Genomic DNA, 72,089 nt, shown 5'->3' on the forward strand with positions numbered 1-72,089 from the left:
AATAATCAACGCTTAAACAACTTTTATCAATGATTTCGAATGACATGAAAAATATACCTCTTAGACAACGTACGAGCCATCGTTGTGTAAATTTGAATATGTCCGATAATCTCTTTTTCATTCAAGCTTTACTGTAGAAGGTCGCAGGTGTTTTATATGTAAACATATTTCTAAGTATGGCATTAAATCATTTACTAATACCTTACAAAATAGTAATGTGGCAGTTACGGTTTGTTTTGATTTTGTCTCAGTACGACCAGAAACGGTATCTAAATGAATTAGTATATTTTTATGTGAGATAAAAAAGACATATTCTACACTTAAGGTGCACATGTTAATTTCCCTCTTATATCGTGAATAACTATCAACAGCTGTTAGCAAATATCGTAAGGCAGGTCATTGAAAGCAATTTCCAATGCATATAAAGATTTTTTAATTGTTTGCATTATCTTGCTTTGAAAATAACTTATGTTCAGCTCACCTGAGCAAAACGTGTTCAAATGTTTCTGGTCTGCTATACAAGATGACACAAGAACTAAAGATAGAAAATCCTGTAAAAACCATCTCCTTACCTAATTAGAGTAGAATTTAATGAAACTAAATAGGAATAGTTTTTGCCTTGGAATTTCGTCAAAAACAGTTGCTCTAATGAGCTCAAAATAGAAAAGTATTACCTCAACAGACCGATAGGTTTTTATAAACTTTATAGATTTTAATAAAAGTATACAGGAATGATTCTTGGATAGTTCTTGATAAAAGTTGTTAAATAAGCTTAACATTATATTCTTCCAATTGTAATTAAACTATATATAAATGGTTGTCGGATGGTCGTCTATATGGAACCGGTCGGCAGATCAAGATTGTTTGTGCGTTTGTTTGTTTGGATTTTTACGGTACGGCAACACATAACTGGCCATATCGTGCCGAATGCTATAATAGGCTTAAAATGTTATGTTAAACTTTGTAAATGACAATGAAAATGAGCCAATTAGATCCTAGAAAACAAGTTTATCTCTTTCAAATAATCAATGATGTTTTTTGATGGAATTGTATTAAAAAGTTCTTTGAGTGAATTTACACATAAAAAATCTATTACGGGCCTGTGAAAAAGCATGACATTCAAGAAGAAAATGCTTGACAGTAAAATTTTCATTACAAACTACACAGAAAGGGGCATTGTCATTCGTGAGGAGGTAAGAGTTGGTAATTTTAGTGTGTCCAATTCGGCATAGAAGAAGAACTGTTTGATCATGGCGGTTTGACAGAGATTGAGATGGTGACACATCAAGGGATGGGTTATATCGTGAAGTTTATTAAAATCGGCATTGTCCAAATTTGCTAAGATTGCCGCCAGAGCTAAACATAAACAATTTTAAACGAATCGCTTCCTTAACTATTGGGTACATTTTAAAGAAACTATTAAGGAATGATCATTTGAAGGTCCTTTATTAAATTTGCTTAAATAACGTTGCTCTGTTGAATAAAATGGCCTCGAGTCCATACCCAGGTGTGCGGTTAAGGGTCATCATGACCCTCTTGCTTATCTGTCTGTTTGGTTTTAAATATTGTTCGCAGGTGGCCAATATGTTATGAAAGATGGTCAATAAATTTACCAGAAGAGGAAGTATTTTGCAATTTTCTATTTCAATCATTCAAGATGATCTTCTACAGAAATAAAAAAGTAACATACGTTAAATCCTTTTTTGTAATGTTTCAACATAATTCCCCTTAAGAATATTTTTCAATAACTAAAAAATGACCGAAAGATGAAAGAGTTACCCGGGGAAGAGTCTAAAGAATAATGTAGATATTTAAGGACAGCCACTTTTTTCTCTTGAGATAAAAATCAGTAAAGTAGCACCTTTGGGTGCAGGAGCGATGTCATGCAGATAATACAGGCCCTTCATTCTCATCGAAAATCGAGCTTTTTTGAAAAGTGCTTTTCAATTGTTCTTTACACGACATCTCCATAATACTTTGATTTGACAGAAATACCTCTAGAAACATAGTTACACTTTACTGACACTTGTCAATCCCTTTGCAATGCGTGGTCGAGGCACACATCGTATTGCTACACATTACAATCTGACCTACCCTAGTATGAAAGAAATGGCCGTATATGTAAATGTGCTTTTAAGGTGAAAACTTTGGTCAAACAGTTATGCAGCAATCGACTGTTATGTTTAGCATGGTATGAGCCTTATACTATTTGTCTTTAATTTATTTTTTATAAAACGCGTGTACCGTGGAATGTCACGTCATATTTTGCGAGTCATCATGAAAAACACTAGTGTAAAAAGTATTCAAATACAGTAGCTCAACACTTCGGGCCAATTTTAAAATTCTTGCTTTTTTGCAAAATATTTTATTAACATTTTCGTCAAATGGTAAGACAATATTTGCTTATACCCGTATGCAAATAATTGACTTTTCAACTTTCTGAATTCATGAAATTATGGTAGTTTATCAAGACTTAATATCGTGGAAGCAGGCTTAAATTACATCCTGAGTAAGACGGAGCGGTGAAAGAGCTAGCAAGAGCTATTGCATTGCATTGTCGTAATTGTCATTAAACATCTATCATACTCGTTTAACCTTCAGAAACTGAAAACAAGTTTTTCCGACCGGTAGCCGGTCTAAAATCAGATTGACTTCATAACCTCTGATCCCCTTTCAAAATTCCATTTGATTTAGAACCGCCCATTGCTTTCTCGTTTAGGGAATACGCATTTTTTAACTTTGGGACCATATGCTGTTTTTCATGGAATGGCACTTACGTGTCACATTGAAGGTTCCATGATTACCGCCATATGAACACATCTGCGGATGAATTGTTTCAAAATTCAAAAGTGTACCAGTTAATGTTAAATGTTGAATTCTGCTTATATATGACTGTTATTGTATGTTCTTTAAATAAAGATATATTATAATTATAAACCGGTGCTAGGGGCGATGACGGTAGTTTGCACTTGACCGTACTGTCCATGAACAGGCTCAATCAAACCGAGCCTGCAACATTTTCAATTGTGCCGTGTTGGGCTTTCTTTGGGGATTCTTATTTTCTCTATTCCTGTAAAATGTACAGGGAAGAATATAATACATGTATAAGAAGATGTATTACAAAATAAAATGTAAAGGATAGTTCTAGAAAAAAAATTTCTTTAACTTTCTACTTAAATTGCTCAGATATTTAAGTTCTGTTTAACAATACTTCCTCCCACAGAACATTTTACACTGCATACATTTTATAGTGTACAGTTTATTTTACGTCAGAAATAACTGAGTTTTCTTTACGCAAGATCTGAGAAAAAGACATGGATAAACGATCTGCGGGTTATGTTAATGCTCAAATTAACTGCTTTGTTGCTTATTCTCTGCTTCTTAAAAAAAAATATCGTTAAATCGGGATGATATTCATTGATGTCCAAATCATTATGATTAAGCAAACGAATCGTATCAGCACTAAATTATTAATTTATTATATTATTTACCTAAAATTGAGATAAATAGAATCCATATAGAATGTCCAAAACGGCATAATTAAAATGTTGCGGTCTCAGTTTGATTAAGCCTGTTCATAGACATTACCGTAATAACTTAGACTCGTGGTGTCAGATACCTAGCACAATCATTGGTTAGCCTTTCCTTTGGCATTGACATAAGCACACTGTTTATAATTTATTAACTCGAATGTAGTTTTGAATGTAACTTAAATGTAACATAAACAAACATTCTTAACATTCATGGACCTCACTAGAAAATCATTGAAAGATGACATTGAAGTGTTTCTCTAAATTTCAAACTCACACTATCAGGCACTTTTTATGGTTACTTATTGTTGGTTATTTTGAATTGTTATCAAAAGTCATTGCCGATGTATTCCGTCTATGTTTTGTTCTAATTAAAAGTATTTCGTATGATGATTTTGCTATTGTTTTCATTTACATTTTTCGTCCTGTCAATAAATGTATAAACACGTTTGATGATTAAACAAAACAAAAATAAGCTCAAACACTTCGTTGCTTTTTGTTATTGTGTCTTTTATCTCGTGATACCACTTTATATTGCTTTTGAATTAGTTTGTTTCAGTTGTTGATGCCAAACCAGCCGACAGTCTGCTTACATATTACATATTTTGGAATTGGAAAGATATTTCTTGTAAATAGGTCCTTAATACAGAACAGAACAGAACATAATTCGTTTTATTTCCAAGTATAGAAGACGAAAATAAAAGTCCGATTAAAGGTATTTGCTCTACATAGTTGTATGGTTGTATAAAGGAGAAACAAATTCATTGTTTGGTGAATCTGGTAAAACGAAATCATTTGAAGGCGACTACTCTTTGTAAAATAGTATTTACATGAAATCCAATCATCAAAACCATATCAAAACTCTGAAACCAATTTGATAATATTGGATTTGCGAATAAGTCTGAAAATTTACAATCACAAAATAGATAAATACAGAATCCCTAAAGAAAGCCAAACACGGCAAAATTGAAAATGTTGCAGGCTCGGTTTGATTGAGCCTGTTCATGGACGGTACTGGAAAGTGCAAGTTACCGTCAACGCCCCTAGCACCGGCTTAAGCAGATTTAAACATGAAATAGTAAAATTTTGAATTTAGAAACATCCGCAGATGTGTTCATACGGCGGTTATCATGGAACCTTCAATGTTACACTTCCGTGCCATTCCATGAAAAGCTGCGTATGGTCCCCAAGTAATAAAAAGCGTGTGCCCTAAACGAGAAAACAATGGGCGGAACTAACTAAAATGGAATTTTGAAAGGGGATCAGAGGTTATGAAGCCTGCGTATCACAGATAAGACGTCAAAAGACAAATTTAAAAAGCAGGCAACATATCCTAAGGGTGATTCAACATTATTCAAGTAGGAATATTGGAACCACCCAACTAGAAAATGCCGAAAAGTTAAAACTAAAAATACCACAAGCACAACAATAATGTCGTGCTGAACAATCTTCAAGGATCGAAAATATAACATCACAAGACTAAAGCGATGTTAATGTATTGTATCTATGTAAATTTACGTCATTAGAGTATAAGAATATATAGAGAACGTTAAACCGGCATCACTCAAGATGTATGTACAGAAATTTAAGATATTACATCTAAATTATGGCAAAATGTTGCACTTGTGTAAGAAGATTCAATTTAAATATTTATGATGTTAAAACATTTGTATTTTATTAAGCTGATCCAGTAACCAACTATCTTCCATTACTTCTTATATTGATCAAAATTGTAATGATTGCGCATTTTATATTTAATAACAAAAAATTCATCATTAATATCATGAAAACAATATCATGATGTTGAAACCGGACTGATAATAGCGTTTTTTATGAAAAAGTCTTGCAACGCAAGACTGTAATAATGTTAATTCCGCGTATATATGTTAATTTACGACAAACTGTAGTATACATTACTTTGACGGAGCAACACAACTCAAGATGTAATCACAGAAATTAAAATGCAGTCTTCCAAAGATAAATTATGCCTAATATATCTATGAAAAATGCAACATATGTTAACACACACAATTCCGGTCAGCAATTCGCCCATTTCTTTTTTTATATTGACACAGTATTGTTATACACTGTGAATTTAATGGTTAATATAAACCAGCAATGAACGAAGAATGTAACATTTTGTTAAATAATGTTACACAGTAAAATGTTAAATAAATGCTAATCAACAGAACATTGAAAAGGATCATTAATACGAAAACAAAGTAATAAATTTTGAAATAAAAATGTGCTAAACATGAAACTGATTATCACACAAATCATAAATCGAGCAATTAATGTGAGGAAAATTGTTAAATTAACATCACTTTCAAGGCCATTTCATATCTGTGGGATTAGAAACTCTAAAATCTTGATCATATGCCAACATTTGCAAGGACAATTATTCGTGATGGAAGACAACAATAGCTAAATACAGATTTTTTGGAAATAAAGTATATACGGATCGATCATTATAATTTCTAATACATAAAACATATAATAGTATATGAAGATTCGGGGTAGTCTCTTTTAAATTATTGCTAATATACATAGCTTATATACATTTTAAATAAAAAAATTGTTTCCAAAAATCAAGTTTGTCACAGAGCTTTATTTAGTTATCAAATGTGTGCAGCTTGATGCAAGGAAAACTAAAACATAAATAACTTACAGTTTGTGCTAGACCTATGATAGCTTAATGACATTCATCTAGATAAAAAAATTTTCATAACATTTCTTTGAAACAATGTTTTCCTAAGCATAACATCATTACAAATAATGGATGTAACACCAGCGAGTATATATTGTATTCATGGCCAAACAAGCATTGTTTTATGTAAGGCTTTATCTTGATTGCCACTTCAGTAAATATTTATCATTGACATTGTCTGTGTGTATGTTGTTTATAAAATGCAAAGAAGGCATGCAGTCTTCACACGCTTTTTTATGTGATAACATTGAATTATATTATTGCCCCGCAATCAAAAGCTTAACATACTGAAAGTTATTGGGAGCATCATAAACAGAGTATTTCATCTAATGTCAGTTATCATTTATTAATCACCGCTGAGTCAATCTGAGCCTGCAACATAATTATTTTTGCCCTTGTAAGCCTTCATGATAATATTCATTCAATCATTTTTAGGCTTATAGAATGTCGTTTTGCGCTCATATGTGTATTGAAAATAAAAATTTGAAAGTACTAAGAATAGTTTCGGTTGGAATAAATGTACATGTACAAACTGCAGAAAATATAAAGTTATGATGAGACTATAAATACTTTGTGGTCAGAAATATAAGACATTAGATTTTTTTTGTGTGCATGCTTGAGAAAAGAACACAGTGATTACAAATTGTTTAAGAAGCATTTAGATACTAAAAACTATAAACTTCAACAAAAACATGTTGTTCTTTAAAGTGATCAAAGGTCTAATCCGATAAAGCGATAAAGAAAAATAAAAGTGCTAGTTTGTTATAAATTTCAAAATGCTCGAATCATAGAAGAAAAGCGATAATCCAGTAATTCTTATACTATATTGTGTTAGTTTCAATGCATTTGTTCAATAGGTTCCGTAAATCAATTTTTGACATGTATTATTTACTAATCCTCTACAACTAATGCATTTTGTGTAGGCTCAACGAGTTAGACTATTTAACATTTCTACTAGGTAATAAAAACCTCATGCTCTAAACATCTCGCAAAAACATTTTAATTTTGGCAAAATCTGAAGAAAAACAGGGAGAATTGTTTTAATGTTAGACAGCCAGATAAACGTTGCATTAAAAATGTAGAACATTAAACAAAAACAATAGGATAATAAAGTAAGACTAGAACTTATCTAAACGAAATGAGCTTAGGGTTCAGCTAACGTACAATTGAATAAAATGATTACGTAAACAATGAAATAATGAAAAACAACTTATGATTTTATGAAATTTAAAACTGAAGTCGGTTGATTTAAAACCTTGTTATATTGCCTAAGTTTGAATTCTTAACAATGTTAACGCCGTAAGACAAACTATTGGAATTCGCAGAACTAGTTTCAATATTATTATACTGACTTCATGCATCCCGTGTGCTCTGGTATGGAAAAAAGTCGTAAAATGAAACAAACAAACAAACAAACAAACAAACAGAAAACGCACAACGTATGTTTCATATAGATCTGCCTACCGAAATTGAAAAACATTTAAAGACTTCATAAATTTACTCGGTTTATAAATTTAAATTTTATTCCTGACTTTGGTTAACACTTATCTATAAACATTATGTTTTTCTCTTAAATATATATTATATAACAACAATTATCATGTACGTAAAGATCACTCGTCGCATCGATTATGCATACACGACCATACTAAGTGTTGCTTAGTTCATTGTAGCCTCATCACAAGAACAAATTCCTGATCCTATGGTTTGTGTGTGAAGGAGAATCTTGAGAATTTTAACGTTTTCTAATACAAAGTTAATGAAAGTGGTATAGGATTTATTTGAGCCCATAAATGAACGGCGGTGAAATGCATAGCACCACCAATTCCTAGTCTTATAAATCAAAACTGAAACTAGACAAATTGAAGAGTTTATTTGAAGCAAAGGTTTTATCATCAGAAAAGGATATAAACACTTTTTAATTCAACAATATTGCTTTGCAATCCGATGATTATTCATAAATAACACACTAAAATCACGTGTTTTCTTTTTAAAAAGGATAGTGTTGTGAGTGAAATCGTAAAAATATCTTTTAACCGTGATTTTTTGCAGAAACCGTAAGTTTATATATATTTAAAAACACTTCATTAGTTTATATGTCATTGTTTATCATTTATCGAAGTAATCATATGGTCTTTACAACCGGAATCGATTAACGAATCAAATAATGCATCGTACCAGTGACATGTTTATTACACATCTATTTTCTTGCAATTCCTTGTAGATTAATTCCTAAATAGAATGTACCACTGACATAAGTTATTTTTATCAGTTTCTGTAAATCTAACATTCGTTCTGTCTTCAAAGTAAGCGGGAGCTTTCGTCATTAGTTAATTCAGCCTTAAAAGCGTTTTGTTGTAAGGCAGGAAAAGAATAATTGTCTTATATGAATTGCTGTGTGTATGATGACTCTTGCTTTTGTTTCATGGTATTCTGAATAGTATAGATAGTTAACGTGTTACCAAAAGCATAAGCATAATTGCGTAACATTTACTTTAAAGCATTTTACGCAACATGTTCTGAAAACAAACACATGAATTATATGTTTAATATGTTGTCTATACTAAGTGATCAATGTGATATTAGTGGATGTGAAACTTGCAATTAGCGTGTGTTGTTATGTATTGCTGATGTAACGAATGCGGTTCTTTGGACGTTAGAACAGTTTTTTATAGTTTAAAGACTAATTCTAATTGCAAAAAATAAGGTGATTGAAATATAATAATTACCTACTTACTTATTATGTATAATATATTCCTAATCTTGCTAGTCTTATGGATTGTATCAATATTGGTGACTTCATTCCGTTGTATACTCATTCAAATAAATGTAACTTGCACACTGAAATAATATTTCTATGTCTGTTTTTTTTTAATTATACATTATTTTATATTTAAACAAATTTACACATTATTGCCTTAGAAATCCTCATAATCATTTTAATAACTGACGAGAATGAACAACTGACATAATTAATGATAACTTTTAAAATGTGTTTTCAGGTAAGAGGTAAAAAACAAACAATTTAATTAAGATGGTATTATTATATAAAAAAGTTTTTACATAGCATAGTTTAAAGACAATATTGTCATGTCTAGAGTGTAGGCGAATGTCACGTCTTAAACAGATCTATGAGGGGTTTTATTTCACAGGAACTAAGAATTACAGATAATCCAAACGTTCCTTTATAGAAACCGTGTCAGGTCAAAAAGGGAAAGGGAGAAAGAAAACACAACATAAAAAGGAAAAATCACTTTTAAATTAAAAAATGACAACAAAAACAAATATATGAAAATTCTTAGAACGGTTAAATTGAGTACGTTAATAAGAGATAATGAAACATGTTGCATGCCCATAGTCATCGTCATAAGTCATATTCAATCACTGGAACAAATGAACAGAAAAATATACCTCTAACATGAAGAACCGGGTAACCTTTTACAGCTGAATGTTTACAAAGTAAAATATTTTAGTTGACAATTTAGCTCTAATTGTTTAAGTCCACTTTGTGTAAATAAGTATATGATTATACAGTAAGGTTAACCATGATTGTTCTTAATTTATGGATTTTGCTTATTCAAGCTGTACCACAGAAAGCCACAGGTGTTGTAAACCAATTTAATCATTTATCGATTACTTTAACATTTGATAAAAAGATAATGTGTCTTGATTTTGTAATTAACAAAGCTTTTCATAGGGTATTAATGGTTTTTAAATGAATGGGTAACACTTTATGAATATAACAACTACAACTACCGACAAAATACAATGTAGATATGTATTATTTTCCATTGAAATATAACAAAATATCCCAATCATCTGTAGGCATAACGTCTCCGAAAAGCGGCCTTCAATATTTTGTAAGATGTATTGATAATTTTAATCATTATCTAATTAACAAGACCTGAATTTTTTTGAAATACTTTTGAAGTGAATTGCCGTATATGAAATGGGTATTAAAAGTACAACTAATAGTGAATAGTAATATATATATATTTAAAGAAGCCAATTGACTTGAATCGGTTTACATGCAAATGTCATTAAATTATATCTTTATTGTAACATAATAAAAAACGTATCTCAATAAGGAAGGAGGACCAAAACAAAAACGATTCAGTGTCCTTAATTAACAAATTATTGCTTTACTAAACTTTATGATTTACATTTTCGCAAAATATTGAGACTTCACATTGTAAATATCATTCATGTGTCTGGATCGTGTTTCCGAAAACGGAGACAATAAATTTGATGAGAAATTCACCAAATTGAAGCTATTTATGGAATAGTGTGATAATGTGGTTCTATTCTTATCGACCTCATGAATTACCAGAGTCATTATTATGTATAAAATATGTAAAGCATCGTTTGTGTTCTGATCAAGTCGTGTGATTTCTGATAAATACAACACAAGGAACTATATACTAGTACACGTGCTTTAACAATCACTCATGTAATGTATTAATTAGACTGCTGCATTGAACTAACTACACTTACAACAATGTTAGCAATGATGTCATTGAGAGAATACTAGTAGCATGTGCTAGCATTCTTTACTATGGTTACTCTTATGGACTCTTAAGTTATAAAATAAACTTGAGTTTTATTTTATTTGTATATTCCGTTAACCTTAAATGTGAAAGGGAAATGAATAACTCTAGGCAAGACCGGAAGAAAATCATTGAAAATGACATTTCTAACAATAAAAATCGGAACTTATTGTTAGAATCACACTATAGCACATATGCTTTGGTCTGCTTCAATTACTGATTCAATTTATTTATTGTAAATATCATTGTCAAGGAAAACTATTATGATAAGTGTTTTGTGCTTAATAGTTTCATGTGATTCCTTTGCTATTGTTTTCATTAACATTTTTCCTACATTCAATGAAGGTATGATATACTCGTACATGTTTGACATCATACAAAATGAAAAACTAGATATCGACAGAGTTCTTCGTGTCGGTTATTACATATTTGATTGTGTTTTTGTCTTCTTATAAAACTATCTAGTGTCCAACTTTATTTGTCATCCAATGAAAACGCTGTATTTCTTAAACATTATGTTTGTTAATTTCATTGAAGAACAAAAGTCAATACTTCGAAGATTCCTATTTCTGTAGAACATTACGAATGAACACTAGCATTAACATAATGCCTTTTAAGCAGTTTATTTCAGATGTTTCTGCCAATCCTTGCGACATTCTTTTTAAAAATCACTTATTTGCGTACAGCAAAGACATTTCATTCGATCATCAAAACCACATAAGATGTTGAAACTTAACTGACAGTATTGTTTTTGTGAATAAGCCTTGCACTCTACAAGCTTTCACAAGACTTTATTGATGCTAATGTATTGTATATATGTAAATGTACGTCATTTGAGTATTAGAGTATATATGCTAATTTGATACGCCGACAGAACTCAAAATGTTTAATATAGAGAAAAGTTAGATATTGCATATGTTTCGCCAAAAATGTTTTGTTAAAAATACAATCAAGTAAATTTGAGTGTATACAACGGGTGGTGTTAATACAATGTACATCTGTTTTCAGTTCCAATGAGCAAATCTATACCCACTGCTTCTTATATTGACACACTATTGTTGGGATTCTGCAGTATATTATAAATTACCAGCATTGAACGAAGATTGTAACATTTTGTTAAATGATGTTTTAATGTTACACAGTAAAATGTACATTGAATGTTTTGATGAACAGAACAATGGAATGGATCATTAATACAAAGACGAAATAATAAACATTTACATTAAAATACACTAAACATGTAATTGATTATCACAAAAATCATAATTCCAACAATTTGTGTTGGAAACTTGTTAAATTACCACCACCTTTATAGTTATTTTACAACCTTGAGATTCAGAGCTGATGTTGGTTCATTGAAAATGTGCCAAATAATATGCAGAAGAGTGCAAGTTTCAATATAAACTCTTTTTTTTATTTTGCTAGACATAATACATAAAAATAAGTTCATATACATTCTTTCGAAATGTAAATTATGTCCAAAAATCATGTTTGCCTTCGTCATACAAATACGTTTACGCAAATGTGATTCAGCTTGATACATTAAAAACTTAAACATTATTGACTTTTTTTAGAATGTTTCTTTTTTTAGTTTCATTCACTGTAAGGCTTTATTTTGATTTTTACTTACTTGATTGTGTCTGTCTGAGCGTTATTTATAAAAATGCAAAAGACAAGTAACTGATACCTTATTGAAGGAAGCTATTTTTAGGAAAAGGCATTCTTTCAAATCAAGGCATCACGTTTGAGTTAAACAATTAATATACCACAAATGAATAATAAGTACTGGCAACCGATAACTTCAATCAACATATTGAAAGTAACTGAAGGGAAGCATCAATAATAGAGAACATATAAATTATTCAATCTATTTTCAATTATTATTTATTATTCACCGCCTTCCATGTACAAGTTAAATCAAACCGAGCCTGCAACATTTATATTTTGCCAAAGTAAATGCCCTCAAATGATTCCCTGTTAATGATCATTTTAAATAATCTACAAAAATAACTTTTATAATGTTCACATAAGAATGCAAAGTAAAACAGGATAAATTAAAAAAAAAACTTACATTCATTTCGGGTTGAATGAATGTACAAATATCTGAAGCAATATAAAGCTATCATAGAGAGAATAATGAGAACTGTCTTATCGTATCGTATCGTCAGAGATTGTAGTTGTAAACACTAAGTTCAAGTATTGCTATTGCATAGTTAACAAAACATCTATCATTCAAGTCTTCATTTGAACACTGTTAATAGCATTGCATAAGTGTTTTCGTACACGTCTTATAATGCTTATATATCATTCCTTCAATACATGACAAAATATGTGAAATAAGTAGTTGCACTCAGAAAATCAATTGGCTAAAGTTGCATTTCAATTAAAATGTGAGGTTCTTTGGGGTAGCAAATTGTTCATTTCGATACTGATAAATTGAACTTAACTCTAGGCGAAATGTACGCATTCAAACGAAAAAGTTTTCTTTAAGGGTGAATTATGTGTATGTTGATAGCAAGGTATAAACGCTGCAATAAAATCTGTAGAGCAAAGTACCACGTGTGGTCAAGTATGAATCTACAAGGCCAATAGTTTCTGTTTAGATTGAAGTGTATTGTAAACTGGGCTTTAAAAAAACAACAACAAAAAACATTTCTATTATTTTCAAAAACAGTACCATTATTTCATGTGATAAAAAACATACCAAATGAGCCGTTTCATGACAAAACCAACATAACGGGTTTGAGACCAGCATGGATCCAGGCCAGCCTGCGCATCCGCGCAGTCTGATCAGGATCCATGCTGTTCGCTATCAGTTTCTCTACTTGTTATAGGGTTTGTAAGCGAACAGCATGGATCCTGATCAGACTGCGCGGATTCGTTAATAATTTCAACACAAGAAGTAAGTAGGCTCTACAACACGTTTACTCAGTTCATTTAAGTGTCATCACAATGGACAATTTCCTGCTGTGATAGTTTATGTGTGAACGAAATTTTCTTTGAAACATTTATCACCAGAAAATAATTCGTAGTATGGAAATTGATTTAGCCAGTTAATTAATATGCATTCCAGTTTATCAATTGTCAGAAATCATTATATCAAATGATATAGTGGTTTATTGAAAATTTGGTGTAAACAGTTTATCGTCCGAATAGAAATAAAACAATGTATCAGTCAATTAGTTTGTTTTGAAATGTCATGAATATTCATATGGTAAAACATTATAATCTTTATTTAATTCTTGATCATTAAATATGACTTTTTACGGTGCAAATATGCATGAACGACATTGCTGTTACGTTATTTCTTATTAACAGACACAATGGAATTAAGCTTAGAATGTTGAACGAAATGCTTTGTTGACATTGCTATAAAGTGATTTTCCCTTTTTAGTGTTTTATATCCTGTTTGACTTGTCGGTTACATAAATAATGTCAACGGTACATTGTCTTTATGAATTACTGTGTCTTTAAGGAAGTGTAAGGAATAGGTGTGAAATAAACATGTCACTGCAGCGATGCACTATTGTGATTTGTTAATCGATTTTCTTTGTAAAAGCTATACAAATACTGCAATAAGTAATAAAGATTAATTTATGAACTAAGTTGATGTGTGGTTTCTTTGTGACAAGTTAGATAACAGCTTATAAGCAATTATATTCACACTTTTTGTAGGTCTTATGTAACTTTTGTATGTTATCTGATACTTGTCAGCAAGAAAATCTCCATTGTTTAAAGTATTGGCATCAATGATCTTGAATGACCAGAAAAATATATCACTTATAAGGTAACTTTTTATAGCTGAAATTTTACAAAGTAGATCAATCTCTCAGATTTCAGTTAACAATATACAAATGTGATAAAACTCGGTTATATTTTGCTTTTTTTGTGCTCTTATTGTTAAAGTCATGTTGATACAATTATGTTAAAAGGTCAATGTGTATGATTTATGGGTATTTCGTGATCTACCTTTACCCCAGAAGGCCACATGTGTTTTAAAACTTGTCTCTTATTACGGCATTTAATGATTTCTTTATGACTACAACATTTGATAACAAGATAATTTGTCTTGATTTTGTGTTTAACAATGTGTTTCGTAATTTTTGTTACTATGGACATTAATGATATCTAAATGAAGGGATTGATCTTTATTGATATGGGGTTGTTAAAAAGTAATTGAACTGCAGCTCTACTGGTCACATTTCTTCGACTGAAGGCCGGTCTAATATCAGTTTGACTTCCTGTAACATTTACAGGGACAAACTGAGTTAATTTTACACAAATCTGAATTTTAAATTTTGTCCACGATAAAAATATCGGAACTTATCAAGTACCCTAAGTTTATAATGTTCAATAAATGTCTAATTTATTATATGATTTTAATTTGATGTGTTCAATTGATATAATGTTTATAATTTTCATAAATATTTGCATATCAGTCAAGTATTAAGTTTTATAAAACAAATGCCTACCAGCTGCGTAGATGTCGGGGTTAGATACTGAAACACGAAAGGCTCGTTGAAAAATACATACATCTTAAAGTGTTCTATTTTTCAAGATTAATAACCGTACAAGAAATAATATGTCATTTTTATGCAAGCTATGCTATCATTTCTATATGACTTTGCATGGAAAACTAAAAACGTTTTACTTCGGCCGAGCATCTTAAAACAAAGATACTACAGTTAACTTTCGTTAACTCGACATCGCTTTTCTCGATATTTCGTTATCTCGATGAAATTTTAAAAGTCCCAAAGTTCTTCCTTCTTTATATATATTGGAAATATTTGTTTATCTCGATATTTTTATTTCGATATTTTCAGTATCTCGATGTAAAATTTCAGCCCCAATAGTTATTTTCACACTTTTATCCTTTGTTTATCTCGACTAATATTTTTTTTCGTCTGTTCCTTCAGACGTGTGAAAAACACAAACTAGACAATATTTGCTCAAAAGCCCGTGTCATAATGATGATTATGTTTGTAACAAGTTAAGCTGTTTTTATAAAAGTTAATTTATTTAGCGTGTTGATTGATTTGTGTCCAAAATGAGTGAATTTTACGTTCTTTATAAATATTCGAACACTGTATCAATTCGTTATGACTTGAAATGTAAATGTAATAATGAAAGTATAGAAACGCTTTCGTTGTAATATTATGTTTCACAATATCACCACCAAAATCATCAGCGGTCGAACAATATCGAGAAAGACCCGATAAATAACCCGGGAGGATTTCCGGATCAACCACCCTGAAAACAATGTTTTCACTATATTGGTGTATTACTGAGTAAACCTCACTATTTGTTTTTATCACAGACACCCGTATTTCCGCTGATAAACATCCGCTTATGTTACTTTGTTAAATATTGACTAGGCCTATGAAAACAAGACATGGGGATATCAAAGTTTATTTGACATAAGGTATGCACATGTCTTTTATAAAAATCAGTTTCTGCCTTATTCAAACCCTAATATGTTTATCTCGACATTTCGTTATCTCGATATTTTTTGGACGGTCCCGATGACTTCGAGATAACGAGAGTCGACTGTACTTACAAGAGACAAATATCAAATATCGGGACATATCGTTTATATACAGGGTAAAATAATACAATATGTTTACAGATAAGAATTCTGTAAAAACCTAAAATGAGAGAGCATACGCGACCCGTCGCACGCTAAAGATACAATAAATGACGTTCATGACGTCGCAAAAAATGCAAAAAGCGTCATTCTTTCTGAAAGTCTCCTCCAATGTGCCCTAGGTGTCTGAACCAGACTGACTTTGTTGTGATGAAGCGAGAATGAAAGCGATCTCAATCCATTTACCGAAAGAATTGCCAGTAGCCGGCCACTCTCCGCTTTTTCTCGAGGTTTTGAGAAATATGGGAAATCAACGGAAATGGACTTTCAATGTTAATAAAAAAGAGATTTTAGTATTAATTTACACATGTACGCTCTTTTTATGATTATGTACACTAAAATAAAAATAAAAAATCAATTGAAAAGTATTTTCTTCTGAGAAAAATTACCATTAATACATAAACATAATCGGGGAAATTCGGGCAATATTTACCGTGCATCATTATTACAATAACTTATTGATAACACGTATATAGATCAATAAAAAGCGTAGTGTTTAAAACATGAGCCGGTGCAGGCAGCAAACATGCGGACTGTTTACCGCCAATCTTTTTTGTCTTAAAATGATGTCCTTATTGAAACATAATATCAGCCTTATCTGACTAAGGATGAAACACAAAAGCAAATAATTTACAGTCCGTAATAAACAAATAATTTATTTATAAACATTAACCCTTTCGCTGCCATAGGGTTATTGTTTTATTGTTCACCTATTTGCCAGAGGATTTTCTAAGAAATTACTATATTATTTAATAATATAATTATTATTATTTGTTATTAGTATTATAATAATTATATTTGTTTCAAAATCTGTTAGTATAATAATAATTATTGTCGATGGTATAATTTTCTTTATATTTTTTATTATTTTTATTATTATTATTATTAATTTATTATTATTACTATTATTATTATAGAAACGGCTAAAGCCGTCCATATGGCAAATACGCCGAAAATAACAGGGACGGCTTAAGCCGTCCCTATGGCAGTGAAAGGGTTAATGATTTACATTTCCGTAAAATATTCCGACTTAACCTTTACTAACAGTTGTTTTAAATAACATTCATGTATGTGGATCGTGTTTCCAAAAACGGAGCCAATAAATTTTGTGAAATATTCCGAAAATTGTAGCTATTTATGGAATCGTATGATGATATGGTGCTATACTCATCTTCTTCATGAATTACCAAGGCGAGAAATGTTAAGATATAACATATGTAAAGCATCGTTCGTTTGTGTGTGATTACTGATTAATACAACACAGGAAACTATTAACAACTACACATGCTTTGACTGATGTAAAGTATGAACTGGACTGCAGCATTGAACTAATTACACTTTCAAGATATATTAGTTGTGAAAGTATCATACGACAGCGTTTATGACCATGATCAATTGACTACATTTGTATAACGAAACTATGAATTTATCTAAGTACTTTAGGTGCATTTAATTTGTATATACAAAACTGTTAACCTTTAATACAACCCTAGGATAGACCGAACAAAGAAATAAAATTGACATATTTTAGCAATTCTGAGACTTATGCTTTAGCACACATGTTTTTGTCTGCTTCAATTACTGATTGTTAAATGAATTTATTTACAGCAAACATTATTGTCAAAGAAATCCGTAATGATTATTGTTTGTTTTGTACTAAATTGTTTCGTGTTTTCTATTGTTTTCATTTACATTTTTCGTAACTGTTTTACAAATGGAGAACATGATATCGACTGCAAAGTTTTCGTATTATTGTTTGTTATCATACATTTTTTTTGTCTCATATCACTATATATTGTCTTTAAATCAGTTTATTTTAGCTGTTTATGCCAAACCAGCCGGCATTCTGCTTACAAATCACTTATTTTCGAATTGTAAAGACATTTCTTGTAAATGAGTCTTAAATATTGAAATCAAGAATTACGTCTAATTTCCATGTTCAGCAAAAACAACCCTATAAAGGGTTTTGCTCTAGATAGTGATGCTATATTGCATAATGAAGACAAGAATACATTGGTTGGTGAATAAGTAATATGGTAGCATTTGAAGGCCACTTCTCTTTACAAAAAAGTATTCACATTAATTTCATCAAAACCATAATAAGGTGATGTTACTGAACTGATGATATTGCTTTTGTGAATGAGACTGGCATTCTACAAACTATTACACGAGTTAATGTTAATGTAGCGTATCTATGTAAATGAACGTCATTATAGTAAAAGAGTATATAGAGTACTTGGATACACCGACAAAACTCAAGATGTTTATACAGAAAAGTTAGATAATGCATCTTACGTTTCGCAAAAAGTTGTATGTTGTTAGCAGAATAAAATTATAGTAATTTTGAATGTACACAACGTGTGTTAATACATTTTTTTAACAAAGAATTTCAGATCTAATGAGCAAATCTATATCCTACCGTTTATTATGTTGAAACACTCTAATTCTGCAGTTGATTATAAATTACAAGCATTAAACGAAAAATGTAACATTTTGGTAAATGATGCTCTAATGGTACACAGTAATAATGTAAGTTGAATGCTTTGATGAATAGAACAACGGAATAGATCGTTAATACGAAGACAACATTATAAACCTTGGCATTAACATGCACTAAACATGTAACTGGTTATCAAACAAACCATAATTCCAACAATTTGTATGCGGAAAATTGTTAAATTAAAATCATCTTTATAGTTATTTTACAACCGTGAAATTCAAAACTGATGTCGGTTTATGTAAAACGTGACAAATAATATGCAGAAAAGTTTAGAAGAAAATAATAGTCAAAGATATATTTCATCAAAACAAAATTTCTGTTTCAGTATATTTTAGATAGATTTAATATTGTTTAGTTCATATGCATTATTTCAATGTATAAATTGTGGCCAACGAAATGTCTAAGCATACAATTAAGTTATCTAAAAAATGTGATTCAGCTTGATACATTGGAAACTTAAACATTATTGACCTACAGTCATTTTAGTTTCATTCACTGTAAGGCTTCATTTTGATTGTTATTTACTTGATATTGTCTGTATGGTCGTAATGTATAAAACTGCAAGTAACCGACAATTTATTGAAGTAAGCTATTTTTAGGAAAAAACCCTTCTTAAAAATCTTGACAAGGCATCACATTCATGTTAAACATTTAACACGTTTTTGATTTGATATCATAAATGAATAAGAAGTACCTACAACTGATAACTTCAATATATTGAACATACTGAAAGTAATTTTAAGCATTGCATAAACAATAAACAACATAATTTATAAATCATTCGATCAATTTTCAATTTTTTTTTATTATTCTATGTTTTGAGTGCATTACTGATTTATACGTACAAATTATATTTGATAAAATCACAGTAAAAATTAATTTACTGTTTTAAAAATCCTCAAATAAGTATTTTTCCTTATAGAAAAATATATGACTGACGACTCCAAATGAAATCCCTCTGAATCAAACACAATATGTTTAAATTTACACAACTTTAACCGCTACCGCTAACCTCACAAGCATAAACATGTAAATGTATTAGACTTGTCTTATATATAATATTCCGCCAAAAACGACGGAAAAACCTCGGCGTCGTTTAATTGTTTCTTCTTATTCAATTATCAAAACAAGCGATCAATAATATTTTTAAATAAAAGAACTAATATCATCACCATTTCAAGTTGATTTCTGAATTCAAGACTGCATGTATTTATAAGAAATTCGTCTAAAATTGAGGTCGTCTACTATTGTGGAAAACATATTTTGAAATTCCTGGTAATATTAAAGAAATTTCATTTAAACTGGATTTTAAGCATAAAATAAAAGGAAAATTTGTTTGTTTGTTGTGTATATTTGTTATTTTTTTATTTAATCTCGTGAACTTAAAAAACAGTATTCTCACTCATGGATACGCCACTCGTGATAATACTGTTTTAATAGCTCACTCGATGAAATTCAATTCCTTCTTATACAAAAAACAAACAAATATGATCTATTTATTCACCGCTACCAAGTACAAGCTAAATCAAATCGAGCCTGCAACGTTACTATTGTTGCCCAAGTAAATGCTTGCAAATGATTCCATGTTAATGATCAAACATCTGCAGAAAATATAAAGCTACCATGAGATTATAAATAACTCGTGTCAGAGAGAGAATATGTTAGGTTGTCTTTGTGTGCGTGTGTGTAAGTGTGTGTAAGTGAGATATGTATATCGTATCGTCAGGGAATGTGGTTGTAAACATTGAATTCAAGTATTACTAATGCAATGTTCATGAAACAATAAAACAATATTTCATTAAAAGATTTATATTTGAACATTAGGACATTTTAAGAAGCATCCCAGATAGCATTCTATATGGGACCCATGTGGGGCCCATATGGGCACCTATATGGGTCCCATTTGGGCTGCCCATATGGGCCCCATATAGGAAGTGCAACCGGGTTCCAAATGGGTCCCATCTGGGCAGCCCTTATACTCAATATGGGATTCACATGGGCCCCATCTGGGCAGCCCATGTACACAATATGGGCCCCACATGGGCCCCATATGGGCAGCCCTTATACTAAATATGGGTTTCAAATGGGCAGCCCAGATACTTCCATTATGGGTAGATTTTGAATTCCGGGGTAGATCTATTTTCAATTACTTCAATTATAAGTTTGCTGGATGTTAAGATAGCAACCGCTTGCTACAGAGCATGATTCTTGTACTTGCGTTAAATATTCAAGTGATGTTTTAACTCATTCTGTTTCCTGGAACAGACAGATTATGGCACAAAGCCTATATGATCATGCAAGAAAACAATACACAATGTATATGCTTTAACAATGTAGCTTTATTTAGTAATCTCACTTATGGTAAGTGTATATCATATATATACAGATTCTCAATACATTCTGTGGACGCCTGATGTCAACAAAGAAACCTTTACTTATGTAAATAAACTTAGAAAAGTGTACAATATAAAAATCTGAGTAAACTGTACATATTTGTAAATCCACAGAATTTCATTTTGACTACATAGTTTTTAATTCAAAAATACAGAAATATTAATTATTATTCAAAAAGTCCTATGTAGTAAATATTACTTTGGTACACTATAAAATAAGCAACATGTAATGGAAAACTGTTTATAATGTACGAACAAAATAATTAAAAATGCAGTTTTATAACATTAGATACCTTACAGATCACTAAAAGGAAAAATGAAACTTATGCTAGACACTGGTAAAACTTTACAGAAGGTCTTTGGAACTCCAAGAAATATATGTGTATAATGTTTAAATTTCAGTGAATCAACAGTATGACCCCAAATGTCTTTTTAACTTTCTACATAATTCATAGAAAAAGTATTATACATTTACTGTAATTCATTACAAATTTCTATCTACCAATTACTTTCATTTTCAAATGATATAGATCTACATCAATTAATATAAAAAGTTGTTCATTACAACCATGTATTACACTTTGGTATGGTAGTGCTGAAGAAAAAAATGTTATGCAGCTCGTGAAAAGTAACAAATATAATAAAACAAAACCTTGGCACAGTTGTAATACTGTTCATAGATGTGTAAACAAAATATTATGCAGCTGATGAAAAAAAATTAATATAATTAACAAAACCTTGGCACGGTTGTAATACTGTTTATAGATCTGTGGACAAAATATGCAGCTAATGAAAAGTAACAAATATAATACACAAAAGGTTGGCACTGTTGTAATTGTCATCAAAATATGCAGCTAATGAAAAGTAACAAAAAGTAATATAAAAAAGGTTGGCACGGTTGTAATACTGTTTATATAGACGTGTTAACAAAATATGCAGCTAAAGTAACAAATATGATACACAAAAGGTTGGCACGGTTGTAATTCTGTTAATAGACATGTAAACAAAATATGCAGCTAATGAAAAGTAACAAATATAAAACACAAAATCTTGGCACATTGAAATACTGTTTATAGACATGTAAACAAAATATGCAGCTGATGAAAAGTAAAAAATAGTTTGTACAAGTTTGTAAAAATCAATAATAATTAAAATGTGATATTACACAAAGATCAAATTTGTTGTGAAGAAATTCATTAAAAAAATTGTCAGTAAAAATAGTTGGTTTCAGTAATTTCTCCGATATTTTCAAAGTTTCAACAATAACAACAATAAAGATTACAAGAATCATCATTGTAAAGTATTTCAACTTTATTTTAAAGGTTAATACCATATCAATACATGTGTTCCCTGTTAGTGTCAAGTTTTGACAAGATGTTATAATTGTATTGATCAGTATCAAAAACATTCCCAAGCATTTAATGTCTTGATTTAAATAGTAACAATGTTTTTTGTTTGTTTGTTTCATTTTACGCCTTTTACGTCATATAGGCGGGTAGTTTCCTAACCATCGTTTCTGGAGAGTTACACCAGTACTAGACTACCTTCCTCCGTGCAGTAACAATGTTTAATTAAAAAAAACAGAAACAGCATATAGACAACAGAAAAACAGCATATAATGTCAACAACAAACATAACATAGCAGCAGAATATACTGACTAGAAGGCAAAATTTGACTAGACAAGAATTTTGCATTTACAAGAAAGACATGCTATGCTGATGACCTCAAACATTAAAATTAGCAACAAAAAGTATAACAAGATAAACAAATGAGCCGCTTACTGTAGTTCTGACCCTTATCACATTTTAAAAATACCTTGATACATATTGACTTTCAATCAGTGGAATAACTTATATGCAGATGAAGTAAAGGTTTGAAAATTTAAAATAAAAGTCATTTATTTTATGCTTTTGAGTGTATTACTGATGTATCCGTGAAAAATATTTTGATAATTTCACAGTGAAATGATTAAAATTTAAAACTTTTCTATGACGAGACTTACTTTTTAAAGATTTTATCATCATTCAAATTTTTTGAATTCAATAAATAATATCATGGCTATTCAACGTTGATTGTCAAACTTATTTTCAGCCCAAGACTTCCTGTATTTATGAGAAATTGGACTTAAATTCAACTAAAATTGATGTTGACAGTGGTGAAAACAGAATTAATATTAACGTTAATATTGAGGAAATTTCATTAGCATAAAATAAAAAGACACTTTATTGTTTGTTGTGTAAGATGTAATTTTATATCATTGAAGGAACTTTTAAAAACAGTGTTCTCACGAGCGCATAGCCACTCATGAGAATACTGTTTTTAAAGCTCTCTCTTGATGATACAAAATTTCATCTTACACACAAACAAACAAATATCCTCTATAAATTTGCATTTTTAAATTAAAAACATGTCTAGTCACTTCCTTCATTTTCTTCAGGTAAGGTCTCTGACACCTTGTTCCTTGCTTTCCTTCCCCCATCGCGGTCCCGGGCCCTAGCCAGCCACTTTGAAACCTCTATTTCAACATCCTTCCTCGTTGCAGCCTTTGTCGGCAAGTTCCTTTGGACACATTCTACAAAACAAGCATTCTTATCCTTAAAGAATGAAATGAAGTGAAATGAAGGTATTGAAACCATTCAAAGGTCATAAGCCACCTTGTAGCATTTTGAGCAGTATAAATTGGAATATAAACTAATTCTGGTATGTTTTACCAAATATAGATGTTTGTTTCCTGGTTTTACATAGCCTTTAACAATATTTCTGTGATATCGCTGCAGTCAGTTGTAAGCTGAGATCATCTTATCGGTGTATCAGTAAAGAATGTTAAGGTAAGCAAATAACTTGCTTTACAGGAAGGTGATTTCTGTTTATATTATGCATCACAACACAATGCATGGGATCAAAACCACACAGCATGTAAAATATTCTCTCTTATTAATTTCCATAAAAGCTAGCCAAGCATTTTCCTTCATTAAAGCAATACCCGAAGACACAATAACAAGATCTTGGATAAATATATCTATTTTGAAGACACCACTTTGCAAATTTGTAAAAAATCACTTACTATACAATACTATCAGTATCTAGAGGCCCACAAACTTTTTCTTCCCCTTCAGCCACTTCATATTGAACATTCTTGCCAGTTCATTTGACATGGTTTCTTTCATCAAGCGGTCAACAGTTTCCCGTACATCTGCCATACCAAACATTGAGAGGAACCGCACCTTAAATAAAGCAGAACATAAACTTTTTTTAATGTTAATTTTAACACTACTAAGTGATGGGCTGCAAGTCACCAAATGACAAATAATTGTCAACTGGACCTCAAAAACATGATCTGCCAAGAAAACTGTTTGGATTGACAAATTAAAAGATCTTTCCTCATATATTTACAGCCTAGGACAACACCTTAGTGACTTGTGCCTTTATGTTTGTCCCCTTCACCGAGTGTTATGGGGCACATTATCATTGTTTTTTTTATACAAGAGTTTATTCAATATCAACAGAATAATTTTTGATAATATAATAACAGCTAAATTCCTGGATTTTGTGGGTACTAGTGATTTTCCTGGTATTTTGAAAGCTGCCAGCATTTTGATTAATGAATTGACTGTCTTGTCCTAATTAATAATTAATGTTGAAAACGAGGCCAACTGCCCATGTCTTGTGCTCATGGCTATTATAGCATATATAGATAACATAACTGTGTCAATATGAATCAAAAAATTAAAAACATGCCAGTTTTTAATTCTGAAATTAATGCAGCAAAGTGTTTGTCCACTGTGCAATATTTTCCAACATAAATATAGCAGAATGATTATACATTATCATCAAGTGCTCACCACAGACCATTATGTTATTTCGCTTTTAGGCCAGTGGATATGGGGTATACTTTTTTCAGTTACTAATGGAGCAACATACATGACTAACACTATGCTTACCACAGATGAGAGCATAGTCTGATCTCCCAGAAGCTCATTGAATGCTTCCATCTGCTCAGGATAACGAATAGGGAATGAGATATCTTTCGGAAGTTGCAGCGGTTGGTCATCTGCTGCTGACCTTAACAGCATTCGCTGCACCATCCTCTTAATTTCACGATTCTTCTCTCGCATTGTCTCCAAGACTCGGAGAATCTGTGTAACAGCAGCTGAAAAAAAGGATTCATAATTCTAGGCCATATACTTTTAGAGCTATGTGAATGACAAATGAGCCATGTCACGACAAAACCAACATAATGCGTTTGCGATCAGCATGGATCCAGACCAGCCTGCGCATCCATGCAGTCTGATCAGGATCCATGCTGTTCGCTTACAAACCCTATAACAAGTAGAGAAACTGATAGCGAACAGCATGGATCCTGATCAGACTGCGCAGATGCGCAGGCTGGTCTGGATCCATGCTGGTCGCAAACCCATTATGTTGGTTTTGTCATGACCCGGCTCAAATGAAAAAAAATCCAGTATTTTAAATTTTTCCTTGGCTTTAACAGTAATTAACGCTAAAATCTCAAAAGGATTGTTGAGTGTGCAAGGTCACAAAATGTGAAAATGATAAGAAATCATGAATTAAACTTAACATATTTTTGAGCCTAGGCATGTCATTTTGGTGAAAATAAACATTCTTGACTCTTCCAGGGACCGTAACTTTGGATAACAGTAGTGGGGTCAGGCAAGAATATGCGCACAAATTCACATCATGATAAAGACTAACACAAGTAATCATCAATTTCTTTTGAATATTTTTTTTAACTAGGGCGTCAGCAAGGATGAACTTTCCATATTTTGGGCTGTGTCACTCAATCACAGCTAGTTATAACATTTATTGACTTGTTTTGAGAATATAACATTATAATAATGTATGTATATGTAATAACTATAAATATACATTTATAGCTCCCGAAGTTTATACTTACTGAGGCCCAATAATCTGCCCATGGAAGGGTATATCAGAAGCACCTTGTTTGGAGAAGCACTATTGCACATCACTGCTGGGCCTACTCGCAATGCCTGATGCAAGATAGCGCGAGGCGGAGATGAAAGTAGGCTTGTGACTCTTTGGGCGTTGTTGCTTGGTCAATAACTTGCTGGTGGCCTACTCTCTGGTGTCATGGTCTCATTCTCATCAGTGCCACTATACGATTCATACAGCCTTTTTGATGGCCTATTTACAATAAAATGAAAATACATTAATAAGTAAATTAGTAATTATAAAATACATAGACATTAAGTGAGTTATTGCGCCAAGTGACAATAAGATTATGACTCGTAATCGGCTGGCAAAAATGTACTAGTCTATTTTTACGTACCGAATTGTTGTGCCGCAATTTTGTCTACCAAGGATTTTTAGCACGAATGCGTTTGTTTCCCCGATAGATATTTCATGAACGGGAAGGGCTAAAGACTTGGGGTCGGTCCCATTTGGAAGCTTAATACAAACGTGAAAGTGATAAAAGATTTTTTTAATTGTCTGGACAATTGTTTTCACTTTTTTTTTATTGTCTGGACAATTGTTTTCACAACGGCCCGGGAAGTGAATCCCTTGCTTGCAGTCTCGAATCTGGAGTTTCTGGCCTTCTCTTAACTTAAAGTATGTTTTTAAAGGGGGTATAATTTACAATTTTTTTCGGTTTTGACTTTTTAAAGATGAACACAAGTTTAATTATCTATCGAGTCATATTTTTTCTTCCCAGGTCCGGTACTCGTGCATGTGCAACATAGGGCTTGGTTGGTACTTGGAAAAAATACTTGAATTTGTAATAATAAGTATTTGCATTTAATATTTTAAAATGCTTATGAATGAAATATTGGTACAAAATGGAAGGGACTTCTAAGGCTAGGAGGGGTCACTGGATTTCAAATGATGGTGTCCCTTTAAAAAAGGATCTCGTAAAATTTAGTCTAGATAGAAACAATATTATTAAAATGTTAGTGTCGACTCCGTCACAGTTAAGTTATTCAACAATAACAACTATACACATCCATAAGGTCAGCTAAAGTGCCTAATAGTGGGCGTAAATTCTAGAAAATGTCGCAAATTAAACTGACAAAAACTATCGCGAAATTACATGGCAAAGGCAAAAACAAAAAATAAATGACGTTTACACTTACCTACACACACAATAAATGTGTAAGGATATAATATGAAAGTTCGTTATACGAAATTGTCGTTAAATGTTCCGAATTGAAATGAAATATTGTTTTCGTGTACAATTTTACAATTTAACGTTTCAATACACAATTTGATTTTAAGCGGCAGCGGAAATCACGTCTGCGCATGCTCGAAATAAATTTTTCATCAAATGCTGATTTTAATAAATTATTTCTGAATTAAAATAGTCTAAAAACACATTTTAATATTTAGATTATAAAAATTAAAACCAATATAAAAACTAAACAAATTAATTTCTCGCACCTGCTCAGGCATGCTAATATTTTATTGGGTTGCCCAAATGGGACCCATATGGGTCCCTCATGGCTTGTATAAATGTTAATGCTACGATTTTTATAAAAGATAATAGCAATTTATGCCAAGGTGGTCACACTATAGCTCAAAGTAAACAAGTTCTAAAGAAATAAATAAACGAAAAATCGTTTTTCCTTATAGTGCTGTAATATGGGACCCATATGGGTCCAATATGGGCGTACCCAAATGGACTTGCCCATATTGGTCCCATATAGGTCCAATATGGGCATACCCATATGGGCTTGCCTAGATATAGCCCATATGGGTCCCATATATGCATGTTTGCTGGGATATCATACAAGAAAGGAAAATTGCTTTCTTATATATTTTATTATGCTTATGTATTATTTATTCATTGCATGACAAATATGTAAAATAAATGGTTGCAATCAGAAAATCAAGTGGCGAAGGTTGTATTTCAATAAAAATGTGATATTTTAAGGTAATGAAGGGTTTATTTCGAGAAAGATAACTAATAAGAAGCTCAATAAGATAAGTAAGATATTATAAAGATAACAGTTGCTCAGCGTTTAACCATTTATTATACTGAATCAAATAATAACATAAGCAATAATTATGATAAACAACTTATAGTCATCATATTTTATTACAATGGGATTCAAAACTGATGCTAGTTTGAAATGTTAAACGAGTTTACGTCGTAAGGCAAATTAATTGGAATTAATTTTGCGGAACTTGTTTAAAGAGTGAAAAACTTAACGATTTGTCTTATTTTCAGAATTGTACATACTTTTCTTTCATTTTCAAAAACATCACCCAAATATTAAACATAATACAATATTATGCATAGATCATAAGACAGACACTATAATATCTCTCATTATAGATTACACATATGCTTTTAACCACAGAGAAAAAAAATGGTGACCTTTTGAAATAATGTGCATTTTATCCATTTTATAAGATCTTATGTTTATCTGCTCGGTTAATAATTTTATCACAACGAGAAGGTAGGCTTAACAACTCTTTTTCTCAGTTCATTGTAACGTCATTACAATGGAAAATTTCCTGATCCTATAGTTTATGTGTGAATAGATTATCTTTGAAACATTTATCACCAGAAATTTATTAGGCCAGTCATAATAACAATTCTGGTAAAACTAATTCCTTCACAAATGTTTTTGTGCTTAAATTAATTATATATGGTATCTACATTTTGAGAAAAAAGTCCTCAAAAAAATTCCTTGCACAGTCCTTGAAAATCAATCTCAAAGTTAAGTAAAAGTCACAACTAAATCGTGTCTCTTACAGTACACCATATTTTTATTCTATGTACTTCCGGTCGTTACCGGTGTCGATGTCAACGTTCAAGGTTGTTTATGTTTTCGGTAAAATATCAGAAATAACTACAATTCCAGGCTTTCTCATGCAAAGGTAAGAAATTTTAGTCATTTTTATAGTCAAATATGTATATTTTCAGCGGAAAATGATGTTTATATACGAAAATAATTGCATTACATCGGAGCGATTTTGCACATGACAAAACGTGTCATACAATTTCGCGATTTTAATCTGAATTTTTGTTTAAATAAGTATTAAACATTTATTTATCATTTGATTATTGTTGGAGAATGTTTTCTATCGAAGAGTTATTTAAAATCACATAGGAATTTGCTTAAAATATTGCCGATTTATATAGAAATTTGTATATATATAACCCTTCTCGAATTTTTTATTGTACGGAAGCGCGTTGTGGTCAAAATCACGAAAAGTGTTGTTTTTTTATTTTTTTTATTTTTTTCTCATATTTCAAGGAGTTGACACGTTATAATTGTAGATAAGGCAAAATAAATTATTTAAAATGTTTACTTCTTGTGAAAAATGTATTTTGTAATAACTTAGGGTTGTCTTTTAGACATCATGTTTATATTTCAGCATAAAACAGATAACGTGAGCATGCATGGTGCTAATCAAGCTAAAATGGTAAACTAAGAAGAAGAAAATTGCAAGTTATATATTTGATGGTAATTGATTCTATATTATTCATTCTTTTTTATGCTTTTTTTTAAAAGTTCATATTATAGGAACATTATGTTGATATCGATTTGCAATTTTTTATTTTTATTGTATCAAACGAGGTAATATTTGAACATTCTCAAATGCGATTGATAAAAATGTTGTGGATAGTACATACAAAAAATTATTATAGTCAATACATTTAACTTTATATTTCAGTTATCAGTCATACCTGCATATGTTAATGATGTGAATGTGACATTAACCAAGAGTACGTAAAATGAGGTAAGAAAATAGTTGTTTGGTATTTTATTTTAAAACATTATTTTAAATCTCCAAAATATATAATAATGCATTATTTTTGATATTTGAAAACTTGTTTAATATCAAATCATTGTACCCCTTTCAGTGTCAAAGCTGATTATTTTCGTTTAATGTCTGCCTTGAGTAAATTAACCTTTTGCACTGTTATTATTTCAGCATTGAAGGGACAGTTCTTTGTGTCCTTTGTAACAAGGCAGATGGTGGCGAAACATCAACACTGAGGGAGAAAGGGTGTGAAGGGTTAATGACAGCAAGTAAACTGAGAGGTAACTGAACTGAAAAATACGAACTAATTAGAGAAACAACGGGATGCATAACATGGGGACAAACACTCTGTTGCAGGCTCAGTCCGATTAAGCTTGTGTTTATGGTTGATCACTAATTTTCATTTTTCTAAATAATATATGAATATAAGACAGAAATGTATGAGTCATTTGCACATGTTATATGTAATTCAATAGTATCTAAATAAATATGTGTAGTAAATTTTCCAAAACGAGACAACAGCTTGCAAATATTTACCAAACAAAGGATGCAATGATACTGATTTAATGGTTGATATTTAGAAATAGTAAATATCGCAATACTAAATACTGTTTCTTTTAGTTTAGAGGATTCCTTTATATCTTATCTTCAGGAGATGAGCTAAACGTAGTTCCTGGGATGGTTGTACATCAAGAATGCAGAAGAAAATATTGCCACCCGAACAGTCAGCGAACCGTACAATGCAACGAAACTCAGATATCAAGCCCAAGTACAAGACAATCTTGTAAAAGTCGCTTTGACTTTCAAACTAACTGTTTGTTTTGTGGCAGCAATGCAAAGTTCAAAGACCGTAAAAAGGGTTATGGTGTGTTTCCTGTTAGAACTTTAGAATTTCAGTCTAGTATTAAAGATATTTGTAAAAAACGATGTGATGAGTGGGGTAAAATTGTATTGGGGCGCATTGAGTTTGCACAGGATCTCCCGGCTGTTGAGGCAAGGTACCATCAGACATGTTGTGCTAATTTTAGGTCAGGATGTAATATTCCTGTATGTAAGCAGGAGCTTCTAGAACCAAGCAAATGTAAGAAAGGTAGACCTACAAATGTACTTGCTGATAATGCATTTTCTGAAGTTATCAAATATTTTGAGAGTAATGCTAATGAACAAATGTCTTTGTCTGACCTTGTTAATGAGATGGAAAAACTTTGTGGTACAGAGGCCTATAGTAGCGTTTACATGAAGAAGAAACTTCTAGAACATTTTGGAGATAGTATCATGATATCTGAATTAAATGGGAAACCAAATGTTGTGACATTTAAAAGTAACGCTCATGGTATTCTTCATTCTTTCTATCACAGAAACGAGAACCATGACTGTGAGTCAGAAACAAGGGCGATTATAGAAACGGCTGCTAAGCTTATTCTTAATGACATAAAATCAATAGAAAAGAGTATTGAAGAATATCCAACTTCATCCGATATAATGAGCAAGGACAAAAACAGACAGTATGTTCCAAATAGTCTGGAGTTGTTTTTAAAGCTTATCATTGATAATAAATCATATGAGTTAAAGACGTTATCAATAGGACAGGCAATTGTTCAATCGTCAAGACCCCGTGGAATTATTTGTCCCCTCCAGATTGGATTAGGAGTACAAATGCACCACCAGTTTGGTTCACGATTTTTGATTGACACGTTGAGTAGTCTTGGTTTCTGTTCTACCTATCAAGAAGTTCAAAGATTTGAACGGTCTTCAGCTTCATCTCATGGAACACAAATAGATAAAATGAACGATCAGTTTATACAGTTTGTCGCAGACAACGTTGACCATAACACTGGAACACTTGACGGACATGGGACATTTCATGGGATGGGTATCGTGGCTGCAGTTACCCCAAAGTTAGAACAGAAAAAAATTATTCCAAGATGTCTGATTACAAATGATGATCTTGTTGAAATAGGAAAAATTAATATTCATTTCTACAGGCAGCAAAGTAACAATATGGAAAGAATGGTGTTTAAAAAGATGGCCGAAATAATAAATGAACCGTTTGAGCCTCTTGATTTTGTGATAAAAGTTGCACGTCCTCTAAAAATGCAAGCACCTAGCTGGTCAGGACTTATGCAGATGGTAAGAACAGGGTCATATCCGGGTCAATCAAGTGTTGTGATGATGCCTATGATAGATCTCAATCCAAGTGACATGGCATGTGTCTATTCAACTTTGAAATTTGTGGCATTGCAGAGTAGCCGTGTTAATTCAGCACCTATAGTTACATTTGACCAGCCATTGTATTGGAAGGCGTTGAATATCATCACGAACGAGCCTGAAGGAAGTGACATTAAACATGTTATTGTGAGACTTGGGGCTTTCCATACACAAATGAGCTTTCTTGGGAGTATAGGCCGACTAATGGAAAACACAGGACTAGCTGAGCTATTAGCAACAGTCTATGCTCCTAACACGGTGGGAAACATGCTAAGTGGAAAGGCAGTTAGTAGAGCAATCAGAGGACACTTTCTTGTTGATGATGCTTTGAATATCATACTGGTAGAGAAAATCTTTCCAACACTGTTAATAACAGATACTGACCTAAACAATAATGATGAATGTGTAACAGCTGACCCTGAATACAAAAATATCCAAGTAGGTGACACTAAGCATGTAACAAATATCTTTGAAGGTATCTTAGCCAATCAGATAAATCTGGAAGAAATAAGTGTGGACACAACTGTTTTGGAGATGAACCAAATGTTTAAAAATGCCAAATGTAGGCTTGCTATTGAAAACAGAACTGCAAGGCTATGGTTACAATATATGGATATGATTGCCATTTTAAAGAAATTTATAGCTGCAGAAAGAATGGGTTTATGGAATAACCACTGTGAATCGATGCAGAAAATGTTACCCTTCTTTGCTGCATCAGGACATAATTTGTACCTGAAATCTGGATACGTGTACCTTCAAGATATGTTTGACCTGAAAGATACACATCCAAATGTATATCAAGCCTTTTGTGAAGGACACCATGTGATTAGACGAAGTGATAGATACTGGGCAGGATTATCGTCAGACCTTATTATTGAACAAGTACTGATGAGGAGTGTTAAGTCAGTTGGAGGTATGACGAGAGGTCGAGGTATGACAGAGGCTCAGAGAGCACAGTGGCTCCTTTCAATGCCTGCGTGTGCTGACATCAACAACGCAATGCAAGACTTCACGGGGCAAAAGTATGAAAGCAATGAACAACATAAAGATTGTACTGAAGCTAGGATAAGCAGAGATGAAAAGGATAGAAGAATATTCTTAGAATTTCTAAAAGAACGCAACCCTTTTTCGAATCAACAGTGTTTACGAAATATTGAAACTGGAGCTGTTGCTGAGGCTAGTGTTAATGTCGACCGAGCCGTAGATATTGGGCAAAGGATTTTAGAAGAAATGACAGGAAAGAATGTTCAAGAATATACCTTCAAAAGAAACCGACAGGCCATTACACTTGGTACAAAAAACAGTATAAAAGTTGGTGGAGAAGATATACATGTTGACCCACAATTATTATTCCAGCGGTTATTGACAGTTGCTGATGATTCAGTGGACAGAATTGAAGAAGTATTTTCCTATGAGCTTTGTGGTCATCCTTCTTCACTATTTGACTCATCCGGTCTATTGCGAGAGGCACAAAAGCCAGCGTTGGCTAACGCAATTTGGGAACTCGGACAATGCGGAGCAACACAAGTGCCAAATGACGATGTATGTTACGTCCTGGACGGAGGGTCGTTAGTACAGAGGTTACCTTGGAGATATGGATCGACTTTCCATGATATTTGTAATCAATATGCAACAATGGTGCAGCTACATTATGGCTGTGCTTACATTGTATTTGATGGCTACGTAAACGGTCCTTCTACTAAAGATGTGACACATGAACGCCGGAGAAAAGGAGTAATTGGCACAAAGGTCAACTTTGATGCAAGAACACCTTTCAAAACCAAAAAAGAAGTATTCCTCTCTAATTATGAAAACAAACAGAATTTCATCAACTTATTAGGGACGTATCTAACAGACAGGAAATGTCATGTATCAAATGCCTCAGAGGATGCAGATCTTCAAATCGTTCAGACTGCAATTATGAAAGCAAATGACAAAACGACAGTAGTTATAGGTGAAGATACAGATATATTGGTTCTGCTATGCTATCATGCTAATACTTCCAAAGAAAACATATTTTACAGATCCGACACGAAGACCAACATTAAGAAGAAGAAGATTTGGGACATCAAGAAAACAAAAGCAGTCCTTGGTAGTGATACGTGCAAACGTTTACTCTTTATTCATGCTTTTTCTGGGTGCGATACCACTTCGAGGTTGTACGGCATTGGAAAAAGTGTGGTGTTGAAAAAAGCAATCACTGATGCTCATTTCCAAAGGCAAGCAGATATATTTCATGCTAATTCTACCCATGATGAAATAGAAGCAGCTGGAGAACAAGCATTGATATGTATATATAACGGAATATTTGGTGAAGGATTAGATACCCTCAGGTATAAAAAATTTATTCATAAAGCAAACACTGGAAACACTGTGGTTCAAGTTCAAACATTGCCACCTACAAAAGCAGCCGCAAAGTTCCATAGTTTTCGAGTTTACTTGCAAGTTCAGAATTGGATCGGAAGAGACCTAAGTGTTTTGTTTTGGGGATGGGCTAAGAATAGCTTGGATTCAAGACTGATTCCTATCCAAACATTAATGCCTGTTGCTCCAGAAAGACTTCTAAAAGTTATAAGATGTTCATGCAGGGTCAACTGTGATACTAAAAGGTGCACATGCAGAAAACATGGACTATCATGCTCTATGTGTTGTTCAGAATGCCAGGGTACTGGCTGTAGTAATTCGCATACTATTGACTACGAAAGTCAGACTACGGAAGAGACTTAGATGAATTCTGAGTAATCTGAGTGAATAAATCAGGCATTTCCGATTAGGAATACTAGACAAGTATTAACAACAGTTGTATATTTTGCTTTTTTCAGTCACATTTTATGCATTTCCAGTCACATTTTATGCACTGTACAATTTTGACTATATTAGGGAAAAAAGAGTTGGTAATCATCTTAATGTATCACTTCTATAATGTAATGATTGTTGTAATGTGTTGTAATGAATATTTGTACATTTAAAAGTTATAAATGTGTGTTGTAATGAATGTTTGTACATTTAAAAGTTATTAATGTGCACTATTTAAAATGTTATTAAAAAGGAATAGTGATATATCGGCATATGAGTACGTAAATGCATTTTGTAAAAAAATAGCAACAAAACAGACCTGTTGTTTCACACATGTATAATATATTGAAATTATTAACTATAGAATCATTGAAGAATGTTTCAGACATCTTGGTGAATTATACTGCTTATTTATAGATTATTTCATGGTACCTTACAAAAATCTTAAAAAAATAGTTTTATCATTAGTGGGTGGGGTATTACTTTATACTAGTCTGAATGACAAATATATGATTTATTCATTGTTGCAAATTTTGTAATATTATTAACTTTATTTTAAATGTTTTATTTTAAATAAAATCATGTACGTGTACAAATGTGTTACTTTATTTAACTATAAATGACCACAATATCCATAAAACTACTAAGTCTTATTTCATAGATTTCACAAATTGAAAAATTATATGGTTTAAAAACATGGCATTTTGAGCAACTTATACTTCAAATTTTTTTGAGGACTTTTTTTCTGTAGTAACACATATATTGTAGATTACAAATATGAAATTATCTTTTATGAAGGAATTTGTTTTAGGTTGAGTCTATTTTTTGGCTAAAATGCCTGGCCTATATATGGGAACTCTTTATACAATCTTTTAATTTATTGAGCCCGTAAATGGACGGCAGTGAATATGCATGCCACTGCATTCCGGTTTTTAATTGTAAGAAATTTTTGTATTAAATATGAAAGTTGTGTATTGAAGTTTTAGTGCAAACAGTGTATCGTTCAAATAAAAATAAACACTGTATCATAAACTAGTTTATTTTGAAATTTCATGAATATTCATATGGTAAGACACATTATAAACTCTTTTTAATTCTTAATCATTGAATATGACTTATCATATTATGACTTGCTGGGTCATATGGGGGTTGCTTTCATTGAACGCCGCCTTTCCTTGTTGATCTTGTTTATCATATTTTATGACGGTGCCAATAGGAAGGAATGAAGGACATTGCAGTGTATTAATAGACGCAATAGAATCAAGCTTAGAATTGTCAACAAAATGTTTTGTTCTCATTGCTTTAAAGTGATTTTCCTTTTTCTAGTGTTTGTTACCCTTTTTGACCTGACACGGTTTCTTTATACAAACGATCGGATTATTAGTAATTCTTAGTTCCTTGTAAATAACACTCTGTGTTAATCAATAAACGAAATAATTTCACTGAATGTAACATAAATTGACTCCTTCATTAATTAATGTGATTAAAAGACATTCTTAGACAATAAGTATGTAAAATTGCTAAACTATAACAGAAAACATAGTTTTGAAAAGCAAATTAAAAATATAAATTCGCGTGTGCTTTTCTGATTGATACAGTTGTCAGAGTGAGAATACAGCATCAACTAGAATGACACAGTTATGAGTATAGCTTACAAATAAACATTGACTTTTTTCATTTTACATGTATACCTTATCTTTAAAAGGTCAATAAAACTTTAAACAATACTAAGTGAAATGCCTTAACTTTTAAATAGACAACACACAAGCTTAAATGTCCACCAGATAGGTTAAAATAATAAATGTAATTTATAAATATATAATTATAAAATGAAACAACTGTTCAACAGTATGAAGAGCCGTGTTTATTAAAATTGTCACTCCGTCACGTTGAATATTTGATTGAATAACAAGATCATGGAATATACTTAAACTTTTTAATGAAAATGTTGCAAATATATTTATGTTGTTACAAAGACAATACATACCAACACATACCTATCGCATATTTCACATCTTTCATCCATATATGTCACATTAATAACTGAGTCATAGATAACATGTTAAACATATGGTTCCAGTTTTGTTTGTTTTATTTTCTTAACGTGTGTAAAAGGTGAGTAAATGTTATCAAAGCAGATCAATCTCTCAGATTTTAGATGACAATTTTGAAATGTGATAACATTCGGCTATATTTTGCTTTTTGTTTTTGCTCTAATTGTTTTAGTCATCGTTGTATACATTTGTATATGTTCGTACAATTAGGTTTGAAAGTCACTGTTCTTGATTTACGGGTTTTCCTTATTCTAGCTTTACCTTAGAACGCCGCAGGTGTTGTAAAACATGTCTCTTATTACGGCATTTTATCATTTCTTTATTACTACATTTGATAAAAAAAAAAAAATTTGGCTTGATTTTGTGTTTAGCAATGTGTTTCGTAATCTTTGTTAGTATGAACCTTATGATATTAAAATGAAAGTGTTATTCTTTTTTGATACGGGGTTTGTAAAAAAGTAAAAGGACTGCAGCTCTATTAGTACTGTCCACATTTATTCTGGCCGAAAGCGGTCTAACATCAGATTGACTTTGAATACCGGTATAAGAAGAGCTTTCTTTTGGTCATTTTAGAATTACAAAATGAAATCTGGTAATCTAATTGCCATTCTAAAACAAAATGTAAAGATGGTTAAGGATGTTTAAAATATAATGTACAGGATAGTCTTTCAACTGTATAGGATAGTTCAGACAGCTGCGTAGTTGTTGGCGTTAGATACCGAAACACGATAGGCTCGTTTAGAAACACATACATCTTAAAATGTTCCATTTTTCAAGATTAATAAGCCTACAAGAAAATTACTTTGTCATTGTTGTGCAAGCTATGCTAACATTTCTATATATCTTTGCATGGAAAAGTAAGAACTAACATATAAATATTAACCAGTTTTACTTCAAACGAGTATCTTTGTTTAAAGATTCTTCTTGTTTATTCTACGAACACAGTTATACAAGAGATAAATATCTAAATATCCTCTACATACATGGCAAAATTCATGCAATATGTTTACAGATAACAACTATGTGAAAACTTAAAAAGACAAGGGATACGCGACCCGACGCCGCTAATAATATACAATAAATGACGTTCATGACGTCGCAAATGGATAAATGGATACAAATTCCGACAAACTACACAATAGGTAGGCATTTAAGTCGTAATATATTTAAAGATGTCAAATGAATGGATATGGTTGCACATGCCTTTGTGATGTCCTTTTGAAACATAATGTAAATCTATAGCATTAAGAAAGAAACAAACACCAAAGCAAAAACAATTTAGTTACCTTAATAAACAAATATTTATAAAAAATATTAATGATGTGCATTTCTGTGAAATATTGAGACTTCGCCTTTTTAGCGGTTCTTACAAATATTATTTATGTGACTGGATTGGATTGGATCGTGTTTCCAAAAACGGAGCCAATAAATTTTGTGAAATATTCCCCAAATTGTAACTATATATGGAATCCTGTGGTAATATGGTTCTATTCTTATCTTCTTCATGAATTATCAAGACGGGTAATTATAAGATATAAATTCCGTAAAGTTCTGAAGCTACTAATAAATGGAACACAAGATAATATCTACTTCTCAACATACGTTTATGTTAAGGTATTAAAAAACGGGACTGCAACATTGAACCAAATACACTTTTAATAATGTTATCAATGATGTAATTTGGAGGGTATCGTGTAATGGCTATCTTGATGATGGTCAAATGAGTTACTAATGGAGAAACTTATGTTTATTAAATTAAATTAAGCTTTATTAAATCCATAACATCTTTAACATGATTATATATAAAAACTGTGTCAAAGTCAAACGAGATAATGATGTAATACAATATTGAGAATAACAGTAACTGGTGTATATATGACAAAGAAGGTATAGAATATATATCAGTATCATTTAAATGAAATTCTTGACATAAAAGACAATAAATTTAACATTTTTTCCATTTGTCATTTGATGTTGAATGCAGCTGGGTAAGTTTAAACTAAACACAGATGGTCGTTCATAATAATATCTATCAATGTTACGTTTTCTTATAAGTCGGTAGCAGATACACACACATATCATATGAAATTCAACATGAATGTCTCTAGATAGACATATATTGCATGTTTTTTCACCTCTTTCAATTCTATTCTGACCATATCGTCCGGTTTAAATCCTGGATATCCTAAATTTGATAAGAACATATCTTAATTTTTTCTAAATAAAATACTCAAGAACTCCGCATATTCAAAATGGTGCTTTAAATGCTTATATAAATGTAATATTTGATTGCTTCCTAAATCGATACTCCAATAGTGTGTGGATGTATCAATCAGTCTTTGTCTGAACAGAGATATGAAGTGGGTCATATATTTTCTGTTAACGGTGTTTCAAACACGTATCCAAAACCATGTTCACATAATAACTTCTTTACTTCTGAATCCTAGTTAATCTTATTCTAACCTTAATCCTCTAATAACAGTTATTATACAATTACTAGTATTTATGATCTTAAGCAAATTCTTGACCACTTTAACGCACCTGTTTACATACAATGGATATCGTCCTTTATATCCATAATTATATAGCTTCACTACTGGACGATAATTTTACATTTAGAATTCTTTGGAAAATGCACCCTCTCAATGTCTTTGTTTTCAGTAAATCCGGGGACTTCAAAAAAGTAACTTAAAATTGTGGAAACAAATGAATCAAATAAACTCAATATTATCTTTGAGGTAAAATCTCAAGTTTTAGTATTATTAATTAAACAGAATTACAGAATCTATTACCGCGAAAATAAGATCATCATAACAATACGGGTTATCGCAGTAATTCTCACTTTCTGGATCAATTGTAAATGTTGTTAATGCTATCTGATAAGTTCCTGAAATAATCACAAAATTCCTGCATAGATTTTCGTTTAGTTGTGTTTTTATTCTTTGAAAAGTATTTCCAGACATCGCACGGCCTTTTACGTTAACACCTATTGCGTTTTACTTTTATCCAAGATTTATATTGTCTCTTTTTTAACATTAACTGGTGTCTATTTTCATTTGTATTCACTTCATTTAATACTCGTAATGCTTCCAAATACTTTTAACTTTTATTCTCTGCACAAATCATCAAACCCATCTGCCTTTTTCATCACTTGTGTAGTGTCAAAGTGTATATTTTGGTTCCGCATGGTTAATTACGTGTGGAACAATGGTTTAACCTCTTCGTTTATTATTTGTGCGAATCTGTCAACCATTTCATTTACTTTCATGCTATCTAATACTTCCTCTTAATAACTTATTAAATAATTTAATTCAGACAATATGGTGATCAATCCTCTGCTTATATTATCTCTTTTTTCTGCAGACCATTTCGTTGACTGTAAAGATTTTAAATTGCTACTATCTCGTGTTATAGTGTTGGTTGAAATAGTAAATTCTATCATTGTATGGTCTGAGAATGCCGGTATATTAAAATCAGAAATGTTACACGTTTAAATGTATATAAAATTGCACTGTTGAGCAAGAAGGTAATCTATTACAAAACACTCATTGTATCCTAAATAATTATATAATTATACGATCCTGTCGATTCTAATCGACCGTTACATATTCTTAAACCGGTCGCTTTGCACATGTGTAATAACTTTAAACCGTAAGGATTAAACTGTGTATCCATTAACTGCGATCAAGCGGGATGTCTGGGACGTAGTCACCTCCGTCCAATTCGACTATTTAAATCTTACGAAACCGATATCGTTCTTTGATGACTAAAAAGCTTATAGCATTTTCTAAAATGTCAAATAAATTTTGGTAACATACATTATAAGCAGACGAATTTTGTCCTAATATATATAAGTAGCACATAGATATATGTCTTTATCTAACATAAAGAATGATTTATCTAGCTTTAGCCATATGATTGTGTCAAAGTGATTTCTAATTATTGAAATTTCATTCGCTATATAGTCTCTGTAAAACAACATAATACCACCACTATTTCGACTGCCTTTCTGTTTTCAAATGTGCGGTAGAAATTGTGCGATACATATCCTTTAATTTTATATAACTATCTTAAGATGTTCATTAGTCTAAAAAAATCATAATTAGAATCTATATTACAGAAGTCTTCGTCCTCTCCTTTCTCTTTAGATAAGTCGTTACAGTTCCATACAGCAATTGAAACTACACCTTCTTTTTAGTCCCCCGGTAACATCCGATACACACTTTAACATCCAAGATAAGTTTGTTATATGCTTCCTTTTATGCCCCTCGAGCCCTTTTCATAATTGTAACAAATGATTTCCTTTGTGAATCAACTTCCGGCGAATATTATTCATGCATGAATAGTCCAAATTCTCTAGGATTGACATTATCTTTTAATGACTTTACGTAGTTTTTTTGTTTGTTTTAAGATTGCTGAAAGTAACTACGTAATTATTTGACTAACTTTGTCTCTGAACGCACATTCGTCTATCACCCACTATTTCTAGTGTCTCCCTTCTTTCCTCAGAGATCGTCAAATCGTACTGGAAAGTTTTTTTTCATATAACCAAGTGTCTAGTCCGCAGTTTATTCCTTTGTTTCTGTGATCCCTCCAACGATCAAATTACACATCATGAACTCAGCTTGGATATCTATAATTTCTTGTTTTCGGACTTGAAATTGATACCTCCTCTTTTGTTTTATCAAAATTAAAATCATGTAATTCCACCATGTCCTCAAAGGAACTTAATGTATCCTCTCTTTTAACAACTCCATAACTTATTGAGTTTATCATCCAGTTTGGTAACCCTTTTCCTCGACCGATTCTAATTTATTGAGTCTAGGTAAACATAATGACAACCCCGGGCAAGACTGAAAAAACAATAATTCAAATTACATTAAAATCCGAACGGTGTTAGCTATCTTTAAGAATCACACTATAGCACACATATTTTGGTGTGCTTTAATTACTGATTGTTATATGAATTTTACTGTAAATAGAGAAAAACAAAGAAAGCCCAACACGGCAAAAACTGCAAAATGTTGCAGGCTCGGTTTGATTGGGCCTGTTTATGGACGGTAATGGAAAGTGCAAGTTACCGCCCACGCTCTAAAGTCATGATGAATCCTATTATTGCTTTGTACGTATTTCGTATGATAATTTTGGCAATGTATTTTTATTTTATAAATTCAAATGTATTACGTTTAACAATACAAAACAAGATATTGACTGAAACTTCTCTTTGTATAGCTGTTTGTAATTTACATATTATAAGACCTTTTTCTTCTTATTGCACTACATATTACCTCTCTAGCAGTTTATTTAGTTGTTTATGCCGAACCAGTCGACATTCTGCTTACAAATCACTTATTTACGAATTGCAAAGTCTTTTCTTGTAAATGAGTCCTAAATATTCAAATCAAGAATTAAGTCTTGTTTCCATGTATAGAAAAACAAAACAACATCCGATAAAAGGTTTTGCTCTAGATAAGGACACTATTGCATAATGCTGAAGCGAATTCAATTCATTGAATTAGCAATTTGATAACATTTCAAAGCGACTTATCTTTGCAAAATATTATTTCCATAAAAATCAATCACCAAAACCATATCAACATGTTGAAACAGAACTGAAAATAGTGCTTTTGCTAGTCTTGCAATCTACCAACTATCACAAGGCTTTAATCGTATCGATATTTATTTACGTCATAAGAGTATAAATTTATATAGGGTACCGACACAACTTGTGATGTGTATACAGAAATGCAAGGTACTACATCTAATGTATTTTGTCAAAAAAGAGGATTTTGTATTAAATTAAAAGAATATAAGTGACGTATGTTTGAATGTATACAACGGGTTGTTCAAATGCATTTCGATTTTATTAACGCAGATGTATTTCGTATCTGTATCTCCCATTGCTTTTTATATTGAAACACACTTGTTTAATTCTGCATTTAATTATAAATTACCAGCATTGAACAGAGAATGTAACATTTATCGTGTAATATTACACAATAAATATGTAAATTGACTTAATTGATAAACAGAACAATGGATGGATCATTAATACGAATGCGAAATAATTAACATTTACATAAAATAACTAAACACGTAATTAATTATCAAACATATCATAATTCTAACAATTTGTGTGGGGAAAATCGTTAAACAATAACACATTTATCGTTGTTTTACAACAGTGAGATTCAGAAATGATGTCGGTTCATGTAAAACGTGCCAATATCAATATGCAGAACAGTACAAGAAAAAAATATGTTAAGTCAAAGACACATTTTATCAAAAAAGATCCTGTATATAATAGGTATCTAGTGAATGAGGAAAACAAAAGTACAATATAACTATCAGATTATATTTAACTTTTAACAATAATGTTGTACTTTGTGTATAAGTCCTATACAATTTCGTTGTTGTGATATTTGTAAGATGTAGGAATATCTTGAGTATAAAATTATTAGACTTATTTGCCCGTTGTAACTGAAAAACTGTCCACACCTAGAAGACCTACAACAAGTGTTTGCTCTGTAAACTATTGTTATTATATAAGTTACGTTTACTAAATTTTAAAATGAGTCTTGAAATTGTCTCTGAACAACAACTTTGTCCTTGTCACAGAACTCTATGAAATTTATTTAATTTATGTGAGTTTCAGCTAGAAACATTCAAAATCAAAATATAATCTAATTTACTGACTGCTTCTTATTTGATACTTCATATACATGTAAACTTTAATTAATGTAAAAGTGTGATAGCTTAATTACTTTCATCCTGACAGAAATATTGAAATGCAATTTTGCATCAAATATTTGTATTTCTTGGCAATACAGCATTACCGATGAGAGATGAAATACCAGCGCGTTCGCATTTCATTTTTTGTTCAAACAGTCACATTTGTATTCACTGTAGGAACTTATCCCGATTGCCACTTCAAAAATACTTATGTTTTGATATTGTCCATCTGTAAAAATAAAATAGACAATGTTTTCAAATAGTCGTATCTATTTGATTTAGCTTGTAAACAATTTTGTCACGGAAAATTGGGACGGCCCTCATAAGTTATTTTTCAGAATTATTTTGTCCACAGTACTTGACAAGGCGTCGTAATTACGTATACTGATCTTCTGATCTTATTAAGTAAGGAGTACACGCATTTAATAACTACAATAGCTTTACGTATTGAAGGTAGCAGGAAACAGTTCATAAATAGTATAGAACTTATAAAATGTTTGATCTGTTTCAAAACAACACAAAGAATAAGATAACCTGGCCCCGTGTTCACAAAGATTTAAGGATCAGGATCAAGATCAGGATCAAATTTAAAAACTCCAATATTCTTCATTGTTTATCCTCAAAGATTAAGTATCTTATATTAATTTGATAAAACTAGACTTGCAATAGCAAGTTTATGAAATTTTAGAATAAAGTTATTGTCATTTTTGCAAGATACGGGCATTTTACAGTTGATCCAAATATTGATCCTGATCCTAAAATTGATCCTTATTTTGATCTGAAAATTTTTGTATTTGTTTTGTTTTTTGTTGATTTTATCCCAAAATAGTTTGGTTTCTATGCAAATCAGCAATATTTTACATTTTGAATATATACCATTCAATTCTATGAAAGCATGATTAATTTTAGTAACATAAAACAATGCAAATAAAATCAGGATCACTTGATCCTGATCCTGATCTTTTGTTAGTGAACACGGGGCCTGGTCGATTTGTAAATGAACTTATGCCGTTTTGTCTGAGGAATCACTTTGTTTCCAGATTACTATACTTCACAACAGCAGGTGTGTGGCAGCTGTTTAAAAGTTGCCCCGTACTTCACTTCAGTGTTGTTATATTTTTCTGGTCCTTCGGGATCATTTTTGCCAGCACTATTATATTAAGTGTTGAGAATTGAGTACCTCTCAAGCCGGTACTAGAGGGCGTGAGGGTTGTTATACTCATTCATTATCCTTCATGTACAGACTCAATCAACCCGAGTTGGCAATTTTCATGTAAATTTGTTGCGATTAATGCTTAATCCGAAGGATTACTTTGTTTCCAGATTATTATTGATAGGAGGTGCAATAAGTAATACTTTCGGTATCAGGTTACTAACATTTAATCATTTGTTGGTCAGGTTAAGAAACTACGTCTATTTTTAGTTCATTACAATTGACAATTTTAATATTGTTGAATGAGTCTCAGGTGTATAACTGGGTTTTCTCGTTTAAGGCACATGGCATATCTTTACAATTGCATCATTTAAAGATTTTGAACTCGTAAAAACACTTGAGATTTCTTTTTTCACAGCCTTTTTGTCAAAATTATTGAAACTGTTTAATTTTATTTAAATTTTAAAAACCCATTAAAGCTGCTGCAAAAAATCCCAAGAAACTCATCGCCCCCTAAAAAAAGGGTTTAAATAAAACCAAACCTAAAATCCCCTGTAGTAGTAGCCGCCCAAAAACATTTTTTATATAGTAGGCCAATTAAAGGGGAATGTATCAAATTTCCCGTGGGGAAAATTTTGTAATCGAAATCCTTAGTTTAACTAAATTTTTTTTTTTATGCACGGTTTTAATGCCCAATATCAATTTAAAACTTTTAAAAAATAAATTTTTATGAAAAAAAACTCGGGGCCACTATTCCATTCTGTAACAATTATGTTTGTAACGTTATAACAAATTTATATGCTAATTCCGCTACACCCTTCCCAAACGTTTCGGCCATTTATTTAAAAAACGATTATGAATTTTCAAGTAAATAAATCGGTAGTTGCAAAGATTATCCAACGTACGTCCCTAACGATGAAAAATATTAAAATCAGACGATCAGACCTCGACACGACTTCCTTGTGCCAGTAAGTGTTAACATGCTTATTTAAGTCCCCGTTCCTGACGTCCGATAACCTTGTTGCGAGATAAGTTTAAAATTTTTTATTTTGTATATTTTAACTTTCTTTATAAGTATCACAAAATTAATGTAATAAACACTCAATTTATTTTTATGTCCCTATGTATATATTATTGAACGACAATAATCATTTATAGATTAGTGGTCAAATTGAGTTGCAATGACGACGTCACCATGCAATACTTGATGCAGTGGAAGTGCGTGGACGGGTTTTTCCTTGAAATATCTTACACCAGGAAAAATGGCCTTGATGAACCTTGATGGACGCTAAATATAACATTAATGAAAGTAATAAGGATTTTGTTTGATTGATTCCGTCCATAGACAGTCGTGAAAATTGTATGTCATCAGCAGTACATCCATACAATACAATACTATAAAGCAGAATTAATATATTAAAAATAAGAATGTTGTTTTATTGAAGCAAAACTTTTATTGTAAAATAAAACATTAATACTGTGACATAAAGCTATTTCGCTATGAAAGTTATATGTTTATATAAATAAACTCTTAATTTGCTTCAAGGGGTAATTTCATGTTCAACTTCATGCAAAGTAAAATACGTACACAAAAATAAAAACACAAAAGAAAACCCACAAAGAAGCAGCAGCAAAGAGATTTAAAAACGTGTTATATCATTACTTTAAAGCACGTATCTCCATAAAACACAAATGCACTTAGTTCGTGTATCAATGTTTATCACTTATCGCAGTATTTGTATAGTGTTCACTAAGAAAATCGATTAACCAATCACGATAATGCATCGTACAAGTGACATATTTATTACACATCTATTTCCTTACAATTCCTTGTAGACACATTAATTCCTTAAGAGATAGTACCGCTGACATTCATATAACTGTATAAACACAGAAGAAACTTGGACAATATCTATCACTTTTTCTGACTTAAAGTAATACGGGAGATTTCGTCAGAAAAAAGTACTAGTATGGATAATTATTATTACCTTATACACCATGTATATACAAAAACGCAGATATTTTGCAATATTGTTGTAAAGCAAAATTGTGAAATTATGTTGCCGAAACGAGCACCAGTGTGAACGGCGACCCCCGCCCATGTTTTTGTATTTCGTTTATATTTCCCACATTTTTGATACAATAGTGTGTAATTACATTATTTTAATTTTTTATCTTTTTGGGGTTAAAACGGGCAATTGCCAAAAATTTCTCTTGTCATATGTCCCCATAAAAAAGAATTAATGTATGAGTAATTTTTACCCCGTTTTGTGCCGAATTGTAACTAACTGTGCACCCAAAGCCCTAGCTGGTTTCCTTTAAGCAAACCTGAAACATTAAATTTAATATTTATATAGCCCCTTTTAGTGTAAACCAAAACTTTGTAGTGTTGGCAAAGAAATACCAAACACATGTGCAAAGAAATACCAAACACATGTATTAAATATGGTTTAACTTTTTCCTATAAATACGTTATAGAAAAATTACATGACGTTTTTTTTATTTTCCTTTGTTTAGATCAAGCATTGCTCAGCCTCATTTGACAGTCGTGTGAAATAACTTCTTTCAGTAGTAAAGCATACATGTTCCTTACATTCCATGTTTGTTTGAATGGGCAAGAGACAAATAACAAATGCACAAACATTAACAATTTATTTACACTTTCATTTCTATAATACAAACATATTATCAAGACAATATAACACCATTTTAAATGATTTAAATGTTAATTTAAATGTGTTTTGATTATATATATATCATAAAACATATAATTATTATAACAAACATTAATGCATAGAGGAGCAAAAGTTCATCTAATCTATAATAATTTTGATAAATCATCAGTGAGTTTATGTGTATAAAATATTTTTCATAATCCCGCAAACATTGACGGCATTGTTGAGGGTCAGCATTAAGCAGTATTGGACGTCTATCGATTTTCAGAGCACAAATAGCTCGTACTTGAGTTAACTTAACAGTAACAATGTTATTGTGTGTAATACTGTAAAGCAAGGTCTTTGATTTTTACTAAACACAATTTCTGTACATTTATGCATAGATGAAATATATAACACTTAACTGCACAGTCGTATGACTATTTGTTAAATGCTTAAAAGCATGTTATAACCAAATAATGAAGATGGTGCATTATTATATGTCGTTAACCTTTGACAGAGGGCGACTTCTACATGTATACCTTCAAAACAATGTCCCTGATTTTCTCACATTTATTTCTGCAATAATGTCAAGAACTTTAGACAGAATATCACTCATCATTTCAACATCAGTAGCACATGAAACATGTGTATATACTTGTTTATGACACGGATGATGTTGATGAAACAGATCTCGAATAAATTTTATGCAAGCATCCGGTGTGTTCTCACCTGTAAAATATTCAAAAGTAATATATCATCACAGTAACTTACATAGTAGTTTTCCATCTACATCATTTTTTTTAATCTGTGTACCATTCAATCACGCTTAGGACCAATTGTGTGCTAAATTTTCGATTATTCAATCACTATGTTTTCCAGAACAATTATTTTAATAGATAAGTGAAAAATGACCTGAACGGAAGTGTTATTTCATTATATACACTTACAGATAAATGTTCATACACACAAATAGTCTTACATGGTTGTGACGTATTTGCAGATTGACAAACTATGTCTTATAAGATTCCAATAATTACTAATTAATTAACTAATTCAATTAAGTTAATGTGAAACTATTTACGATGAAAGTTCTTTTTATACATCGCTTTCGGCTTTGCGAGGCAAAAAATCTTAAACACTGTAAATGCCGACTGTTCTGTTTAAGCTTTTCTAAATTTTTGCAACATCTAGAAAAATGTGCATCTTTTATTTTTCCGTGTTTCAGGGTACATGTAATACGACGAAAATACGGCAACATAACTGCTTTGTAGCGTATTCATCTTCGAGATACCATTCTCTGTTAAGGGTTTTAACGCGTGAAAATTATGAAAAACAAATTAAAGGCGACAACAAGCCAATAAATCATAGGTTGAGGGGAGCATATAGGTAACATAAAAACTTCACTGTTTGACTAGAAGAAATATATATCAATTTTTTCCAGCTATGCCCAAACAATGAACAGAAAAGCGTTTTAATGTAAATGTTTAGTATATTGGTTACCATTAAGTCGATCACTTATGCTAACACAATTCCACATGTTTGAGTGATTAGAATCATTTTATGTAATACGTTACCTTCATATGATTTGACAAAGGATTTGAATTTGACAGATTTCAGCTTTTCTGTGAAAAGATCGTGTTTGTTTAGGAACAGAAGAAAATCCGTCTTGTCAAGATAATGGTTATGAGAAACGTCATGGAATGTGCTGAGACTATCAGTCAAACAGTTCTGAAAACAATCAGAAATGAATCATATACAGCTTGATGATGTATTCTTTTAATTCTTATTTCACAATCATATCAAGTTTTACACCACATCTTTATAACATTCTATTGAAAACATAATTTGAATTGTCAGGAAAAAATGCTTGGAAAATACTGGAAACGCCACTATTCAGCACAGCCGCGACATAAATGTGATAATTTTTGTTTATGCAGTGATTAACAGCGTTTTAAAAAGACCCGATTATGTTGCCAAAAGGCATAATTTTGACCAATTACATATACAATAGTAATACGTGGTCGCCAAATCACATGGTCGACTTGTTTATGCAGGAGTTTTGTTATGCTGCGTTACAAAGCATGCAGAGAAATACTTTCTGTTTTACTCTACGGGTAAGACCTGAAATTTACCATACACCCCCGCAATAGCGGCCAACAAAAACATACATTTAGTAATGCTTGAAAATAAGATTTATGATTTTAATGAACAAAGATATCTGAATGATACAATACTTCAGGGTTACTCCCCCAGCACTAGGTCATGAGTACATTTTAATGAACAAAGATATCTATCTGAATCATACTATACTTCAGGGTTACTCCCCAAGCACTAGGTCATGAGTACGGAGCATGAGAACTATAGTCATGCAGCTGATTTAAGTTGAAAGAACTAAAGTACTAAAGTGTGAGTTACCAATGTTTCGTCCTCTTCTAACACTTCATCGAATGCACTGAGTGACACAAAGAAAAGAACGACCGTCACGTTCTCAAACAAATGAATCCATTTTTTCCTTTGACTTTTCTGTCCCGCAACATCAATTACTCTATAAAAGATAAATGATAAGGTGATATGTGATTTCTGTTTAATCAGTTTCTAGATTTTTATGTCTCTTCTGTGTAGAATTAAATCAGACTGCTGTGGTAAACCTTTTGTTATATGGTTACTTTAAGGACAAAAAACATACAAAACAAACAAACAAACGTGTACTACTTCAAGAATGGAACACATGTCATTGTGCTCTGATGATATATGCCATTCTTATACTCTGCGTTATATTCCTAATCTAAGTACTTTAAATGTTTTAAAGGTTAAGTTATTCTTTACTTACTTTACCATTTGATATATGATATCCTTTACCATTTGATATATGATATATTTAGTGTCAACGACCTGAGAATCAACTGTTGATCTTGGAACTTGGTATTAATCATAGTAATAGAGAATATTAATGTCATCTATTACTTTGAACATTTGTTCCTTACTTTGATGTGAAGTACATATAAAAGACCGGAAACAATGTTTTATGGTTAATTGGAAATTAAACAAGAGTCCGTCATGCGTTAGTTCATGGGTTCTTGTGTTGCTAAATTACGAGAATTATTAAAAATACTATCATTTGAAATATAAAACAACAACAACAACATAATGGATTATCATAAGGTACAGATAAAAGATCTAAACATATGGTCTTTGTTTTGTTATTATATGATCTAAGTATAGCTGCTATCTCATTAGTAATAATAATAATAATATCTTTTAATACGCTCTCAAATACAAAAAAGTTGCAATTATTAAAATATCATAACTTTAATATCAAAATAGTTAACAATTGCCCCGAGATTATGTGTATAAACTTGAATTAATTTTGCTTGTGCTGCGTGCGCGTAAACTTTGAACGCCCTGTCGTCATCGTGTTCACGAACTTCAATGAAAGCAGGCAAAAACTGTGTATTCATTTTAATTGTAGATAAGGTTAAAATAGTCTGAGTTCTCTTTTTAGAATAATGCGGTAATTCATATTGTGGTGTTATATGTTCATGTTTGTCTTTTGTTCTTTTGTTATGGGTGATTTAACTGGATTTGCACGTTGAGTGATGGATGATTGATTTTGTATGAAAGTTATTTTCAAGCTTATTTGCTTCTGGAATATAACATTTCTCAGTAACTCTGACCACTCCTTGTCTTGCTTTCATAATGACAACATATATATTTAATTCAGTTATTTCTTGATAGAAGTATTTGCTATTTATTTCAATTAATTAATACATTAGATTTCTTCCACTAAAAGCCTTATATGTATATATTTATTTATTTGTGAAAATGTTTTAACTGTAATTTGAATTGTTGTGTAATATGTTGTATTATGTATTTTAGGAAATGTGTATGTCTTATAAAATACTTGTTTTGAAATGTGATGTCTTATTGTTATTATATTTTATAACAGGTTTTATTCATCTTAGAATAAAATTATATCAACACCACCCAGTGTTTATTCAATATACGCCCCACTTTGCCTATTCATATCATATCATATTTAATGGCTCACTAGTCAATAATTGTATATTATGCAATATTCGTAAAAGAAACAAGTTCTTAAAGCATCAGATTAGATTCCTACTTCCATTTTAAATAAATTTTAGCAAGATGAAAAAATGTTTTATTGTTAAATTAAAGAAAAGACTTCAATAAAAAAGTGTACCACATTGCATTACTTGTCTTTAGTGACTATAGGATGCTTGAATGTCAGACAAATGATTTAATCTGCAAAATATTTCAGCATCTGGGATATTCGATATACTGTTATATTACATTTTCATCATGGTGACTACACAGTTATGTATATAACCATTTGGTAATTAAGGTCAGAAAGTATAAATGAACAAATACTCTGTGATTTGAAATAAAAAATGCATAAATTACGTCTTTGGAAGTTTGAATACATGACTAAGTAACAGAAATGCTTTAAAAAGATGGCATTTTGACAAATTGCATTTTTCGTCTTCTATTTAAATTAAAAAACCTGTAAACTAAATGCGAAACACATTATTTTGTTATATTTCAAATAAACCATCTCCATTGTGACGTTAAGAGATTGGTTTTCATCTTACAATCAGACTGAGCCTATTTTATGACCGTCTAAATGGGAATAGATGCGGGATCTACATTTTTCACAGCCCGTTATCTTGACATTTTTGGACTATAAAATTAATGTTATCCCACGCATCATTTTCTATAAGAAATTTATAACAAAACATTAGCACATAAGGCGAACGTTTTATTGGATGAAGGTTTTTAAAATGAAAATAAGTACTTATAGTGATATCATGGAAAGCAAACCAGCGAAACATAAGTGTTTATATAATTAGATGCATTTTGAAATATGATAGGTGTAATTAAAATGAATAAAATAAGATGCGATGAATAAAGTAATATTTACAGACTAAAAATGAAAAGTATCAATCATACTTAATAAAACAATAACATAATCGTTTCTAAAATAAGAAAACATTAAACAGCTTTGCAACGAAATATTTCGTAATTCAATAGGTAATAAGAATTAAAAGTACCTGTAAATTAAGTCATCAACGTTGAAAATGTGTTCAATGACACCAAGTGTTGGACGTCTAATGAATAAAATATCTTGGTGGGTTGGCACGTAGTTTTCCTTCAGCATACGCTCCATACTATCACAGAAACTATTAAAACAAGAAATAGGAAAAAAGTAAAGTAAGCGGTCTACATTATCACAAAAACAATATTTGAAAAAGCGGTAAAAATAAGTTTTATTTTATGACAGAACTTATAGCAATAAAAATAATAATAATTTTTCAAAAATAGCTAAGAAAAAAAGAAACGAAAAATTATTACATTAATAAGCACCAAAACATACTATAATTCTTGGGGTGTCAACGAACCCGGACCTCCTTTAATTGCCTTGAGTTGTTTATAGCTTTTCTGATAACCTGAATCTTTCCAAAACAGCATCAATAGCTTCTGATCTATCTCTGACAGTCCATTGCATTTAATATTCAGATATGCAAATCTTTTAGTTAGTTCGTTACAGGCCATAGCCAACAGGCAATTTGCGCCTTTTGTGGACGTAGGTTTATCTTCTACTGGTGTTGTGTTTTTGAGCATTTCATTTATGTCCAGGACGGGATTACGTCTTTGAAACTCCTCCGATTGTGTCTGTCATAGAAACACCAAACTTTATTACAATGCAGGTGAAGCTGTTGTAAAAATACTATATAACTGATGTCTATATAATTGATGTCAATTCATCCAATTCATTGTAGATAAAATTATACAAGTCTTAACATACAATATATGCTGTGTGAGAAAGTTAACAAACCTAATATTTTTAATTGATTTTTAATAACTGAAAATCACAATTAAGTTTTAGTTTACTTTTTAAACATGCATATTTCGGTAATAACTTCATTTCAAATCTTTCTCTCCTTTAATGTTTCTTTATTCAATAACGTATGATTATCTTATATGATTGCACTTCTAGAATTAAAATTTGAGTTATTTCCAAATTTTGTAGTATTCTTTAGACGTAGGTCACTCAACTACATTCTGAGTCGGCCTTGAATCAAATATTCTTTATTGGAAATATATATAGCTTATGTGATTCATATGTAAGCTTAAATATAAATGTATATGTATTGATCAATCTGTTAAAACCCTTTATTTTAAGGATTAAACACACTACAGTGTTGGAGCAGTACCTTGAGACGCTTGAGGAAATTATGATCACAAAGTAGAACAATTTTGCTTTTCCGCCGATTCTTACATTTTTCATTCAAGATCGTATATTAATAGGTGTAATAAGATCAATTTGACGTCTCAGTGTTTAAAGGCGAGATTTTAGCATTTGTTTTCATTCAAGCGTCGTGTCCAATATATACCAGAATTCGGTATTTAGTGTGGTGCTCCAACACTTATTTAGTTTCAGTCTTTTTTTTTTAATAACATTGGTCAAATAACCTAAGCTACTAAGATAGTTTTCGTTTCATCTAATTATCTTTTCGTTAAGCTAAGTTGATAAAAAACAACGCAAAACATCATTTTTCTGCTGCAGCACATATGTATGATAGGTATACACATAAAACGCAATAATAGAATCCGAAACTTTATCTGAGATAATTACCTGCATTGCTTCTGTTTCAAATGTTATCTTTGAACTTTGCATATTGTCTATGATTTTATTAGCTGCGCCAGAAATATTTTCGTGAACTTGATTCTTGTATTGCAGCCTCTCTTCCTCTTGGAAACCCATCTCCGTAATGTATTCTTAACTGTTTAACAAATGTGCTCTTACCACAACATGCGCCCCCTAAATTGAAAATTAACATTAGATATGTTTTGATTTATCGATTTTTGTGTAGACTGATCTGATGTTTTATGGAAACAAAATCAAAACTATTATAGCATGCTTACAAAATAATATTGCTACTTTGCTATGAGATGACTATTTGTATATGATATAGTTTTATTTTAATCATTATTATTTCTTTTAAATTAGCTCAAAGTTATCCCATATATGACCAGGAAAATAATTTTTCGGAAGATACAGTCTTAGCTACCAATAGTGGTCAGAAAGGGGACATAGCTAAAATGATGGTAATAAACATGTATTTTGTACATCTAACTATTTCATAACTGTTGTCAACAAGTTATAGCATAAAAAACTACAAGGTACAACTGGAGATAAATTTGGAATATCTGCCCTTGAATTTGTTACAGATGATTTTAAAATAACAAACATTAAATGATAAAGGTAAACATTTACCAAGAAGAAGGAGGGATAACTCGTTCTGTTTTTTGTCTTTGTCAGCTTGAAGTTGATTGTCAATACTCTTGCTTCTTTTGATAGCATCTCGGGAAATCTTACCCATTGCAGACAACGATAACGTCTATAAATAGTGAGAAAACAATACATACTACATATAACCTTTATACACTGGTATAGTAGAAAATAAAATTGTTTCATGATAGTTTTGAAAAGGTTTAACTGAAATAAAATCTGTTGATTATGTCATAGTCATGACTTGATTTATTAATCTGACGTAAGCATTTAGAGTTTTGTTTTCATAGAGTTAAGAACAGCTGCGATGCAACAATACAAAGCATTAGCACAGCTGAGAACTCTTGAAGAAATCTAAAGCGTCAATAAAACTTTAATTCTCAGAGGTAATTCGTTACTTATGTTCACGTTTTATCTGCTACTGATATATTTATTGATGGAAGCTAACATTTTGTTTTCAATCATATCCTAAACTACCTAGCATATGGTATTAACGAGGTACATGTAATTTTATGATTGTTATGACGTATAAAGCTTTATAAATGCGAATGTTTTTAATGTACATCTTTGAATTTTATTTTCATTTTCAAGTTTAAAGGCGTATGCTACAGTTACATGCTACAGATAACTCGAAAACGAGCTCTGTGAACACTTATTCACTTAAGAAATTTATTTTATATTCTAAGATAATGCAAACTTTAAATAAATTTGAATCTACAGTTTTCGTTCAACCTATATATGTATATGCATAGGCCGTTTAGAATGAAATATAATTATTGACTGTATTGCTTTGTCTGTTTATACATTCTCACAAAGAGCATGTTTACTATCAGAACAAAAGGTAAGAACGCTTGAACTCACTTTCATTTTACTAAGCTTTTAATAAGTTTAACGTATACACGGGGGTGGAACCCCATATGAATCTCAAAAATGAGCATCGGTTAAAATGATATGTGAATTTCCGCTGCACCAGATGTGAAGCATAACACCAGATGTGACTGGAAAAAAAGGCTGATTGCAGGGTAAGTTTTCATCTTTTTAAACATTTATATAAAATTCAATCCTTCATTTAACAAAATCGAAATGTGATTCTACCCTCCTGAGTCTCCTCTATATTACCCCTTGTTGTTTTGGATTTCTATGCAGTCTTCATCGAGATATTCTTTTCGTCGTGGGTTCTGGTGTGTCCAAAATATGCAATGTGAAGGAAGAAAATGTCACTAAACGGACTCAAAAAACAGCGATTTTACGAAATCTAACTACAGGCCGATGCTCAACATTCAAACAAATCCTGGTTTAAACATTTATTGAGATTTGGCCATATACAAGGGAATCGCTGCTCAAAATTACATTTGAGCTCCAGATGTGCTGAAGGGATTCATAAGTGATGTAGAAAACCATCTACAAAACTACTGACCACTTCCATATAATCATTGAATAGCCAATGTATAGAAACAATATAGGTTTTGCAGCTCTGGCGGAAAGTTCAGTTGTAACATTAGTGTGTTTGATTACCACAATGACAGAGCTTACTAGCTTATGCTAGCATTAGAAATACTAAAAGGCCCGAGTACATGAAAATGTTGACGCAGAGCGGATAGTACTCGTATGATAAACAATTCACTGATAAATGATATGTAACTTGGACAAACCAAACTGAAAGTATTGAACTTTGTAAAGCTATCGTGTCATATAATATGTTTCTATAATAACGTTTACTTTCATAAAAATATCTATCACTTTAATATTCCACAAGTTATAGTTATAGCGACAGACTGTTATGTGTAAATATCATGGCCTGATGCGACATCGAAGGTTTTTCTTTACAGAATATGGGTCGAGAACATTGTCTGTAAGGAAAGCCCGAGATGCCGCCCCAGGTCATGATATTTCTACATAATAGTAGAGTTCGATACATTATACATGTGTAACTGTTTTATCGCATGATAAACAGAAATGGGAATTTTAATAAACATAAAATTTCAATTTATAATTGGCTTCTTTCCATAAATTAAATTCCCCACCCGAAACCTCGGTTACTTTTTATGTAACGTGTCAATTACCGATATTGTAAACCTCTCATCACATAAGCCAATCAGAAGTGTGTTGAGTGTTCCTGATTGGTTGGATGACAAAAGACACAGAAAAACATTGCTGTAAATAATTGGGACGCGCCAGTACTACACTAACCGCCGTTTCATCAGCATTTTGATGGCATGTCAAAAGATGGATTTTTAAATTTATATCAATAAGTCTATTATTAACGATTACTGTTATTTTCTCGGGTACTTGAAATGGATAATATTGCAAGTAATGCTACTCATGAAAAGATTCATAGAGGCAGTGCCTCTTAGCGCAAAATAACATGAAACAAAATAAAAGGTTTATAAACAAGTACGTCCATGCACCAGACAAAACTTTATGCAAACCCATTTCCACATTATATATCCCATTAATAAATTTTTTTTTGCTGTTAAAGTTTCTTTAAAAACCATTCAAAGAATTACAGAGCAGGCATGAAATTCAGATAGGCACTGACCCATAATTACGACTGTGGGCATGGCATGAAGTGAACCATGTAAATATTCTGCAGGGACGTTTCTTGATGTGGAAAATAAATATGCAAATCTTCTTTGATTTTTTTTTAAAAGTTTATCACAAACTTTCTTACAACATCATAACAAATTCAAAAACGCTTCACATTACTCCCCTATTAAGCAGACAGTGCAGTCGAGTGAATAATTAATTAATTTATTAATGCATGGTGGCATAAAAAGGGAAAGATTGCAGTACACACGACGTCAATAAGTCAAAATAAGCAAGGTCTTCCCAAAATATATACGTATGTTCAAAACCTTTCGTATGCAGAATGTCTTATATCTCTTTCTATATGGATACTATGTTATTCAAGTGAAAATGTGTCTATTTCGGATAATAGTATTTATTACAGAATGATATACAATAGAATAAATTCTAGATTGCTGTATGAAAGTGATGCGTAATTATGTTGCTTTTTTATGTTATGCACATATGAATCTCTTCAACACATCTGGACCTCAAATGTAATTTTGAGCAGCGATTCCCTTGTATATAGCCAAATCTCAATAAATGTTTAAACTAGGATTTGTTTGAATATTTAGCATCGACCTGTAGTTAGATTTCGTAAAATCTCTGTTTTTTGAGTCCGTTTAGTGACATTTTCTTCATTCACATTGCAAGATTTGGACACACCAGAACCCACGACGAAAAGAATATCTCGATGAAGACTGCATAGAAATCCAAAACAACAAGGGGTAATATAGAGGAGAGTCAGGAGGATAGAATCACATTTCGATTTTCTTAAAAAAAGGATTGAATTTTATATAAATGTTTAAAAAGATGAAAACTTACCCTGCAATCAGCCTATTTTTCCAGTCACATCTGGTGTTATGCTTCACATCTGGTGCAGCGGAAATTCACATATCATTTTTACCGATGCTCATTTTTGAGATTCATATGGGGTTCCACCCCCGTGGTATACAAACCAAACAATCGATTAACAAAACATTACATCTTGCAAACATTTTACGTCGTATCATATCATTGTTCATATTGTGATTATTCATTTGCAAACGATAAACTACCAATGTCGCATGTTAGTATAAACGTTAACGTTATTCTAAATCAAGTTTTAAGTTTGTGATTCTTTTTCTAGAATATATAATACTAAGACAAAAATGACCTTAATGCATGTCTTTACTACTATACAAAGAATATTGAACGCCACTCTAATTAAATATTACCCCTTACGTGATCAGCCCAACATTTCGTTGAATATATCTTGACATGTACAAATTCTTATTTAACTTAAAGTTTGATTTTTTTATTATCAATGTAAGCTATTTACCAACTGAAAACATTTCATCCTCTAAAAAATATATAGTTTTACGTATACTAATTAATTCTACAATTTTTACAAAACCCATTACTTTTCTTTTTAAACATGAAATGGGAATATATTTTACTTTAAAGTTTTTTCATTTAATGATTTACATATTTTGACTTCACGTATTCCAGAGTATAGATTATATAAACATCTTTAAACATGTTTATCTCTACAGACATTACGGTTTATACATATGGCTTACGCATAACATAATATTTATCATTTCGGAAGCAAACACGTGCCAAATTTCGAGAATATCTCTACAAGTTAGATTTTGTAATTCAAAACGTCCTTAGATATCTCTTAACATTGTTATGTTGACCACATCAAATATAATATGTTCTAATGTTGTTCTTCTTTTCCTGAAATATCCTTTAACGAACTAAATGTAATTCAATTTTCTAAATGATATTGTTTTAGTAGATTAAATTTGTCGTAAAAATAAGACATATTATACATAAATGCAATTTCAATTACTTCCTGTTAGCTCCCTAGAGTAAACAATCTTATCTTTTGTCTTAGACCTATTGCATTAAACTTATTTGATTTGATGAATTAACGAAAAAGGTCTCTCGCTATCATGTAAAGAAGTCCCAAGGAAAATAGGGAAAGGTATGCCTAATCAACATAAAAGACAAAAGTAACGTAAAATGATTATATATTCATGATGACCTTAATTCAAAGATGACATTATAAAGACACTAAATAGTTTGAGTGCATTATTGTAGAATAATACATAGTATGGGTACACATGCGTAGGAATATAATCACGAAGGCCGTCAGGCCTGTGTTTAATTATCAAGCATTCGAACAATAAATCGTGCATTATTATACTTTATTATTATGATCTAAATATAGCTGCAATCTCATTGGTCCAAACAGTAGTCAACAGAACTTTTTATAGAATCATATTCACTGTGGGGCGTCCGTTGCCGAGTGGTTAAGGTCGTTGACTTCAAATCGTTGACTTCAAATCACTTGCCCCTCACCGCTGTGGGTTCGAATCCCGACAGGGACTTTGGATTCTTTCATGTGAGGAAGCTATCCAGCTAGCTTACGGAACGTCGTTGGTTCTACTCAGGTGCCCGTTCGTGCCTGAAATAATGCACGGAAGGGCACCTGAGGTCTTCCTTCACCAGTAAAGCTGAAACGTCGCGATATGACCTATACTGTGTCGATGTGACGTAAGCACCCCCCCCCCCCCCCCCAAAAAAAAATAACACAACAAAAAACAAGCAATATTCACTGGGCGTAGTATCATGTTCACTGGCTAAATTGGATTTTCCCAGTCTAAAAAATAGATTGAGACTCATATTCTATGACCATATATCGTAGACTGTTAACTACTCAAGATAAATCAATTTGGAACTTTCTAACATATAAACTTTAAAGAACTCCACTTAGGGTTTTGTAAAGCAGTTTCGCCCCGTACTTTATTTCAGTGTTGTAATATTGTTCTGGTCAGTCGGGATTAATGATTCAAGATTTTTTAAGTGTTGGAAATTGAGTATCACTCAAGTCGGTGCTAGGTAGGGTAAATGGATGTTGCAATTTGTCATTATCCCTCATGTACAGACTTAGTCAAACCGAGTCTGCAACATTTATGTCATTTTGCTTATTTTAATGCTTCCGACAGATATCTTTTTTTTCCAAATATTTTTACATCACAACAACAGGTATAAAGTGCCGTAAAAATTCAAAATCTCATATTCGCTCAACCTCAATCATTTCTCTGATTGTTGCAATCTAATTGACCCTTGATACTTATTAAGTTTCAAAACATTTTACCGTACAACTTATTAAATAGTTGATAAATCCCCACTGATCCCTTATCTTGAATAACAATAGATTTAACCACTAACTTTGACGCTATCTTTTGTTGTGTCGAAATTCCTGTTTTTGTTAAAGTACAATAATCTGATAATTTGAGTCGGACATATTGGGAAGAAAATAGTATGAGCTTTCGATGGAGCAACTTAATACATTACAACTAGCGCACGTGATCTTAAATGTTGCTATGGATGAATCTTACACTGCGTTTTTCATTATGTGCAAACTACATTACTTACATCAAAACCGAAATAAGTAAGTTTTGTATCAATATATTTCATGTTAATAAATGAAAACAAAATTAAGAAGAAAGTTGTACGCAGTGATGAGGTCAGCTATTAATTAATTTACAGCATGATGCTAAATTAATTACTATTACACCGCATAAAAAGTACATCACGTTATTATGATATAGATCCTTCACACTTCCAATAATAGGAACCCGTACTTTATCGCTAACATTCGTGTATTACGTACATATCTTCGAATGTTTTGATATTAACCTCTGAAAAATTCACCTGCGTACATAATCTGATTACATCCGATGATTTGAACTAAAACACGTGTACTCTAAGAACAGGCAACACATTTTAGTTGACAACAGATGTATCCGTAGAATGCAATTAGCGATCTTTAATTCAATAAATCCCGGGAATATGTCAAGTTACCATTAAGTTACATTAACTAAAAGGACGTTCACGTTCCTGTAAAATTGTTTATTGGGCATTTACTAATGGTTTTTCTGTGATGGTCATAGTCGCCGACTTATAAATGTCACTACTTTGCCTTAAATGCTTGATTTATTTAATGAACTCAATTTTCAACTGTAGACGATCTCACAGATGTGGCTCAGAATAAATAAAAAAAATTAATGTGATATTTGATACAAACAATTAACTTTTATTCCTGAAGCAAATTTTAATTTAATTGTGGGCATGAGCGGCGGCGAGGATAAGTAAACTTGTCAGCAGACGCCATCTCTGAAGTGTGGGTACAGAAATCATATCTTGTAGTAGAAAAATTCGAAATAAGCTCCCTGCTCGTCTTTCTCCCCTGTAATAACATCATGAACAAAGCGAACGATGATACACATGGTGTATATTATTATTATGCTACGACTAAAAAACTTTGTAACACAACGCATTGTGGAAAATAGCAAGCAACCTGCTTTTATGCATTAGATTGTAAAATAATCCTGACAGAGAATTTAGCCGTGTCTTTATGAATATCGTTACTGATTATTATTTTCACAACATATGCATTTCATGTAGTCTCTTAAAGTATTTATCCTCTTTTTTGGGCCCGAAAAGTTGTACTGAAGTCAATTTGTGCCACCTAGTGTGTCCAGCAGGATATTTCAAACGATAAATGGGTTTATGGAAGTACATTGCATCCGGGTTACAAAATTCTCAGAAAAGACAAAAGAAAAAAACAGTACCTTTGTTCTTCCCCGTAATTATTTGTTTCAATATCAATAAACATTTACCGGGAAATCTAGTTATATTCAAATGTTAACCGGTATCTTACATGTAAGAGTAGGCGGATACATGCATTAATAGATTATATCAAGATGTGCATTCTAATCAAAGAAATATATGTGTATATCATTTGGTATTAATGGGCTATACGAAGAATAATCTACTTAATATCGAATTTTATTACTGAATTTTCACAAGAAGTTTTGAAAAATATTTTGTGAAATTGAAAGTCGTAAACTCAAAAGGAAAGAAGCCGCTGAATACCCAAGTTCAATTATGTAAGTTCACTTATGTATTCACTCATTGTTCAAACATATCAATCTGCCAGTTTTGCATACAATATTCGGTGGTTAAATGTTATATTCTAAGTCTAGAATATCCCTGCTATTTTGACATCTCTCATGTATGTAGAAACTTTACAAACGTCTTTAGCACAGATGGCAAGGATGTCGACAACATCTTTTGCCAGTGCGTGTCGGTTCGGGGTGTACTTCGATTTTTTTCTCTTTTCAATTACTATATTCATTGTTGCGACATATTAAGTTACTACAAAATCATTAAAAACATGTCATATCAGTTCGGTTTCATTGGAACTGCATACCTTTTATTGTGCACGAAGAACATTTTCTCAATTTTTGGTGATATTGTTGAAATACCACACGCAACCACCAGGATCCAATTTGCAAAATGTACAGGCTAGTATTTTTGAATATTATTTCTTAATGTATTTTATGTTTACATACTTGTAATCATATTAGAATATGCAAGTGACCGTTAACTGTTAGCATTGTCGTGAGTACAATACATAATCATTAATGTTTAAACATTTTCAAGTAAAAATTATTTAGTTCCCTAAGTAAACTTTGAATTAACCAACTGTATATTCAATAAAATTAAACATCATAAAGCTAATTCAAAGCAAAACTCTAGGTCTTCATCAAAAACTATTTTAATTCAATATGTTTAAGAAAAAGAAACAATACAACAGTTTAATTATCTAACTATCATAAAGATGCATAACAAATACCAGTAATGGCAATGAAATAATAATTTTGATAAAAATTATAAGTGAACTTGTTTTTTATGACTGAAAAATCTAAAATCTAGATTGCAGTTGTCCGGTTTTATCTTACAGTGATTCAACTGTTAAAAACTTCACCAACATTGTTTAATAATGCTACTCCTAAGTAATACAATGAAATAAAAAAAGACCTTTTTATCTGAGACAAAATTGTCTACAACTTGGGAAAATAAAATCATGTGAGAACAATATGCTACCGTTTATGATCTCATTAAACATCGCATCTATTTATATTCTGTGTGTTTGATTTATGTAAATAGGAAACAATTTGTACGTTTCAGGCGATTGTTAAATAAAATGAAATCAATTTCTTACGTTTATAAATCATTTCCTCAGACGAGGCTATTTTATTTTCTAGAGAAATATTTAGACTTACGTCGTCATTATTTATGAGATTGGTTCGTAGGTAACAGTAAAAAGTCACGTGGTACACATGCATTAACAGTATCAATAAATCCCAGAGGCCTATGGGAAACTAACATTTAAAAAAAGTGAGTGGTAATCAATAAAATTGTTTTCTTTCAACAACAAAAAAAAAGAAAGAAGAAAAACGTTTTGTGACATGTGCATTTTTTTGATAAGAATAAGACTGGGATGTTAAAGTTTGCAGTATTTATGCAAACGTATGTTTGCGTTTGCCCTTCTCCTAATAATCGTATACAATCAGCAACGTATTTTCAACTATTTAACATTTATAAGAATAGAATGTCGGCCAACATCAATCTCGATTTCTTTTCCTGTAATTACAGGAAGAATCATTATTTCTACATCATTTAACATGTTCGATCAACTTAATGACAAACGAGACAAATTGTTCGCTCCAAATATTGAACAATACTTCTGAACTTTTGTTTGAGCGAAAACATGAATGCTTGTATATATGTCGCATTATTTAGATTATTGTATACAGCTTTCATCCGCATGGGTTCGATTTTATTGACCCGGTAATGTCAAATTAAAGCTCCCAATATAGAATCGTAGTACAAAATATCTATAGCAAATGAATATCGTACCTTATACGATCTTATTTTCCTTTTTGTAGTCAAAAGATCCCCATCAAATATCCTTATACCTGAAGTAACAAAGTTCTGATGGATTGCTTAATGAAGAGGACATTACAAATTGTTGGGACAAAAAATAGAAACAAAATAACAACAAAAAACAACATCTGAATACAGTTGGACTATTACGCAGATGCTAAAGCTATATTAGACTCGGATAGTGTCTCGTCCAATTTAGGTTTGACATCAGATACTGTGTACTCATTCAAGAGAATTTAGTATTGTACTTAACAATGTATAAAAACCTAATATTACTATACTCGGATAAAAAATATAACTAAGCATGATTACTTGATAGGTCATGTCTTCAACGTAAGTCAGTGTTCGCTTAGACAGCACTCTATTGTGCCAGACATAATCACATTTTATAGCAATCCCCTAAAGCAAACAACTCTCAAATTACTGTCAACATCGCAATCTTATTCATTGTAAAACGTTCTCAGGAGGGACTTCTTGAAGTAGGCAACGGCAAAATTATTTTGCCGCTGTGAAAGATTGTTTGATATATAGTGACTTAAGATTGTCTCAAGATTCAGTTTAATCATGCCTCTTTTATCTAGACGATATACTTTTCACACATACTTTTCAGGGAACGAGATTTTTATTAGTTATTCACATTTATTTGCAATTTTTTAAAAACAGCTTCATATTTTGTAACCGTTAATTTATTTATGTACTTGTATTTTTATTTATTTAGGACAGACACTCTGTTACAACACTACTGTTTTATGTTGTTCGGACTATTAAAAAAAGACACAACAAATAGATCTATCTCGCAACATTATTTTGTCATGCTCTTTGAAACATCGGGATTTCGGAACAAATTTGTTCCTTTAAGCAAGGCATTTTTAAAGCTTTGTGAACGAGTGTTATTGTACAGTGTATAATAAATTTACAAGCTATTTATAACTTCCCCCCGTTTAAATAATCAATATGAGTAAATCTGTGTTGACGGAATATGAATGCATATAAAGTAAATGTGAGATAAATTCCCATTTTGGCGATGTCAGGGCATGGAGACTATTTGCGTTATTTACCTAATTACGTACAATACTAATAGGACCGAAACTTATTTACCGGACGATAATTCAATTCCGAGAATATACATCAAATAACACAGCTGTATTCCCGGAATACCGCATTATTAACTTACGGGTTCCTAGAAAAGGAAAGCAAAGTAAATCGACATATTTCATCACGCTGTCAAGGAACGGACATTAGATAGATATTGACGTCAAAACCATATTTTCAGACGGTTAAGCAATACAGTCGGAACTCAATTTTTCTCTGGTTATCTATATGGATCTTAAAGGAGCTCCACTTGGTTCAAAGCGTATAAAAACATTTAAAAAAAATCTTTAAAAGATCATGCAAAGCATTTAAAATGGGAAACTCTACAAAGACTTCTACAAAAAATACTCAAACTAAATTGAATATCGATTTTTGTGCTGTGCGTGAAAAGCATTTCGGTCATTATGCACAATAATTATAATTATTCTGGAAAAAACGGGGTGAGCGTATGATCTGAAAATTTTCAAACAAGTTACTTGTCCAGACCTACATTAAATGGTACAAAAATCTCCGTAATGTCTAAAAACTCCCTTCAAAACAGTAAATGCATGACCACCCTAATAGGCACTATAAGGAACTAAACAATTGACAACATAGTGACATACGTCAGATAAATGCGTTTTTAAAGTAAACTTGTATCAAAATTTACAGTATGGTTTACCCGTTATCAGTGCTCTTTTGAACTTAAGCTTTGGTATAAGAAGGGCTTGTTTTTAGAAATGAGGACGCTCTAAGTTATCTTTAATTTCATCTTTAAGAAAAATGTTTTCCTATTGAGTATTAATAAGAAACAAATAATAACATTCAGTTAACAAATCAAGCAAGCAAACTGATTGTTTCTACTTAACGTGTTTGAAGTACTTATCAAAGTGTTCCCCCATCCCACCCGTTTAAGCACTTGTTTGACGGCCATTTTTCTACTTAGAGAGCCTCGGTAAAAATCCCTAGAATTTACCAAACTGTGGAGCTCTTTTCAAAATTTGCCTAAATTTTCTCAGAAGTAAAAATTTTGAAAGTCACCCACAATTTTAAAAACCTTGAAAAATACATTAAAGGAGCGTTGTGAACATTTGCAGACATATAGTCAATGCTATGACATTGCTTCATGGTATGTACATAAGCACTTTCGACAGAACTGAACATTTCAAATTTGTTGGCATATTATAAAACTACTATTTGAATAATGTATTATTAAAAATTTTTACTTAAGAAAATAGAAATTCTGATCAATTTCATTAAACTAAAAAATGTTCATTGAAATCAAATGAATTGCTACGCAATTAATTTCAGCACTGCAGATGATTGTAAGTAAAATAAAATAGTTAACACAAAGATTTGATAATAAATAAAATCAAGCAAACAATATAGTGTTAAATAAATTGATTATAAGGAGCAAGTGTATGAAAAAATATCAAAGAAAGTAGAACATGATGCAACATTAACCATTCACATTCTGATCGGATATTATCAGAAATGATGTTTTAACATTAACAATCGGATAATTAAAAGTGTAGAAGAAAAACATTAAATTTTAATTCCATTCTAAAAAAAAATAAATAAATAAACACTCGGCAACTTGAAAAATGTTGTTTTTTTTCTTCAACAAAACTTGTGAAATAAAAAGTTGTCTGCACATCAAAGGAATTTAATTAGAAAATAGTTTGCCAATGAGCTAATTTATATGTAATTAGAAGTTTATTCTGTTCCAATCATTTAATTAACAAATGTTTTTTACTTTTGTTGTCATGTTGTTTGAATAGAAACCATCAATTAATTATTTCATTGCTATGAGCTGGCATTCCATTTCTTGAATTCAATATAAAATAATACATTCGATTTATAAATAACTGAAAATTTATTACCCGCTTAACCTTCATAAAGGCACCTTCTGGTGTTTGTATATCCATAAATAGACAGTTCACTTTAACATTTAACTGATCCTGTTTAAATGGATTTATAATTTTACATATGTAATAAATAATACCTATTCTTCTATTGCTAGCCTACAAACACTAGAATTTCGTAAGAAATGCGGTCAATCACGTATTGCTTGTTGTCTAATCAAGTAATTATATATAATAGAGATATGGGAAAGATTTAACGTTTGAAGAAAAGGGTGCATTCTGATATTTTAACTTGGAACTGATTATCAAATTGGCTTTTACCTCATAGCAAAGGTTATAAAATATTCAGTGCCAACTTCTAATAGAAAGCATGCTTTGATCGATGAATATAATGATGAGTATAAGCTGTATTGACATTACATATTTAGGAAGTGCAGGATAAGACAAAATCTTAAATGATAAAAAGAACAATTCAGACTGAGAAGTTTTAATCAAAATGTTTCTAATTATTATACAGACATGTAATTTTGCTACAAACAACAAGGCTCTTTTTTTCAATGCAGCACATAAAATAAAACATAATTTGCCACTAAAATTATTAAGTATCATTTTTGTGAAGATGTTATCCAAAAAATGTAGCCAATTATTTTACCAAAGTACTTAATTTAAGATAAAGTGCGATTTTAATGTCAGTGGTAATTTATCGAGTAATGCTCCGAATAAACACGTGTATTCTGCTTTTACTAAAGACAGTAAGAAAGCAGTGTGCTATCAATTCTTGATAATTTTGATCGATTTAAATACTTTTTCATCTTATTATATTGTTACATGTTACAAGCTATTTGTTTAACTTTCTCTAGTGCCCCTTTTGACTTTTTTGTATCCATTGTAAAACATATCAAATCGCAAACAATATCGTGTACGCTTGTTGGAACAAAGCGATCTTTGTAAAATTTTAATCCATTATCATCTATTGTGGCGATTTACCCAGTCAAGGCAAGCAATTAATAACATATTTGCTGCTTTTCCAATAAAAAACGGAAAGTTTTACAGAAGAGAGTTTCGTAATCTGAATCTGGATCAATGTTTCCGCTTGTTTTTTTTATTCCGTCTTTCCAGTGATGAGTGCAATGTTGATGGAAACTGTATTCTTAGAAATGTAAAGTATATTTGTGGTCGTGAATATGTCGTCTTTGACAAAGCGATGATATCACTTTATTTTTACTGAATGCATCACTGTAATAGTTGAAACTACAACAATATCGATGTTATATAATAGCCGCAAACTGATAATCTAGGACTCATTTTGAAATGATTTGAATATCACTTAGTCAATAACCCTATTTGTGTCCGCAACGGATATACTTTCCTCCACAAGTAGTGGCGTAACGCGGGGATAATCTAAACAATCCCTTCAACTATAAGTTTTAAAAGATAAAAACTGTAATTCGACCGGTATCTGCCTTTAATACGGTAAGTTAGTGTGTCTATCGGTGCTATTTTGTAAATAAACATAACACCACTATTAAATGCAGTATTTAATTAATTGCCCTGGTATTTGAGCAAATCGCAAAATATTAAATGGAAATCACCTTGACATTTCGCGGATACTTCTATCAGTTTCCTGACATACCAACAGAAGAATTTGTATAACAAACTGGGGAGATGGCTTGATATGGAATGCATTTAAGCAATTGTCATTTTTACGCATTAATAAATTGACAGTTTGCTTCTTTCTATTATTTTTTTGTTTTTGTTTGTTTTGGGTTTTGTATAAAGTATATGTCATTTGGCGACGTTCCAGCTTTACTGATGGAGGAAGACATCACGTGCCCTTCCGTGCATTATTTCAGGCACGAACGGGCACCTGAGTAGAACCACAGATGTTCCGTAAGCTAGCTGGATAGGTTCCGTACATGAAAGAATCCAAAGTCCCTGTCGGGATTCGAACCCACAGCGGTGAGGGGCAAACGGTTTGAAGTCAACGACCTTAAACACTTGGCTACGGACGCCCCTTGCTTCTTACTATTCTTGGTAAATTTGTACAGCGAAATTTCATGCTCTTTTTGTATAGATCCTTCAGATTTTCTGTCATTTTTAAAATCATGTATTTCTACCATTTCTAAAGTTTGATGACATTCCACACGTAACAATACGATTGTCAATACCATATTATTCTTTCACAAAACATAATGTTTAGTATAAGTTGACTTTTTTTTGCCAGAATTAGATCAGTGGATAAATACATTTGGAAAGCTTTGTGTTCAGGAGAAACTGATTTTCTTCTATTATTTCATATGAAAATCTGACAAGAAGCGACAACCTAGTTGCACAAGCAGCATACGATAAATTGATTTAAATATTATACAAATCTATTATCTTGATGACTAAAGAAAGAATAATTTAACGACCTTTGGAGCTTACGACTGTATATGTTCATATATTTTTGCAATTTGTATTACATATTAGATAACTGTTTTCTAATTTTCATAATACGGTAAACTTTTCGTATCTGTCAGACTGTTTTTGTTGCAACTACTACTGACAATATTGTGCTGAAAATAGCTAACTTTAATATAACGCTCGAGATAAAGATGCCAATGTCTTTCCTCTCAAACATTTTACAGAATGCAGACAAAGCACGTGTCTATATAAAATTATATTAATTGGGCACACTTACAGGGATACACGTTAATCAACAGTGTTCTCAATCTACCATGACCTTTGGTAACCGTTGTATTACGGTAATGATAAATACCCCTGTTTCTGTCTACAAGATCCAAGACTATTCCATCGGGCTTTTCTAACTTAAATTGCTGGCATTTATTTAGTATCTGTTTTCATTAGCATCATTGATTGCGTTTTTGGGATGTCTTGTTAATTGCTGCTTTCATATAGAGAATTACAGATGTTGCTAGGGAAATGATGCCTTCGTCAGATACACTGTCATTTTGTATTCATTAGATATGGCACACGTAGGTGACTTAAAAAGAAGAAAAAAGATAGACAGTTAGATTGGATGGAAATGTAACATACTAGTTAACGTTTAAGATCATTTTGGATTTTGTTTACAATATTTACAAGTTCAATTAAGAGACAAAGAGAAAAAGGACAAAAAAGTCTAATGGCTCGAAAGAATTACATAAACGTTGTGTTTTATGCTTGAAATATATAACTGTAAAGAATGTATTTATCTTGATGATAAATTTTACGGCATTTTATCATTTTAAAGATGATTAATATTCAATGATGTTGAACAAAAGGAAAGTTAATGGCACACGTAGAGCATAATATTGTAAGGGTGAATGACAAACACAATAATATGACGTACAATCACTACTAATTGTTCAATTAAAATAATACATCTCTATCAATATTAGGGCCAGATTAATACTAGTCGGTGTTAGGGGGCGTAAGAAATGTTGCATTTTCCCATTATCCCTCATTTAATGACTCAATGAAACTGAGTCTGTAATTTGCATGTAATTTTGTTGTTTTCAATGCTTCCAAAGGATCACCATGTTTCCAGTTTTTTTAACCATGTATTCATTTGAACTGACGATTTGCTATAGATGTGTCATATCAGACCGTGAAACCTAAAAAAAGACTGTGTGTAATTTAATATTTCTTTCATTACGACGTTACCTATTCTATCTAAATCACATCTTTTCTTATACCAGATAACAGTTTAAAGCAGAAATAGATATTGATCACGACGAGCTGTAATTATCCAAAGAGCTGCGTTTGTAGTTATTACACCACGTGTTTCATGTTGACTTTAAAACAAGATTCAAAGATCTCAATATTCTGTGGGCTATTGTACATGTAGTAAATTGAAAACGGGATTTGCCAAGTTCATTGTAATCATTGCATCGAAAGTACACGCCAGATTAAGAAGACAAGACAAAGTTTCACTTAAACCTATGACTTGAATATGGCATTTATATATGAATGAAACATACTACGTGATGTAAAGTAATTATATAATTACATGAGGAAAACAATTGGAATGAAAGAACATCATAAAGTTTAGGAATAATTAGAGGTTATTTAGAAAGACAAAGATAAAAACAACACTTGAGAAATTCAACCGAATAAACACTTAATTATTTTACCCACGTGTTTGTTATTCCTTTTTTAATCGGATACCTTTTCAGTTTGAATAACTGTTTTTATATATATATATATTTATTTTTGAGACACAAAGTTTATCTTAATTTATGAACAATAATTGTTACATAATATATAAATAAAGAATGAAAATTTCTTCTTCGACATGTTAATCAGAGCTTGACTCACTCATGCGTAGTAGATATGAATACTGGACTGAAAGTAAGAACTAATTTAAATCACCTACAGGTATTTTAAAACAATTGAACTTTGAAGCAATTTCATTGGTTGTTTACTAAAGTTAACACAATATATGTGACTGAATAAGATCTTATAAATGTCACAGTGTTCAATATGTTTATTAAAACGAAACAAAATGCCATTGCAAAACAAAAACGCATTTTGTGAGATAGATTAATGTCATATATAACTAATATCTTATGTAAAATAGGTACCTATTAAATTTCTGCTAACATTCATTCATACGGTTCTCCCTATTATTTAAGTAAATAGATCTAGTAATAGTATTGCAAAGAATATAGCTTTCAGCTATATTAAATTGTTATTTCATGCGCTACGTATTGTCTAGCGAATTCATTAAAAATATTTTCATTTTGTTAGAAAAAAATCTCTTTTTATGAAATCATTAGAACTAATACACATAAGGCTTGCAATTTTCATGTAATTCTGTTGTGATTAATGCT

The 72,089-nt window shown here is 31.4% G+C and overlaps 3 protein-coding genes across 3 annotated transcripts; 1 reads left to right on the forward strand and 2 right to left on the reverse strand.

Moving 5' to 3' along the window:
* Positions 1-23,655: 23,655 nt before the first annotated feature.
* On the reverse strand, positions 23,656-26,052 carry LOC132747188 (uncharacterized). Its single transcript, XM_060736520.1, has 3 exons — positions 25,264-26,052; positions 24,387-24,546; positions 23,656-23,894 (listed from the first exon to the last, which is right to left on the reverse strand). Exons 1-2 carry the CDS (start codon positions 25,435-25,437, stop codon positions 24,406-24,408), a joined length of 315 nt encoding a protein of 104 aa, XP_060592503.1. The 5' UTR covers positions 25,438-26,052; the 3' UTR covers positions 23,656-23,894; positions 24,387-24,405.
* Positions 26,053-28,883: 2,831 nt separating this feature from the next.
* On the forward strand, positions 28,884-35,545 carry LOC132747189 (uncharacterized). The gene is made up of 5 exons (XM_060736521.1): positions 28,884-29,182; positions 29,684-29,772; positions 29,984-30,049; positions 30,245-30,354; positions 30,726-35,545. The coding sequence occupies exons 3-5, from the start codon at positions 30,045-30,047 to the stop codon at positions 35,006-35,008; spliced, it is 4,398 nt and encodes a 1,465-aa protein (XP_060592504.1). The 5' UTR covers positions 28,884-29,182; positions 29,684-29,772; positions 29,984-30,044; the 3' UTR covers positions 35,009-35,545.
* A 12,108-nt stretch (positions 35,546-47,653) lies between these two features.
* LOC132747190 (uncharacterized) lies at positions 47,654-55,093 on the reverse strand. Its single transcript, XM_060736522.1, has 7 exons — positions 54,971-55,093; positions 54,329-54,514; positions 53,066-53,364; positions 52,743-52,871; positions 50,089-50,218; positions 49,248-49,401; positions 47,654-48,402 (listed from the first exon to the last, which is right to left on the reverse strand). The coding sequence occupies exons 2-7, from the start codon at positions 54,455-54,457 to the stop codon at positions 48,215-48,217; spliced, it is 1,029 nt and encodes a 342-aa protein (XP_060592505.1). The 5' UTR covers positions 54,458-54,514; positions 54,971-55,093; the 3' UTR covers positions 47,654-48,214.
* Between the last annotated feature and the right edge of the window lie 16,996 nt (positions 55,094-72,089).

Source organism: Ruditapes philippinarum, unplaced genomic scaffold (assembly GCF_026571515.1).
Source record: "Ruditapes philippinarum isolate M1 unplaced genomic scaffold, ASM2657151v2 ctg2691_1_1_1_1, whole genome shotgun sequence".
In the NCBI taxonomy this organism is placed as follows: Eukaryota; Metazoa; Mollusca; class Bivalvia; order Venerida; family Veneridae; genus Ruditapes; species Ruditapes philippinarum.

Bases quoted from the DNA above. Each gene is read 5' to 3' on its own strand.
- LOC132747188 (XM_060736520.1), bottom strand. From the start codon at position 25,437: ATGCGAGAGAAGAATCGTGAAATTAAGAGGATGGTGCAGCGAATGCTG. The intron at 24,547-25,263 runs GTAAGCATAGTG...GCTTTATTTAAG, and splicing joins AGACTATGCTCTCATCTGTG to GTGCGGTTCCTCTCAATGTT.
- LOC132747189 (XM_060736521.1), top strand. The intron at 30,355-30,725 runs GTAACTGAACTG...TCTTATCTTCAG, and splicing joins GACAGCAAGTAAACTGAGAG to GAGATGAGCTAAACGTAGTT.
- LOC132747190 (XM_060736522.1), bottom strand. From the start codon at position 54,457: ATGGGTTTCCAAGAGGAAGAGAGGCTGCAATACAAGAATCAAGTTCAC. The intron at 53,365-54,328 runs GTAATTATCTCA...TTTCTATGACAG, and splicing joins TTGAAACAGAAGCAATGCAG to ACACAATCGGAGGAGTTTCA. The intron at 50,219-52,742 runs GTACTTTTAATT...TATCTTTTATAG, and splicing joins GTTGATGACTTAATTTACAG to AGTAATTGATGTTGCGGGAC.